At 61.8% G+C, this 68809-nt stretch overlaps 1 protein-coding gene across 2 annotated transcripts; it reads right to left on the bottom strand.

The window, feature by feature from the left end:
- Nucleotides 1-3809: 3809 nt before the first annotated feature.
- On the bottom strand, nucleotides 3810-57364 carry CLIP2 (CAP-Gly domain containing linker protein 2). Of its 2 annotated transcripts, XM_062180281.1 has the most exons (17): nucleotides 57321-57364; nucleotides 46961-47172; nucleotides 36266-36822; nucleotides 29503-29627; nucleotides 27752-27965; nucleotides 27025-27222; nucleotides 26160-26263; nucleotides 24998-25058; nucleotides 19657-19761; nucleotides 16404-17327; nucleotides 15003-15060; nucleotides 11789-11872; nucleotides 10970-11126; nucleotides 8836-8995; nucleotides 8117-8299; nucleotides 7820-7882; nucleotides 3810-5021 (listed from the first exon to the last, which is right to left on the bottom strand). In XM_062180281.1, exons 2-17 carry the CDS (start codon nucleotides 47103-47105, stop codon nucleotides 5010-5012), a joined length of 3150 nt encoding a protein of 1049 aa, XP_062036265.1. In that variant the 5' UTR covers nucleotides 47106-47172; nucleotides 57321-57364; the 3' UTR covers nucleotides 3810-5009. The 2 variants fall into 2 exon arrangements, with proteins under 2 accessions (XP_062036265.1, XP_062036266.1); XM_062180282.1 differs by lacking the exon at nucleotides 19657-19761 and having other exon boundaries at nucleotides 57321-57362.
- Between the last annotated feature and the right edge of the window lie 11445 nt (nucleotides 57365-68809).

Consider the following 68809-nt stretch of genomic DNA (forward strand, 5'->3'; position numbering starts at 1 on the left):
TAGTGCCTAAGAGGCACCTGCAGGGGTAGCGGCGGGGGGAGGGGAGGAAGGGGTGTGGCAGCTGCCTCCAGGGGAGGGCACCGTGGGCTCCGGGAGAGGAGTAGAGGGGGGAGGGCCTGGCCACCCCGCCTGGGGTGTGTCGTCCTGGCCTCACACACCCATGGGACTTTGGCCCAGGGCTGGGGTCAACCCGAGAACATCTGTGCCCACTGAAGGCTTGGGAAGTTAAGGAGCAACCACTGAGAAAACAGTGGCTGGCGCTGTGGCGCAGCAGGTTAAGCCACTGCCTATGACGCCAGCATCCCACATGGGCGCTGGTTCGAGTCCTGGCTGCTCCACTTCCGATCCAGCTCCCTCCTAATGCACTTGGGAAAACAGCAGAGGATGGCCCAAGTGCCTGGGCCTCTGCCACCATGTGGGAGACCCGGATGGAGTTCCAGGCTTCTGGCTTCTGCCTGGCCCAGCCCCTGACTGTTGTAATCATTTGGAGAACTGTGGCTCCTGGTTTTGGATCAGTACAGCTCCGGCCATTGCAGCCATTTGGGGAGTGAACCAGCAGGTGGAAGACCTCTCTCTCTCTCTCTCTCTCTCTCTCTCTCTCTCTCTCCCTCCCGCTCTCGCTCTCTGTAACTCTGCCTTTCAAATAAATCTAGCTAGCAAAATTTGAATGAACTTTTGTTAAAAATCAAAACTAGTTAAGAGGAAAGAAAGAAAGAGAGCAGCAGGAAGGAGACGGAAACTTCACACCGTGGAGCCGAGCCAAGGGCAAAGGCACAACGCAAAGTGGAATTCGGGAAGAAATTAAAATGAAAAAACACCCAGGGGGATGGGCCGAAAATTACTCTTCCGGGATCAAAGTGAAGTGGTTTAAAGGGAAATCAATTAAAGCAGCCAAATGCAAGTGATGTGAGAAGACAGAAGATCAAAGATGAAAAACAAACGCCAACGTTCAGGACCAAGGAAGCAGGTGCAACGGAGGCCACCCAGGAGGTGCGACAGGGGAGGGGCGGCGACAGAGCCCACGCCAACCTTGCAGTAAAGACGACCATGGGAACACCTGGTTTTCAAAAACACGGTTTCCAAAGACTGATTTCCCTTCATTTGAATGTAATATACATTCATTGTACTTTCATTTGAATGCAATAAATCATATTTATTTCCTTTCATTTCAAAGACAGAGACGGGGGAGGGAGGGAGAGAGGGAGCCCCCCCCCCCCCCATGCTGGTTCACTCTCCAAATGCTGGCAAAAGCCACAGCTGGGCCTGGAGCCAGGAGTTCCATCTGGGTCTACCTCATGGGTGCAGGGGCCCAAGGACTTGGGCCGTCTTCTACTGCTTTCCCAGGCCATAGCAGAGAGCTGGATGGGAAGTGGAGCAGTTGGGACTCGAACCGGTGCCCATATGGCACAGGCAGTGGGTTAACTCATTGTACCATAGTGCAGGCTCCAAACCTCTGTCTTGAAATATTTCTTAGCACCTGGGGCGTGGGACCAGGGAGTGTGTCCCCATCTGAGGCTGGGGGGAGGGATGGGAGGAGGTGGGCAGAGACCCCAGGCCCGGGAGGAGGCTGGCATCAGGAGGGGAGCAAGGGGTGCAGGGAGGGGTTTCCAACCGTGGTGGGGCAAGTCCTGGCCTGCAGGTGGAAGGCACGCCCACTGGCCACAGATGGGCCGGAATCAGCCCAGGGTGTGTGTGTGTGTGTGTGTGTGTCCCAGCACCTGTGTCCAGTGACCTGGAACCTGGTTCTGGTCCTGGCTTGTGTGCTTTCTGTCCGCTCCAAGGACGTAAATCCAGGACTGGACCACACCGTGGCCTTGACCGGCAGTGGTGCGAGGGCCAAGGGCGACACCTGGTGGTGACATAGAAGCATCACAGGCAGGATTTGGTGGACCAGTTCCCTAGCTTTCCCCAGAAAGGAGACCCCGGCCACGAGGCGCCCAGGGGCAGGGAGAGGAAGGAGGACAGGAGAGGTTCCACACCCTTGCCTAGGACACACACACCCGGTGATGCTCTCAACAGCTCCAGGCCATGGCTGCTGCTGTCCCAGCCTCCGGGGAGAAGGGAAAAGCAGCCTTGGGGCAGTGTCTGGCGGAGACCCCTGACCAGGTCAGAGGCTGAACTGGAATCCAAGCCCCTAACGGACGCATCCTTGCCCACTTGGGTCCAGCTCAGGTGCCCAGGAGCTGCCCGCCAAGGGGTGGACAGCTCGCTCCTCGCCGAGCCCACCCCGGCTCAGTCCTCACCCAGCCCCGCAGCCACAGGTGCCACTGTGATCTCCCCCCTGGAGGTTAAAAGGGGGGAAACAGGCTGGGGAGGGAAGGGCCTGGGCCGTGCCCGCGTCGGAGGTGGCACCGGTGTCAGGCACTTTTCTGACACCTGAGGACCACAGAAGCCACCTGTCCACCAAGACAGCCCCATCGGGGCGGGAAAGGGGCTGGCGGGTGGGAACAGGATGGAGAGGAGCCCAGTTTTAGGGCTCCCTAAAACTTGGAGAGTTTAGCTCTCCCTCCTCTCTCTCTCCATGTAACTCTTTCAAATAAATAAATAAATAAATAAATATTTATAAATAAATAAATAAATTTGTTTAGGTTAACCCAGGCATGGCGTGGCCCCTTCCGAACGTGACCTGACCCTGACCCTGACCCTGACCTGAGCTCACTACCAGCTCCTGGAAGCCCAGAGCGGGCGGGGGTGGGGGCCTGGGCTCCTTCTGCACTGCTTGAGCCCGTGCAGATCTGCTCATTCCTAGCTGCTCCACCCGGGGGTCCCCACGCCGGCCCGGGCTGCGAGGGGGCAGCGGGCACTGGTGCAGAAGGGGCAGCCCCCCTGCTGGGCTGGGTGGGGGTGGGGTGGGGGAGGAGGAACCTGGGTGGAGCCTGCAGGATCTCTGTCAGGAGGGTCTTTGATTTCGTCCACAGCTGAAGCTCTACCACGTGGAGCCATGGGCTCAGAGCCAAAGGGGTCTGGGTAGGACACCTCCCCGGAGTCGCCCCGTCCCAGCACCAGCCCCGCACAGCCCCCCAGGCCCCGCATCCGCTCTCTGTCCCGGTCTTCCACCCCGGGGCGGCCGGGGTGGGGGGGGGCTCAGTCCGGCGACAGCCAGACAGTCGCCAATCACCGCTTTCTCTGGTCCCCAGGCCTTCCTCCCTCCACCAGCACCCTCCTCTCCACGGCTGTTGACGCCAGAGGGAGGCGACTGCTGGCCAGGGAGGCGCCACGCCCGCCCCCGCCACGCGCGCATGTGCGAGCGGGCAGCGCGCGCTTGTCCCACCCCCGGCCCCTGGCAGCCTTGTCCGTCCCGCGACCGGGCTCACCCAGCACCGGGGGCCACACGCGGAAAGACAGGGCACGCCGACGGCCGCAGGCCAGGGTGGGCTCTGTCCCCTGCGGCGCACCGGGGACCCCTGTGCACTTGCGCCCTCCCCTGTCCCCGGCAGGACCCGAGGCTGAGCTGCACCTCCTACAGCTCCCGGGGCCTTGGCCTCTTGTAGTTTCCAGATTTATTAAAAAAAAAAAAAAAAAAAAAAAAAGTTGGATGAACGTAAAATCGCTGTGCGCAATAGCACGCACAGCGCAAGCGCATCCCGCCAGGGACCCCCGCGACCTTCGCGGTCATCACCGTTTAGATTCCCGTGTGCTGCTTGCTCGGGGCTGCGTCTGCTTCCAGAGCGCCATCACCCCCCGCCCGAACCGGCCACCACCTCCTCTAGGGCTCCGCCCGCCCGGCCCCCCAGCCTCGCGCCGGCTCCCCGGGGCGCTCCAGCCACACTCCCCTGGCCCCTCGCTCTCCGTCCGTCCGTTCCCGCCAGGCGGAGGGAAGCAGACGCCTCAGCCACAAGCTTTATTGTCCCGGCACAGACTGGCCACACTTCAACAATTCCACCTCGGGGCGGGACGGGGACAGGGGGCTTGGGGGGGGGGCAGCGAGGTCCAGAGAGAGCGGCAGGGGACACCTATTGGCTGCCGCCAGGGGCCTCCGGCTGTTAATAGCGCCTCCCGCACGTGTTGCGGGAAGCAGTCGCAGGGCTTGGCGCGGGTTAGACCGCGGAGCGTGGCTTCTAGGCTGCTGTGATCACGCATGCGAGAGCTACCAAAAGCCAGTGGGCGGCTGGAGGACAGGAGCGCCAACTGCCTGGAGCTGGCGGTGCCCAGCGGTGGCCAGGGGACGGCGACAAGGCCTGGGAGTGAGCCCGGCGAGGCGCTGGGTTTTCCACGCGCCCTGGATTCTTTCCTGGCTGCGGGAGCCAGGGGCCCACGCACCTACAGGGCAGGAACGTGGGTGTGCAGGGGCCTGTGGGCGCCTCCCTGCCAGGCTGGGGCTGGAACCCAAGCATGGCCACCCGCAGGGTGCACCTGCCGCTGGGAGGCTGCTTGGGAACATCTGGTCAACCCCAGGCTCCCCTACTCTGCGCTCCCGTGCGGCTGCCCCCTGGCCCCGGGCTCCAAGCCAGGCCTCACCCAAGCTGGGGGGCGGGGGGAGAAGGGAGGGGTTTCCAAAACTTGCCTAACACTGTGGCTCCCGGCCTTGGTGCACACCCTCCGGCCAGTTGGGGGAGGGGATGGACCCTGTCTCCCAACACTTTGAGCCTGGGAGTCTGGGGGAGGCTCGGAGGGTGGGGACAAGGAGCCTGGCACTGCCCTGGCCTGGCGGCAGCTGTAGGTCCAAAATCCTCCTCTGGGGAGGAGAGAGACAGGAACACGCGGGGCAAGGGGCCTGGCTGGGTCTTCTCAGCTTCCCCAGACCAAGTGCAGAAGCTCCCGGGGGTCCAGGCTGAAAGCCCGGGGGCCAGGCCGGGGCGCGACCGCCCTCTGTGGAAGGCTGGGCTTCAGGAAGCCTCCTGGGCCGGCAGGGGGGCTGCGGCAGCGGTGGGCGGTGGGCGGCGCGCTTGCGTTGTGAACACTGTCTTGTCTCCAAGGCGACAGTCCTGGCCTTTGCCTGGAGGGGGCGCTGCCGGGCAGCCTGGCGGGGCTCCGATGTGGACTGGGCCACTCCTCCGTGTTCCTCGGGGTCAGTGCTTGTCCTAGAGAGAGCAGGGGTGTCATCAGCAAGTGTCCCCAAGAGCCTTGGGGGGACAAGCACGACGGGCGGTCAGCAAGGCACGCTGGGCGGGAGACCTGGCACGTGCCAAGGCCCTGGGGCGGGAAGCCTCCTCTGGGGGCCCGGTGAGGCAGGGGTGAGTGGGGGCTACTGAGAGGAAGGGACAGTGGGCGGGGTCTCTCGGAGGAGAGAACTGCAGATTCCAGGCCTCGATGACTGCATCTGTAAACTGGGGTCAGCTCTGTGCCTCCAGGGGCTCCCAACGGGACAAAGCCACATGGGGTATGGACATCAGCTCTCAGGCGTTGCTGGGTGTTGCAGGGCGCCCATGAGCCCCACGCTGCTCCTGTTCCGCCCTGGCCTGAGGTCCCAACAGGCCAGCAGCAGCAGGACCGAGCCGGGGAGGGAGCTGCTGGTGGACCAATCTCGGGGCTCCTCCCTCCTTGGCAGGCAGCATCTGGGCAGTGGGGGGCTTGGAATTCGACGGTGGGGGGTTTGCAGGGCCACCTGGCACCCCAGAAGATCACCTTCTCCTGTACACACAGCGGGTTCCAGAGGCTGCTTAGTGAGGACAGAAATTGCTCAGGGGTCACAACTCAGTGAGGGGCCCTGGGAGGGCCAGGCCAACCCCAGACAAGGAGTCTTTTAATGTTTTTAAAAAACGGCCAGCGCTGTGGTTGTGGCAGGTGAAGCGGCCGCCTGCAGTGCCGGCATCCCATATGGGCGCCGGTTCGAGTCCCGGCTGCTCCACTTCTGATCCAGCTCTCTGGCACGGCCTGGGAAAGCAGTGGAAGATGGCCCAAGTGCTTGGGCCCCTGCACCCACATGGGAGACCCAGAGGAAGCTCCTGGCTCCTGGCTTTGGACTGGCCCAGCTCTGGCTGTTGCAGCTGTTTGGGGAGTGAACCAGCGGATGGAAGATTGCTATCTCTCTCTTTCTCTCTCTCCTGCCTCTCTGAAACTCTGCCTTTCAAATAAACAAATAAATTTTAAAAAAGGGCAGGCCTGTGTTTCAAAAATATCCCTGTCGGAGAAATCAAAGTGGCCCAGACAAAGGAGATGGCAAAGATGGCAGAGACCCAGCCCCGTGGGGCAGGCAGGGCACTGTGCCTCGCCGGCCTCCTAGCCAAGCGTGCCGGGGGAAGCCACGGAGAAGCCACGGAACACAGAGGTGTCTGACATACATCTGCATGGGCACTGCACCTGCCGGGGTTGTGAGCCACGCCCCCCTCCTCGGGCGACAGGGCCTGAGGGGTGCTGGGCCAGGGCACCTGCAGTTCTGCAATTATACTCAAGTGGTGAACCACACTATACGGTTCCACAGACCTTCTAGAAGCTCGTGGACAAATGGAGAGATATTTATTTTGGCATGGACGCTTGGCCTAGGACATTTGTGTCTCCTCACAGTGCCTGGGTCCAGCGCCCGACTCCAGCTTCCTGCTAACACAGACCCTGGGGGGCAGCAGTGGCGGCTCAAGGAACTGGGCTCCTGCCGCCCACGTAGGGGACCCGGATGGAGCTCCCGGCTCTCAGCTCCAGTCTGGCCCAGCCCTGGCCACTGCAGGCATTTGGGGAGAGAAGCTGCCAATGGGGGCGCTCTCCAACTCTCCGATAACCAGCTTCCAAAACCTGTCTATGACCTCTCATATAAATGGTTTCCAAAGTTTTTTCCAACCAAAATGAGCCCGTTTATCTTTTAATTCCTTCTGCCATGAGCAGGCACCCATCTCCATGCAGAAAACGAAAAGCAAATGGCTCTACAACCAGACAACCACCTGCTATGGGGCTGAACGCTGCCCCGTGGTGGAGACTTAGGGCCAGCCTCCTGCAAGCTTGGCCAAGGGACTCGCCCCCAACCGCGGCTGTGTCTTTTACCAGCCAGTACATGCCGTCTCGCCCAGGCCTGGACAGCTCCCTGCCTCCTGGGTGGGGCCCACCAACAGCACAACACCTGGCAGCACAGAGACCATGGTGAGGAGCCCAACTTATGCTGTGAGCCGGGAGGCGGGAAGGCAGGGCCTGGCCCCCTGAAGCTTCCTGCGGGGGGGGCCCCAGCCTCCGGGCGCGTCTGCCCGTGAGCTCCCCGTATCAAGGGCACAGATTTGGGGGGTGAATCTGCACGAGTGGGAGCCTCACATGACGGGGCTCAGACTGCCCGCGTCCATGGCAGCCAGTGCTGTGAGGAGGTCAAGGGAAAATGGAATTAAAAGTTTGGGTGCAAAACTTCCGAAATCCGTGCATACCAAGGGGTCTTCAGAAACGTTATGGAAAGCACTGGTTATGAACACATCAAGCCTGGAGTTCACACCAAATTAATTTTGCACCAAATTAGTCTTAAAAAAAAAAAAAAAAAGCACACAATGCGGTCTCCCACATGGGTGGGAGGAGCCTGGTTTCCCGAGCTGCCACCACTGCCTCCCGGGCCCGGCACCAGGGGTAAGCGGGGTCAGGAGCCAGAGCTGGGACGGGTCACCTGCCCTACACTGGGCCGGGTGCTCCCCCACGAACGGACACATCCACGCATGCACACACAGATGCTCAGGAAAGTTCTGGAAGGATGTACACTGCCCATCCTGGTCATCATCTCTGGGCAGCAGGGCTCCTGGCGAGCGCTTTCTTGATTACACGTTGGGGTGTTTCTAGAGACACACATTCCTTTATCATAAAAGGAGGTTCCCAGGGCAGGATGAGCGCCCCCAGCGCCCGGCCCCGTGGGCAGGCTGCCCCGCGGCCCACTCTGCTTCTATCAGGAAGCCCTTTCCAAGGTGCCAGGCGCCCTCACCTCCTGCTTGTAGGCTTTGTCTTGCTGGTGGATGCCGTTGGCCGAGCCTGATGTTCCCAGGGTCTGCAAGAGGCAGGCGGAGGGGTGGGGGTCGCTGAGCCAGCCACGCCGGGTGGCAGTTCCCAGCTCGCCCACTAGAGGGCGACGTCTCCCAGACGCCCCAAGGACCCCTGCGACCTGCGGCTCCCAGGGCACGGCTGCCTCCCCCATCGGACTGGGGCGCCCCGGTACGGCTGCCTCCCCCATCGGACTGGGGCGCCCCGGTACAGCTGCCTCCCCCATCGGACTGCGGCTCACCTGGGCCTTGTCGGGACAGCCCCGCAGGGCCTCCACGAGCTTCTCCCCCTGCTGCACTTGGTCCAGGGCATCCCGCAGCGCGTCCTCTGTGCTCATCAGCTGGCGCTGCAGCCGCACGAGCTCCGACGAGGCCGGGTCGATGAGCGAGTGGCGCCTCTGCTCGGCCAGCGACCGCTCCTTGTCCTGGGGCGGGCGGGAGAGGGGCGAGGAGCGTGTGTGTGTGTGGGGGGGGGGGATGGGGGGGTGGGTGTGCACCTGCCGGGGCGGGGCTCGGTCCAGGCGGGAGACATGCAGGGCCGGGCCTCAGTGGCACAGCACCTGCGAGGAGCGTGTGTGTGTGGGTGTGTGCGCGCGCGTGCACCTGCCGGGGGTGGGGCTCGATCTAGGCGGGAGACACGCAGGGCCGGGCCCCGGCGGCACAGCATCTGCCGCCCCGAGGGGACCCCCCGCCCGGTGAGACGCACCCCAGTCTCCAAATCCGGGACCTTCCCGGGTTCCCCTCTGCCGCCGTGGGCCTGCCCATCTCGGCCCAGCTCGGCGCGGTACTTGGTACTCGGCTACAGGGATGAAAAGCTGATGGATGCGCACCGCTCCTGCTGCACCTGCCGAAGGGGGCACCCAGGGTCCCTCCGCCCGCCCGCACTGCGACCTGGCTGTCCCCCGGGGTGGCTCCAAGAGGCCCCCGGGGAGGGGCGGGCGGCCCGCCCGTGCCCACGTACCAGCCCCGTCAGCTTCTCGCGCAGGCCCCGGATGTCATCTTTCAACTTCTGCTCCTTGAGCCGCCACTCGGCCTTGTGCACCTCGCGGCTCAGGTCGCGCTCGGGCCCTGGCGAGTGGCGGTTGGCCTCCAGCAGCAACACCCGCAGCTCGTTCAGGCTCCTGCGGGGAGGGGGGGGGCAGAGAGCAGCCGTCAGCGCCAACCCCCCCACTCCCGCCCCCAGCACCTGCGCCACGAGAGGTGGCCACACGAGAGGCGGCCACACGAGAGGCGGCCACACGGCACCTGCGACCCCCGCAGCCCAGGAGGGGCCGGGATCCGGGCCTCGCTGAGCCTGTTTGCAATGAGAATCTATTTGTTGAAAAAAAAAAAAAAAAAAAAAAAAAGTCGGGCCCGGCGCTGTGGCTCAGCGGGTTAACATCCCGGCCTAAAGCGCTAGCATTCCATATGGGCACAGGTTCGAGACCCGGTTGCTCCTCTTCCGATCCAACTCTCTGCCGTGGCCTGGGAAAGCAGTAGAAGATGGCCCAAGTCCTTGGGCCCGTGCACCTGCATGGGAGACCCAGAGGAAGCTCCTGGCTCCTGGGTTCGGATCGGCGCAGCTCCGGCCATTGCGGCCAACTGGTGAGTGAACCATTGGATGGAAGACCTCTCTCTCTCTGCCTCTCCTCTCTCTGTGTAACTCTGACTTTCAAGTAAATCTTTTAAAAATAAGTTATCATAAATGTATCATATGATTCGGCTTTAAAATAAAAAGTCACCAACATGTCCACCCAAGGTCTTTCAACACCTGGTGTCTCCTGGTGGGGGAGGGGGCGGGGCCTGGGGGAGGGGTGGGGCCTGTGGAGGCCCAGAGGGTGCCGCCCACCGGAAGTGGGGGCTGCTCCCCAGCTGGAGGGGAGCAGGGGCTTCCAGGGTTTATCTGACAGCCTCTGGCGTTTAAATGCTAGCTTCCCCCAGTCCCGCTAACCATGTCTGTGGGGGTGGATGTTAGATTGACCCCTGGGATGCCCACAGCCCACGCTGCGAGGCCTGGGTAAAGTGATGCTGGTCCAATTGCCTGCTGGTGCACACGCGGTGGGCAGCCAGTCCCCCGCCACCCACACTGGAGACCCGGATGGAGCCGCAGGCTCCTGGCCCCACCCCAGCCGGGGCCAGCATTGGGGGAGTGAACCAGCAGGTGGATTTCTGCCTGTTTGCCTTTCAAATAAAATGAAAATAAATAAAAAAAATTTTAAACAATAAAAAAAAAAAACACACCCAAACCTGGGCCAGCATTGTGCAAGCACAGGTTAAACTACCACCTGTGAGGCTGGCATTCCATATGGGCACCGGTTCGAGTCCCGGCTGCTCCACTTCTGATCCAGCTCCCTGCTGATGGCCCAAGTGCTTGGGTCCCTGCCACCCACATGGGAGACCAGGAAGAAGCTCCTGGCTCCTGGCTTCGGATCGGCTCAGCTCCAGCTGTTGTGGTCATCTAGGAAGTGAACCAGCAGATGGAAGACCTCTCTCTTCTTTCTCTCTCTCTCTTTTTTAAAGATTTATTTATTTATGTGAAAGTCACAGTTACACTGATAGAGAAAGAGAGGCAATTGGCCATAATGGCCACAATGGCCAATTGGAGCTGCACTGATCTGAAACCAGAGCCAGCAGCCTCCTCCAGGTCTCCCACATGGGTGCAGGGGCACAAGCACTTGGGCCATCTTCTACTGCTTTCCCAGGCCACAGCAGAGAGCTGGATTGGAAGTGGAGCGGCTGGGACTCGAACTGGCGCTCATATGGGATGCTGGTGCTGCAGGTGGTGGCTTTACCCACTATGCCACATGCCGGCCCCATCTCTCCTTTCTTTCCCCATCACTCTGCCATTCAGTTAGATACTTTTTTAAAAAAGATCTTTGAGAGAACTCCATGATTTCTAAGAGTGTAAAGCGACCCCCAAGAGTGGAAGTTGGGGAAGCCTCTCCCCAGGGGACAGAAGTGTTGAGAAGGATTCTGAGGCTTTGAGGCGGCTCTGCAAGGGGCGCAGGTGCTCCCTGGCGATCCCAATGCCTGTCCTGCCAGGCCAGCCCTCCCAGCCCCCGGTGTGGGCTGAGCGCGGGTCAGGGCCTGCGGCAGGGGCGCTGGCGGCGACTCACCGCTCTTTCTTGAGTAGCTCCTGGCTGATGACGACCAGTTGGCCCGAGGCGTCGTGGGTCTTCCGGGACACGGCCTCCAGCTCGGCCTCCAGGCGCCGCCGCTCCTTTAAGAGGGCCTCCACCTTCTTCTCGGCCGATTTGCACCTGCTCTCCAGCGCTGGGCAGAGAAAGCGGGGCGGGGCTGGGAGCACGCAGGGGATCCCACCCACCACAGGCGTGGGCTGCTTCCCATCCCCCAGAGGGTGGGGCTGGGTCGGGAAGGCCAGTGCCACGGACCACGGCCACGGGGCAGTCTGGAAAGCAGCGAAGCCCAGCAGGCCGGGCGCAGGTCCGTTTCCTGAAGAGCTCAGCCTTGACCTTGGCCTCGGCGGAGTCTCAGGTCCTCTGACCTTTGTCGGGCCCCATAAGGCCCCCTGACCGAGACAGGGCCGCTTCCCAGGAGCAGGGCAGCCTTGGGGACACGGCTACCACGGGTCTGGTGCCCGAGAAGCGGGGCCGCATTGTCACAGAGTCGCCAACTCCTGAGCCGCTCCCCACCCACAGGTGCCCCCTCTCTGAGGCTCGCTCTGGGCCACAGCGTAGTCACTCCAGGGGGCAGACGGGCTTCGTGGAAGTGGCCACGAGGAACCAGGAGCCGGGCATGCACGGCTGGTGCTGGGCATGCCCCCATCCCCCGCGGCGGCCGGTGCAGGGGTGGTGCAGGGGCACAGGCTGGGCTGCCGTGGGGGAAGGGCCCAGATACGGTGGCTGCCCGCTCCCCGCCTGCTGGGCGCACAGGACCCGCGCAGCCCCACGTCTGCCCGGTGGGGGGACACTTACCACTTACTTGGGCCTTCAGCATCTCGGCCTGGGACGTCAAGGCTGTCACCTCTTTGTCCCTCTTGTTCAGCTTGTCCTGCAGGCCTGGGGGGACACGGCAGGGGGAGGAAGGCAGGGGAAGTTATCCATGGCCTGGGGCCAGCGGGCAAGGGGCCGCCTCCCCCCAACCCACAGGAATCCTCAAATAGAGCCAAACGTGGCCTCCAGGGTCCAGATGCGTCCTCCTGCTGTGCCTCCCTCCAGCACCCACACTGAATTAGGGGATCGGACACGCCCATGGCTTTGGTTTGCACAGGTGAAACGGGGGCGGGGCTGCAGCCAGGGCGGGGCTTGGAGCTCTATGGCTGGTGGCAGGGTCTGGGCGGGGCAGGGGGCAGCAGGTGACAGGGAGTCCCTGAGACAGCCCAGGAGCAGGCCACGGACGTGAACATGGATGTAGACAGGGACAACGAGGAGCAGAGGAAACTCGGGGCCGTGAAGCCCCTCCTCCAGGGAAATGAGCTATTTGGCGCAGCTGGAATGATGAGTGATCTTGGAGCCCGCTGCGTGTTTAAGAAACAGCTAAAAAAAGGGGGCGCTGTCGTGACGCGGCGGGATAAGCCACCACGTGCGACGCCAGCATCCCATATGGGAGTACGGTTCAAGCCCCGGCTGCTCCACTTCCGATCCAGCTCCCTGCTAATGCAACTGGGAAAGCAGCGCAGGATGGTCCAAGTGCTTGGGCCCCTGCACCCACGTGAGAGACCCGGATGGAGTTCTTAGCCCCTGGCCCCGCACTGGCTTTGGGGGCCATTTGGGGAGGGAATGAATGGACGATCCATCCCTTTATTGGGGTGCTCACTGGACTTCCTGATGCTTCACTTTCTTAAAAAAAGATTTATTTATTTATTTCAAAAGTCAGAATTACACATAGAGAGGAGACAGAGAGAGAGAGGTGTTCCATCCACTGGTTCAATCCCCGAAAATGGCTGCAGTGGCCAGGGCTGGGCTGATCTGAAGCCAGGAGCTACTTCTGGGTCCCCCACACAGGTGCAGGGGCCCAAGGACTTAGGCCATCTTCTTCTGCTTTTCCAGGCCATAGCAGAGAGCTGGATGGGAAGTGGAGCAGCCGGGACTTGAACCGGTGCCCATATGGGATGCCGGCACTGCAGGTGGTGGCTTTACCTGCTATGCCACAATGCTGGCCCCCCTGTTTCAATTCTGATCCAGCTCCCTGCTAATGTGCCTGGGAGGCTGAATATAGTGGCCTAAATGCTTGGGCCACTGCCACCCACATGGGAGACCCAGATGGAGTTCAGGACTCCTGGCCCAGCCCTGGCTATTGGATGCATTTTGGGAGTGAACAGAAGTGAAAGTGGACAGAAGTGGAAGATTTCTCTCTCTCTGCCTTTCAAGTAGATTAAAAAAATAAACATTTTTTAGAAGTTCAGGTAAAAATGGAATTAAAAGATAAATTGTATGGGGGGAAGAACCGCTACAATCCAAAAGTTGTACTTATGAAATTTATATTTATTAAATAAAAGCTTTCTATTAAAAAAAGATAAATTGTAGTACAAGAATATATTTTTTTGACAGGCAGAGTGGACAGTGAGAGAGAGAGACAGAGAGAAAGGTCTTGCTTTTGTCGTTGGTTCACCCTCCAATGGCCACCGCGGCCGGCATGCTGCGGCCAGCGCACCACACTGATCCGAAGGCAGGAGCCAGGTGCTTCTCCTGGTCTTCCATGGGGTGCAGGGCCCAAGCACTTGGGCCATCCTCCACTGCACTCCTGGTCCACAGCAGAGAGCTGGCCTGGAAGAGGGGCAACCGGGACAGAATCCGGTGCCCCGACCAGGACTAGAACCCCGTGTGCCGGTGCCGCAAGGTGGAGGATTAGCCTATTGAGCCGTGGCACCGGCCAGTACAAGAATTTTTTTTAAAAAAGCCAAAAGCCAAATCAGTGGAGAAAAAAATATTTGTAGTGTCATACATAAAGAGTTTCTGAAAACCAACAAGAAGACCAGGAACCCAATCAGAAAACACAGGCAAAGGACATGAGCACATGCACGTCCTCACTCCATTCACAGTGAGAGGAAGGTGCGATCTGACCGGGCAGTCAACAGACAGCCTCAGGAGCTACTTTATTATTATTATTATTATTATTATTATTAATTTGAGAGTTAGAGTTACAGACAGGGAGAGGGAGAGACAAAGGGAGGGGTCTTCCATCCACTGGTTCACTCCCCAAATGGTCGCAATGGCCAGAACTGAACTGATCTGAAGCCAGGAGCCAGGAGCTTCTTCCAGGACTCCCATGTGGGTGCAGGGGCCCAAGCACTTGGGCCATCTTCTACTGCTTTCCGAGGCCATAGCAGAGAGCTGGATCAGAAGTGGAGCAGCCAGGACTCGAACTGGTGCCCATGTGGGATGCTGGCACTGCAGGTGGAGGCTTAGCACCGGCCCTCAGGTGCCATCTTGCCTGTGAGCTTTGTGAACAAATGTACTCTCACCACAGCTCATGGGGGACCCAGATTGGCTGAGCCCGGCCATTGACGGCACAGGGGTTCTGATGGGCAAAGGCTCTTAGCAACCTGTGATCCCAGCGGGCAACTGGCCAACTACACAGTGGCACCTCCACACCGACACGGCATCGAAATTTAGGGAGGGAACTTGGGGACCCCTTGCCCTTATACCTATTCTGAACAATCAAGTTAAAACCAAACCAACGGGGGCCGGTGTGGCACAGCAGGGAAAGCCACTGCCTGCGAAGTCGGCATCCCATATGGATGCCGGTTCAAGTCCCAGCTGCTCCACTTCCGATCCAGCTCCCTGCTAATGCGCCTGGGAAAGCAGAAGAAGATGGCCCAAGTGCTTGGGCCCCTGCACCCACGTGGGAGACCCGGAAGAAACTTCAGACTCCTGGCTCCGGCCTGGCCCAGCCCCAGCTGTTGTGGCCATTTTGGGGAGTGAGCCAGTGGATGGAAGATCTCACTCCCTCTCTCTCTGTAACTCTATCAAATAAATAAATTAAGAAACTAAAACAAAAAGCACCAAACCCGTAACGAAGCCGTTGGCTCAATGCCCAGCACTCGAAGAATGGAGCAGCGCCCTCACCTGCCGCCGAGAAGGGCCCGGCTTGGTCGGTGCACACAGTGGGCATCTCAAGGTGCAAGCCAGGGTGGCCCCCAGCCGGGGGGCAAAGCCCCACCCCGAGCCCCGCCCAGCTGCCACTCACCCTCCACGGTCTCCTTTATCCGGATCTGCTCCTCCGTGATGTCATTGGGTTCAATCATCTGAAAGAGGAGTCCCCCACCCCGTGAGGGGCGCGCCCGGCCCGCCCCCCCACCCCGCCGGCCCTCTCCAGCTCGCATAGCTCACTCCTGCCGCAAGGGGGCGCCAGTGAGGGATTCCGGGACCCGCGGGCATGGCGGCAAGGGTGGGGGGCCCACGTCCTGACAGCGGAGGGCTGGACACCTCCTTTCCCATCCTTGGACTAAGGAACCAGAGACAGGACTCCCGGTCTCGGTGTCTCATCCGTGACACACGCATGACACACGCCACAGGGCAGCGTGTGCACACAGCAGGCCATGGTCGCCTCCAGCAGGGACTTCAGTATCCTAATGTTTCATTTCAGTGAGAGAGCCAGAAACCAAAGGAAAAGGACTGATTAAAAAAAAAAAAAAAACAACTGGCCAAGACCATCATGGACGCTCAGCAGAGCGGCAGCAGGCTCCGGGTTGCATCCCACCTCCAGCCCGCGGCCAGCCAAGGTCTCAGGCCGTGGATCAAGGCGGCTGAACGCAGTCACCTCCCACATCCTGCCCCTCGTGCTCCTGCTCAGCCATCCCAGGCCCCGCTGGGCTCAGTGAGCTAAGCCCCCTCTGGGTTGCCGTGAGGCTAGGGCACAGGGAGAAGAGAACCTCAGATCCGTGTACTTAACTACAGGAGACCCACAATCCACCTGTCCCTGGACCCCAGCCTCTAAATCTGGGGGACACCCGGGGGGAACGCAGATGGGCGCCCCGCCCCAGGCAGGCTTTTCAGAGTTGCCTTGGTCGCCGGCGCCCCAGGCAGTGGGCTCATCTGTGAGTGCGGACCTTGGGGGGATTCAGGGTTGGCACGAGAGGTGACGCCCTGAGCTGCTTTAAAGGCTGTGGGTGCGCGTGGCCGGTCCCACACTGCCTGGGTGTCACCCCCTCTCGGAGAGAGACGGGACGGCCACTGGAGAAACTTCTAGATCTGAGGCTTGCAATCGGTAACTGATATGGGTGGTCGTGGCCTCCACTGTGGCCAAGCCGCGCCAGGACCAGCAAAAAGGGGGAACCCGGGGCTCCCTCCTGTGCCAGAGCAGCTCAACAGGACCTGTGTGGCTGAGTCAGGGGCTTGGGGTCTGGGAGGAGACCCTCGCTCCACAGGGGAGCCAGCCAGGTGGGCTCAGACTCCCTCGGGCGCCCCCAACCCCGTCCCGCCCAGACACCCAGGTTCACAGAGGGGCCAGGTGTCCCCGATTTTCCCCAGGCACGTTCCTGGGTGGGGTGAGGGGGTGTGTTTAGCTGGAGGCACACGGAGGGCAGCCGAGGCCCCGCCCCCGCCCCGCCCCCTGGCCGGCCCCGCCCCCAGCCCGCCCACCGCCTACGTGCGTGTGCTGGGTGGAGCACAGGGACTCGGCGGCCTGCAGCCTGTTCTCGGCCACCAGGAGCTTCTCGCGCAGCCTCTCGGCCTCCTGCTTGCTCTGGGCCTCGGCCCGCTGCAGCAGCTCGTAGTCCATCATCTTCTTCTCGGCCAGCGAGATCTGCTCCTTGAGGAACTCGATGGCCTGCGCCTGGCCCCGGTACTCGGCGTCCAGGCGCTCCAGCTCCTGCACGCGCAGCTCGGCGTCGCGGCGCTGGTCCTGGGCCTCGCGCAGCTCCAGCCGGTGCTGGGCGGCCTGCGCCTCCAGCTGGGCCCGCCAGTGCTGCCGCAGCCCGGCCAGCTCGTCCTGCACCTGCTGCAGCTTCTGCCGCAAGCCCTCCTTCTCCTTCGCGTGCACGGCCATCTCCAGGTCGTGCTTGGCCCGCAGGTTGCCCAGCTCCAGCTGGTGCTCCGTCCGGATGCCCTCCATCTCGCCGATCTCCTTCTGCTGCGCGCCCGGGCCCGAGTTCAGGGTGGCCTTGAGGTCCTCCAGGGACTTCTGGTGGTCCGAGGCCAGCGAGGCCAGCTTGGACTTCCAGTTGTCCATGAGCCCCATGTTCTCGCTGGTGGCCTGCTGCACCTTCTCCTTGAGGTCGGCCACCTCCTGCGCGTACCTCTCGTTGGCCGCCCGCAGCTTCTCCACCTCGGCCTGGTAGGCCTTCAGGGCTTTCTCGTACTTGTCCCGCAGGGCTCCGCTCTCCCGCTGCTGCTCCTGGCTGGCCGACAGCAGCCGCTCCCGCAGCCGCTGCGCCTCGGCCGCCTCGGGGTGGTCCGCGGGCGGGGGGCTCGAGTGCAGCAGGCATTGCTGTAGCTCCTGGATCTCGCCCCGCCGGAGGCTCAGCTCCTCCTCCAGCTGCAGCACCCGCGACTTCTCGGCCACCGTGGTCAGCTGCCGGGACATGGGGGAAGGGGGGAGAGGGACGGGGTCAGGGGTCAGGGGTCAGGGGGATGGCTCCCAGACCACTTCCAAGGGAAGGCTCTGAGGGCAGAGGCTCCGCCCTTGTCTGGGAAGCTCGCCATCGGTTCAGTAAGCCTGGTTTTGGTTTGTAGGAACCCGCTGAACCGAGGTCCAGATGTCTCTGTGTCTGGAGGGACCCAGTCGGTGTCTGCACGCAGCCTTCACGCACACACGTGCAGTGCTGTGCCAGGGCATGTGGTCACCGGGCAATACAGTGTGGAAATGGACCTAGGCATCCATGTCCTCCCGCACGCGCACCCAGGCCAGTGTGCAGTAACTGACCACTGGTACTTCTCCCAATCGCCGTTACTGCCTGGTCAGCTTCCCCATCAGGAGAGCTGCAACACAGCTGGTCAGCTGTGTGGCCATGTGCCCGCTGCACAGGTGCAGCTCAGAGCGTGCAGTGAGTGGAGGGACCAGCTGTGTGCACTGCATGGGTGCAGCCCAGAGCATGCAGTGAGTGGAGGGACCAGCTGTATGCACTGCACGGGAGCAGCTCAGAGCATGCAGTGAGTGGAGGGACCAGCTGTGTGGCCATGTGCACGGGAGCAGCTCAGAGGATGCTGTGAGTGGAGGGACCATCTGTGTGCACTGCATGGGAGCAGCTCAGAGCATGCAGTGAGTGGAGGGACCAGCTGTGTGCACTGCACGGGTGCTGGTCAGAGCGTGGAGTGAGTGGAGGGACCAGCTGTGTGCACTGCACGGGTGCTGGTCAGAGCGTGGAGTGAGTGGAGGGACCAGCTGTGTGCACTGCATGGGTGCAGCCCAGAGCATGCAGTGAGTGGAGGGACCAGCTGTGTGCACTGCACGGGTGCTGGCTCAGAGCATGCAGTGAGTGGAGGGACCAGCTGTGTGCACTGCACGGGTGCAGCTCAGAGCGTGCAGTGAGTGGAGGGACCAGCTGTGTGCACTGCATGGGTGCAGCTCAGAGCATGCAGTGAGTGGAGGGACCAGCTGTGTGCACTGCACGGGTGCTGGTCAGAGCGTGGAGTGAGTGGAGGGACCAGCTGTGTGCACTGCATGGGTGCAGCCCAGAGCATGCAGTGAGTGGAGGGACCAGCTGTGTGCACTGCACGGGTGCTGGCTCAGAGCATGCAGTGAGTGGAGGGACCAGCTGTGTGGTTGTGGAGCAGTGAGAGGAGGGACCAGCTGTGTGCACTGCATGGGTGCAGCTCAGAGCGTGCAGTGAGTGGAGGGACCAGCTGTGTGCACTGCATGGGTGCAGCCCAGAGCATGCAGTGAGTGGAGGGACCAGCTGTGTGCACTGCACGGGTGCTGGCTCAGAGCATGCAGTGTGTGGAGGGACCAGCTGTGTGCACTGCACGGGTGCTGGTCAGAGCGTGGAGTGAGTGGAGGGACCAGCTGTGTGCACTGCATGGGAGCAGCTCAGAGCATGCAGTGAGTAGAGAGACCAGCTGTGTGCACTGCACGGGTGCTGGCTCAGAGCATGCAGTGAGTGGAGGGACCAGCTGTGTGCACTGCACGGGAGCAGCTCAGAGCGTGGAGTGAGTGGAGAGACCAGCTGTGTGCACTGCACGGGTGCAGCTCAGAGCGTGCAGTGAGTGGAGGGGCCAGCTGTGTGCCCGGCACGGGTGTCGGCTCAGAGCGTGCAGTGAGTGGAGGGGCCAGCTGTGTGGTTGTGGAGCAGTGTGTGGGGAGGCACCAGCTGGGCCTGGATGCAGAAGACTCCAAACAGTGCCCTGAGATTCAGGGGCCCCCAGCCTCCAAGCACAGCCTTCCCAGGGCTCCCTGACCCACTGTATCTCAACAGCCAGACCCTGAGGCTGACCACTGAGCCCTAGCTCCTGGGGACACCCCCACTGGCTCAAAAGTCCAACCACTTCCTCAGCCCCCTCCTGCCAGACCTCCCTGGGCCAGAGGAACCTGAATCGGCAGCTCCCACCCTCCCCGGCTTCTCCAGTCTCCTGGAGGGGGCAGGGAACGGGACATTTCAGAGGCCCGCAGGTCTGCCAATGACAAACACAGTGGCAATGCCTGTGTGTATGTGTGTGGGGGAGGGGGGACACAGGCCATTCTCAGCCACTGGGGCCATGAGCTGGGGAGCAAAGCCCCAAGGGACATCGACCCCCCCCACCTCTCCCAGAAGCCTCACTTGACCTTGGCACCAGAGCGCCTCCCGCAGTCTCTACCCCCTCCCTGGAAGGGTGCAAAAGGAGAGACAATGTGCCAGGAGCCGCAGGTGTAGAGCAGATGGAGAGAGAAGCCGAGGGGGGCGTTACGGGGCAGGTGCGCGCGTTACCCTGTTGTCGGCTAATTCTCTGAGCAGCCGCTCGGCCTGCGCCTTCTCCAGTAGCAGGCTCCGCTCCAGCTCCCCAATGCGCGCATGCTCCAGCTGCGTCTGGGTCTGCTCCGCCCACGACAGGACAGGGGCAGCAGGTGGGGACAGGGGAGGGGGCGCGAGGAAGAGGAAGCCGGAGGAAGCAAGAGGGAGAGGAAGAAGGAGAGAACAAGAGGGAGAGAGAAAGGAGGTGTCATCTTCCGTGAGCGAGGACAGCGGGGGGGGGGGGGGATGCTCAGGGCAAGAGTCGTGGGCTGGGGGGGTGGGTCCTGGCGCCCACCCCTGCCTGGCTGGTCCCTGCTGGCACAGCAGGGAGCATCCGGTTCCCCTGCCCCTCCCAGGCCCGTGCCTCCCGCCGCCCTGCCCCGAGGCAGCTCAGGCAGCACAGGGCACGTTTGTCCCGGCCTCACAACACCCGCTTCACGGGCCAACAAAGGCCGGCATTCTCAGGGCGTCCAGCCTGGCATCAGAGTCGGAGGAAGGCAGGAAGGGTGACGGCGCTCGCCCCCGTGGCACCCGGAGCGGGTTGGAAACCAAATCCATCCCCGGGAGAAGAGGCTCCTCTGACACCCCAGGGCTCAGCAAAATGGCACAGCATCCTGTGGCCCTGGGGGGGGGGGGGCGGGACTGGCTCCCTGGGGGGCTCCTGGGACACCCAAGTCTGAGGCTGCTCCAGTCCCTCGGACAAGACGCTGTGGTATCTGCCTAGGACGGCATCCTCCCAAAGGCTGTCGCTTCTTTTTAGATATTTTCATTTATTGGAGAGGTACAGATGCTGGTTCGCTGGTTCACTCCCCCAAACACTTGCCATGGCACGGACTGGGCCAGGGCTGCACCAGCAAAGCCATCCAGGTCATAAGGACTTGAGCGATCCCCGCTGCCTGCCAGGGTCTGCCCGAGCAGGAAGCTGGGGCTCGGGCACCCACGCCAGGCACTCGGACGCGGGATGCAGGCATGAGGACCATGGGGCTCACTGCCCACTCTCATCTCTTGCTTACTTTGAGTTACCCCCAGATGACCTGGGGTGCCCAACACGGGGCTCACGCTGTGTGCGTCCCTGCTGCTCTGCTTTGCCGGGGAGGGACCAACAAGCGAGAAAAGTCTGTGCATACCCAGACATAATGTTTTTCTCCAACTGTGCAATCTGCAGGTGCAGCGCGTGCAGCTGTGGAGGGCCGATGCCACGGCCAACAGTCACGGAGGCCGGAGCACATCCGTCCGTGATGCCGTAAATGTATATCACTGTCTGAGACCCAAGGGGTCTCCCAGAAGGTCACGGAGAACGGGCGTTATGCAAAAACGGGGATTTCAAATGCTTTTGTACCAAAGTAAACTTTTAATTCTATTTTCCCACAAACCTAGTTTTTTTTTTTTTTTTTTTTTTTTTTAGAGAGAGAGAGATCTCCTATATGTGGGTTCACTCCCCACATGCCTACAGCAGTCAGGACTGGGCCAGGAAGCCAGGACCCAGGAGCCCCAGCACCTGGGCCATCTTCTGCTGCTTTCCCAGGCCATCAGCCGGGAGCCGGATCGGAAGTGGAGCAGCCGGGACTCAAACCGGCGCCCATATGGGATGCCGGCACTGCAGGTGGCTGTTTAACCTGCTGTGCCACCACAGTGGCTTCCTCTTCTCTGCTTCTGATCCAGCCTCCTGCTAATGAGCACCCTGGGAGGCAGCAGGGATGGCCCAAGTCCTTGCGTCCCTGCCACCCTCATGGGAGACCTGGGTGAAGTTCCTGGCTCTTGCCTTCAGCCAGGGCTAGGCTGCTGCAGCCATTTGAGACTGAATCAGTGGATGGAAGAGTCTCTCCCCCCTCTCTCCCTCTCTCCCTCTCTCCCTCTCTCCGGCCCACCCCTCCCCCAAGCGTTCTGAGGCGCCCTTGTACTCGCTAGAGCTCCGGCCACATTCACGTCCTTTGGCCTAGGAGCTCATCTCTCAAACTCTCCCGAAGGGAAAGCAAGCTCTGTGCACCTGTGCTGAAAAGCAGCCTCACTCGGGCTGTTCCAGAGAATTACAGGCAGATGACGGTCCCTCCGCCCCACCTTCCTCTCCCAGGGCCACGGTCACAGCCGCTCGGGCAAGAACAGGCTTCCAGTTGCTCATTGCCAAAGGCGCCCCCGCCTCGGGCCTGTCTCCATTACTCCTGGCCTCCTTGTCGGTGAGCTGGGTCTCGGCGGTGGGGGTCTCAGGGGAACCCAGGGCTTGCTTAGTTGATACAGATTCAACCCCAGGGGCTGGCGCAGTGATAAAGTGGGATAAGCCTCCACCTGCGGTGCCGGCATCCCATATGGGCACCAGTTCGAGTCCCAGCTGCTCCACTTCCCATCCAGCTCCCTGCTATGGCCTGGGAAAGGAGTGAAGGATGGGCCAGAGTAACCAGGTGGAGTCCAATGGACAGGAGCTCCCATGCAAAGCATGGCTGGCGGGGAGGCACGGGAGCCCGCAGGGGCAGAGCCCACCATGCCCGCGGTGTGACACATCACGGCCAGGGGCCTGAGCCGGGCTGGGCAGGTGGGCCACAGAGCCTGCGTGTTCCTCCAGTGCCCCGGCACTGCCTGTGTGAGCGGGGAGCGGCCAGGATCTGATGCGCAGTTTTAAAAGCTTGGGTCAGGGACTAGTAGTGTGGTGCGGCAGGTTCGCCTGCCACTTACGGTGCCGGCGTCCCCTATGGGAGTGCCAGTTCGAGTCCCATCCGGCTCCTTGCTGATGCACCTGGGATGGCCTGAGTACCTGTGTCCCTTTCACCCACCCAGGAGAGACCAGGATGGAGCTCCAGGCTCCTGGCTCCAGCCTCACCCAAGTCTGGCTGCTGCAGGCATTTGGGGATGGAATCTTTCTCTCTCTCTCTCTCTCTCTCTCTCTCTCTCTCTTTCTCAATCACTCTGCCTTTCAAATACATAAATATTTTAAAATATATTTTAATTATTTATGTATTTAAAGGCAGAATTACAAGGAGACAGAGAGAGAGAGAGGTCTTCCATCTGCTGGTTCCCTCTCCAAATGGCTGTGACTGCTGGAGCTGCACCGATCTGCAGCCAGGAGCCAGAAGCTTCTTCTGGGTCTCCCATGCAGGTGCAGGGGCCCAAGCACTTGAGCCATCTTCTGCTGCTTTCCCAGGCACATTAGCAGGGAGCTGGATTGGAAGTGGAGCAGCTGGGACTTAAATCGGTGCCCGTATGGGATGCCGGCACTGCCTTGCTCACTAAGCCAGTGCCAGCCACCAAATACATAAATCTAAATAATAATAATAATAATAATAATAATAATAATAATAATAAAGCTTTGATGTCAGGGGTCTGCGGGGGGCAGGGCCTGGGGGTACAGCCATCAGCCAGTCACTGTGGCAACTGGATGGCAGCACCAGCAAGTTCAGCCCAGTGCCGCCCCCACTTCCACACGGCTCTAAAATTTCCCAATATTAAAAATTTTAAAAGAAATTTTCCAAAAAGACTATTCTGGTGTCGAAGCAAAGAAGACACTGGAGGAATAAGAGAGGCAGGAAAGGGGCCAGGTAGGGGCGGGGCCTGGCCAGTGGGTGGGGCCAGTGACAGAAAAGGGCACAACGTGTGTGGGGGGCTGATGATAGAGAGGGCGTGGCTTGGACAAGCTCCACTGGGATGGACGCGCTCCACGCCCACCCAGAGCTGCAGAATGGGGTCTTGTTTGAAACACTGTCCCGGTTAAGAGGAGGTCACAAGGCGTAGGGGTGGGCCCTGCGGCCACCGCGTCTGTAAGACCGGGCAGGTGCAGACACACAGGAGAAGCGGCCGAGGACCACCAGGGGGCGCCCGCAGTCCACCAGAAGCAGCGGAGGGGCAGGGCGTGGGTCACCTGCCTTCTGGCTGCCGTGCACACGGTCACGATTGGGTTTGTACAACAGTCCCAATCCCACTGATGGCGCGTCTGTCACTGCCCCGCCCCCTGCCTCTCCTACTCAAAGCTGACTGGGGTGGGCACGTGACACAGAGCCTGCCCTCCCATTGGCTAGCCTGGGACCAATCAGGCTCTCTAGTGAGGACAGCGAGCAGGTGCAGGCGCTGGAGCCCAGGCAGGGCCAGAGATGGGAGGCGCTGAGCCAAGGGTGCAGGAGGCATGGTGGGAGGGGGAGACAGACGGACAGACCCACCCACAGCCTGACCTGCAGCCACAGACAGGATCGCCCTAAACAGGGAGAGGCCGGCTTGGCTCCTGGCGCTGCTTCTGGTTCTGGTTCTGGTTCCGTGACCTGCGCGCCCTTGGGGCTGCAGGCCGCTCCACGGCACCCCCCACCCCATTGGCTGGGGCTGCAGGAAGGGGCACCTTCCTGGCAACCATAGGCACTGCTCCCAGAAGCCCACGGGGGGCTCTGCAGGAAACCAGACACAGGCAGCCCCCTGGCCACCAGGGAGACTAGGAACAGGCTCCAACAGCCCAGCTCACACCCTGAGCCCGGGGCAGGGCACACCCCCCCCCCCCGCACACCTTTGCTGGGTGCCCCTTTTACACCATCAGAAACTACTTCCTGAGTTGAGCTCGCAAATTCCTCCCTAGGTGTGGCCCACCCCCCACTCGCACCCCCACCCCGGCCGGGGTTCCCAGGGGACCTGGCTAGGAATGCCGATTCTTAGGCCCATCCTGAATCCAACACGCTGGGTCTGAGAGAAGCCAGCTGTCACCCCCTGACAGCCCCGGGGCTCCTTGAACCTTGTCATGAGCCAGGGAGCAGCGAGGGCCGCACAGCAGGGAGCTGCTCCCCCCACAGCGGCCTCGTGAGCCCTCAGCCTCCATGCAGCTTGGGGAGAAGGGTGGGGGGTGCCAAGAGCTGTCCTAATGATGCCAGCACCCCAATGCCAAAGCTCGAAAAAAAGAAAAGAAAAAAAGGTGGGTAGGATGGGCCAGCACACAGTCCCCCCCCGCCCCAGACCAGATGTCCAGGTGTTCCCAGGCTGGGGCAGAAGTCGGGAGTCCCGGTCCCCTTGCTACAGGACTGGGCTTTGTCCCTTTGCCTCTCGAGGCCTTGGTTTCCGGCTCAACAAGCTACTGCCAGCCAAAACCGCACCTGGCAGCCGCGCGAAGCTAACCACCCAGACTGCCCCTGCCAGGGACATGCGTCCAGCCACACTCAGGCCTGGCCCTGCGCACTCCCCGCCTCGGGTCCACCCTGCCCTGCACCCGGCCGCCGACCCTGGGCCCGGAGCGGAGCCAATGCCACCTGACACCTGAACCGCCCGAGGCGTGCCCCCTTTCCCCTCCAGGGTGCCCCCGTTTCTCCCTGTCACCCTCCCAGCTTTCAGCCCCCGGGGGCGGAGCCTTGACCGTTACCTCCAGGTCTCCCTTGGTGATGGATTCTTCTTCCACGCGGAACTGCAGGTCCTCCACCTTCCTGGGGACGGGGCGGGGGAGACAGGCGCTGAGCCGGCGCGGCCCATGGCCGCAGAGACGGGCAAGGCCACCAGTCGGCCCGGGTCCCAGCCAGGCCACGCCCGTGGGAGGACTGTCCAGCAAAGCCGACAGAGGGGAGGCCCTGCCCTGCCTCCACCTCCATCCCCACCCCCACCCAACTCCCGCCTTGTGCTCAGGGCAGTACCACAGACTTAGTGCAATGTTAAATGTTTCCCTTCACCAGTGCCATGGGGGCGGCTCTGGGGGGCCGGCGGGAGGGGAGGGGTCTGCTCTCACGCACAGGCCTCCAAGGCTCAGGGTCCCCCAGTAGTCTGTGGTGGGCATCGGGGGCTGTGCCCAGGGAGACGCGCTCCCCACACACCTGCCCTGGGGAGACACACAGGCCCGCCTCACAGCACGGTTCCCCAGGCTGCTCTGCCTGGGGCTGGCGGACAGTTCCCAGCAAACGAGAACAGGCGGAGGCCCAAAGAGGGCAAGGGGCACACAGCAAGTGCGGGGCGATGCTGGGGCTCCCACCCAGGCCCCTTCTGGACCACGGCTCCCACAACGCCCTCAAGATCTGTTTTTGTGCATTGGCCTTGGGGACGTTGCCATGGGAAGCAGCCGCGTGGGCCCCGATGGCCGTCTCCGGCAGATATAAATACCCCCGCATCTCCGAGCGAGACGGCTTGGCAGCCGGCGGGCCTCGTGCCAGGCCCATGCGGGCTGCTGAGGATGGAGCCAGCTATGGCCTGGGGGAGGGGAGGGCGAGGCAGGGCCTGCGTGTGCTTTGGGAGGCCCAATGGGCTCCCTGTCAGCAGTGTGTCCCACCAGGTGACCTGATAAACCTGGTGTCTCACCGGGCCATGCCCCCATCCTTAAAGAGGTGGCTTAATCCCCCTGCCCTGACCTTGGCCGGAAGCTCCCCGGGATACAGGGTGGAGCCGTCTCCCCACAGCCCCTGTGCCACCTAGGCAGGGCACAAGGAAACCCCGTCCCCATCACGTCCCTTCCCTGGTCCAGGCCTCAGTCTTCCCATCTCTGGCATGGGTCCAGTGCCTGCTTTCCGGGAGCAGGTGGGGGGTAGGGGGCGGGGCCGCACCTCCTCTCCTCCTCCAGCTGGTTGGACAGGTCGACCTTCTCTTTCCGCACGCTCTCCACCAGCAGCCTGGCCCGCTGCAGCTTCTCCTCGGCTTCTACAACATACTGGGCCCCAAGCAAGGGCAGGACGCGGTCAGGGTCACTTCCGCCTGGGGGGCGGGGCCTGGGCGGCGGGGTGGGGCCTGGGAGCAGCACCACTCAGAGGAGTGGCCACGGGGACATCAGGCCCACAGCCCCCAAAGAGCTGACACCCCAAGGCCTGCCTGCCTCCCCCATCACAGGACACGTGAACTTGGCCTTATTAATCCTGGCCCCCAAGGAAGGGCTACAGATGGGGCCATGGGGCTCTGGCAGAGCAGACATGACGATGCAAACAGCGGACCCAAGGCTGGGGGGTGGGGGTTCCCGTCCCTGAAATCTAACCCAAGAATCTGCCTGTCCACTGTCCACTCCAGTATCGTGCAGACAGAGGCAAACCCTGGACACCCCCGGGGAACGGCAGCTGCCCCGCCGTGTCAGTGAGGACGCGGCCCCCACCGAGGGCCGTGCAGCCACCGGGACGGCAAAGACTCTCCCATGAGCTGGAAGAAGCCTGCGCCAAGTGAGCAGGCACGAAGCAGGTGTGAACGTTTGTGGCCTGGTTCTGGAAGTCCGTGTCCTTACCCACGCGCAGAGAGAAAAGTCTGGAAGGAAGCGGACCAGCTGCCCCAGGGCTAAGCCCGCGGTGGAGGAGGGTGGCTAGTACTGACCCCGTTTTAGCATTGCCTGGCACCACCCCAGCGTCTCTGCCCCATGCACGCCCCTTCGTGAGATGGGTGGGAGAGGGCGCCCCGGGCGGGGGCCCTGCGGCCCCGTGCACTGCCCACCTGCTCGTGCTGCGCCTTGAGCAGGGCGATCTCCTTCTCCACCTCGCAGATGTGGCTCGTGGCCTTGGCCACCTCGGCCCGCTCCAGGTCCCGCTCGGCCAGCAGCTGCTCAATGTGCTGCTGCTTCTCCTTCAGCGCCTCCTGCAAGGCTGTCGTCCCCGAGATCTTGCGGGCGTAGCGCGAGGAGGTCTCCGTGAGCTGGGCAGGGTGGGCGGGGACAGGCAGGGCTCAGGGGCCTGGGGCACCGCGGGTTGGCTCCAGAGTCCTGCTCCTCCTCCTGCCACTGCCCCTGGACACCCGGCCCCTGCTAACTCAGCCAGAGGGAAACGTGATGGAGGCTCAGAGAACTCCAGACAGGACCCCAGGGCTCTGCTCATGATGCTACCTTGGGACAGCAGGAGCCTCACCTCCTAGACTGAGCCTGGACAGAGGCCTTCTGCCCATACCCACTCAGCACCTTCCTCTTCCTCCTTGTGCCAAGGCTCTCTGAACTCCTGTCTATGTCTGCACAACCCTCTATAACTCCCAGGGAAGAGCCTAGGCTACCAACATAGAGTAATGTAAAGACAGCAATAAATGTAAACGGACCAATTTTCCCTATTAAAAGATACATGCTTTGGGCTTTGTTCAAAAGCCCCAATCGGAGGAACGCCTGGGACCAGAGCACCCTGGGGTCAGACTGGAATGTGTAGATCCCACCCTCCCCTCTTCCCAGCTCTGCCCTCACCAGGCCACTGCGGCTGGGCCGGCCCCCGACAGAGGAGGCCACGGAGCTGACAGAGCTGATGGAGGAACTGCTGGGGCTGTGGGTGAGTGCCGAGACGCCCATGGCCATCCGCTTGGTCTTCTTGGCCTTGGCTGGGCTGGTGGACGGGAAGCCGATGCGGATGACTTTGTGGATGGGCGCAAAGAGACCAAACTTGGGTGGACACTGGAAGTACCTGGGGAAGCAGGAGAGATGCACTGTCGGAGGGGGCCCCTCTGCCCCCAGACCTCCGCAGAGCCGAGCAGAGAGGAAGACACCTCCTGGGGACCACAACGTGTGACTCCCTACACGAGAATAAAGGTGAGCAGAGCCCGGAGCCTCAGATCCCCTGCAGGAGGGGGTAATAACTACTTCTGTGGCTCACGCTAGGCCAGTTCCTTTTGCGCGAATGCTCACTTCAAACCCCCAAGTTCACTGCACTGAAATCAAGGCTCGGAGAACTTGTTCACTGTCACAAAGCTGCCTCAGTGTGCCTGGCTCTCTCAGGCCCCTCAAGAGGACCCCAGCCAGGGCTGCAGCCCACTCGCATGCCTGCCCCATGGCCACCCCCAGGCACCATGGAATCCCGCCAGCTCCCTGCACAGGGAAGCAAAGGTGTAAACAGGGGGTGGGGGCAGGGCTGCTGCCCACCCTGCACTTACTCTAGGATAGAAAGAAGGTAAGAAACCCCTCTGGTCTTGGGTGCCACATGGGACCACGAGAAATAGTCTTTTTTAAAGATTTATTTTTATCTACTTGAAAGGCAGAAACAGAGAAAGAGAGAGAGAGGAGAGAGGAGAGGAAGAGAGGTCTTCAACCCAATTGGTTCATTCCTCAAAACAGCCACACAGATCAGGAGCCTGGAACTCCATCCGGGTCTCCCACATGGGCGACAGGGCCCCCAAGTACCTGAGCCGTCACCCACTGCCTTCCCAGGTGCACTAGCAGGGAGCTGGATGGAAACAGAGCAGCGGGGACCTGGCTGGGCCTCATCTGGGACGCCGGCATCACTGTGCCACAGCACCACTCCTGGGAAGTGGCCGTCTGGTTCCCAAGTCACTTGAAGCTGCTGCCCCTCCTGTCTCTCCCCACCCCCTGGGGGGCTCTGCTCAGCCCGGCCGGCCCCTGCCTGCGGGCTCTCTTCTGGCCTCTCCCAGAGCAAACCCACACCCCTTCCAGGCCTGGCTCTCTCCCCGTGCCCAGGGCCCTCACAGCCTCACTGGGGCAGAACATGGCCCGGGCTCGGCTGGTGTGGGCCCTTGGGCAGCCTCGCCATGGTCCACACATGTGACAGACCCGGCTCACAGACCAACCTGCTGCCCACCCATGAGGTGCCCAGCCACAGCCTCTGCCCCTCCTTGACCCAGCACCTCCGAGAGTCAGAACCCATGCATGACGGTGTGCGTGCAGCCCTGATAATTTGAGGTGTCATCAGGGGAGCCCCCGGGAGGCAGGGACCACAGCCCCTCCCACCCGACTCAGCCATGGCTGGTGCAGAGAAGGGAGCATGGCGAGCCGGCACGACCTTGAGCTGTGACCTCCCTGGCCTCTGCCCTCTCATTTGTAAAAGGGGACGATAATCCCACCACTGCACCTAGCGGGCTCCTGCGAGAGAGAGCACCTGTATAATGGTGTCCGGCACAACACACTTCCTCGGATGCTGCAGCCCAGCCCCTGCACCCATCCCCCGCTCCCGCATCCCCCCCTCTGCCTGCTGTGGGAGCCCACCGTACCTGGTGCCTGCCACCGCCCCATCGTTCTTCCCAAGGGGCTCATCCAGCTCCACGCCGCACCACTCGCCCTTGGCAAAGTCAGTCTCCCCCACGTACCGCACCACACCAGTCTTGGTCCCGCCAACCTGTAGGGCACACAGGGAGACTCAGGTCCAGAGGGTGCTTAGCCCATTCTTCCCTCCCCTGGGAAGGTGAGGCGAGGGAGGAGAGACGCCCAGTGCCTCCCAGGCTGGCCCAGGCAGGCATTGGAACAGACACAGGGACACAGACAGTGACCCCTGCGAGCTGTGTGAGCTGGGGCACGTTACCCGCCCTCTCTGGGCCACAGTGCTTGAGCTGTAGGGGGGGCTCTTGTGGGGATCAGCACTGCCCGCAGTGTGTTGTGTGCAACACAGCTGTTCCTTAAACAGTAGCTTGAATGGCAGCTACTGGGCTGCTGGGGTAACAGGGAGGCCTTGGTTAGTGGGGACAGAGACTCAGGGGGGTTCAATCCTTTCCTTAGAAAGATCTCTGCTTATTTATTTGAAAGGGAGAGAGAGAGAGAGAATCTTCTACCTGCTGGTCCACTCCCAAATGCCTGGCTAGACCAGGCTGAAGGTAGGAGCCCAGAACTCCATCCAGATCTCCCATTCCTTTTTTAAATTATTTGATTTTTTTAAAATTTTATTTGAAAGGCAAAGAGACAGGTTGGGAAGGCTCTGTGGCCCAGCAGGTTGGGCTGCCACCTGGGATCCGGCATCCCATATGGATGCTGGTTGAGTCCTGGCTGCTCCACTTCCGATCCAGCTCTCTGCTAACGTGCCCAGGAAGACCGCGGGTGACAGCCCAGGTCCCTGCCAACAACACGAGACCCAGATGGAGTCTCAGGCTCCTGGCTTCGGCCTGGTCCAGCCCTGGCCATTACGGCTAGGTGGGGAGTGAACCAGTGGACTGAAGCTCTCTAGCTCTCTCTCCCCCTCTCCTGCTTTGCCACTCTGCCTTTCAAATAAATGAAGGCCAAACCCTTGTCCATCAGGAATTTTCTTGAATGACGTCCTTGGTCCCTTCCCCTCCCTCTCTGTCCTCTCCATAACCATGGTCACTGTCAAGTTGGTCCCACCGGCCAAGTCCTTTTTGCTCCACTGTTTAAAAGAAAACTTACTCGGGCCGGTGCTGTGGCGCAGCAGGTTAACGCCCTGGCCTGAAGCACTGGCATCCCATGTGGGTGCCAGTTCGAGTCCTGGCTGCTCCTCTTCCAACCCAGCTCTCTGCTATGGCCTGGGAAAGCAGTAGAAGATGGCCCAAGTCCTTGGGCCCCTGCACTCGCGTGGGAGACCGGAAGAAGTTGCTGGCTCCTGGCTGCAGATCAGCGCAGCTCCAGATGTTGCAGCCAACTGGGGAGTGAACCAGCAGATGGAAGACCTCTCTCTCTCTCTCTCTGCCTCTCCTCTCTGTGTAACTCTGACTTTCAAATGGCTAATCCTCCGCCTACTGGCGCCGGCACACCAGGTTCTAGTCCAGGTCGGGGTGCTGGATTCTGTCCCGATTGCCCCTCTTCCAGGCCAGCTCTCTGCTGTGGCCCGGGAGTGCAGTGGAGGATGGCCCAAGTGCTCACCCCATGGGAGACCAGGAGAAGCACCTGGCAGCGCACCAGCCGCGGTGGCCATTGGAGGGTGAACCAATGGCAAAAGGAAGACCTTTCTCTCTGTCTCCCTCTCTCACTGTCCACTCTGTCAAAAAAAAAAAAAAAAAAAAAAAAAGAAAGAAAGAAAGAAAGAAAGAAAGAAAGAAAGAAAGAAAGAAAAAGAAAACTCATTTATTTGAAAGGCAGAGTGACAGAGGAGGAGAGACAGATCTTCCATCTGCTGGTTCATTCCCCGATTGGACAAAAGAGCCAAGGCTGGGGCAGGCTCGGGCAGGAGCCTGGAACTCCATCCGGGTCTTCTGCATGGGTGGCAGGGGCCCAAGCACTCGAGCCAGCCCCTGCTGCCTCCCAGATGCACATGAGCGGAAGGTGGGGTCAGCAGCAGAGCGGGGACCTGAACCCCAGCACCAGGCAGAGGATGTGGGCGCCCCGAGTGGCGGCGTAGCCAGCCATGCCGTGCCACCCGCCGCTGTTTGCTGTATTTTCTGAGAGTCCTTTAACTTCCTCTCCTGACGCTTTGGTGGAGTTTATTTCTGTAATCACATCTTTTTTTTTTTTTTTCCATTTCCCAGAGCTTTTTGTTCACTGAATATTCATGTCCTCATGAATATTTACATTTCCATGAATATTCATAGCCACCTATCCAGCAGCGTTTTGTTCATATTTAATGCTTGTATTACTTCTTTTATTTCTCAGAGGATGGGCCATTTTCTCCAGAGAAGTTTCTAGAAATCTTGGTGGGGGATGAAGGTATAGAAGCCAAGGGGCGATTTTCTCTCCTTTTCCTGTGCAGCCCACCTGGAGCGTCTCAAGCCAAGATGTCAGCATCAGGGCGGTCGCCAGGCAGAGAGGGGGGTGGGGGAGTGGCAAAAAAATACTTTTTTTAAAATTGAAAACAAAAAATGTAGTTAAGAGGAAAAGGAAGAGATCTTCCATCTGCTTGTCTATCCCTAAATGTCCACAGTAGCCCGGCCTAGGCCAGGCCCAAGCCAGGAGCTTAGTCCTGCTCTCCCACGTGCGCGGCGGAGACCCAAGCACCTGGGCCAGCACCTGCGCCTCCCAGGGTCTGCACCAACAGGAAGAGGAAGCAGAGCCGGGACTCACATCCAGGGCACGGGTATCCCGAGCAGCATCTCAGCCACTGCGCCCAACAACCGGCCCCGAAAGAATCTTCGACCGGTCCCCTGCTCCGTCCCCGACGCCAGCCAGGCTCCAGAGGCTGCCGCGGGCTGGCCCAGGTCTCTGCGGCTTCTCTGGGGAACGCCGGCTGCTGCCCGCGGACCTGGCTTCGGTGCGCTCCCGGCTCTGACACAGCTGCCTCCCCCACCCCTTCTCTTTGTCCTTGAGGACTTAGGAGCTTTAAAAAAAAAAAATACACAAACTCCCTTCTCTCCCCTGTCACTCCAGTGCAAGCTTGGGAGGGGCCGAGAGTAAACACGCCCGTCTACGGAACCTAAACATGACTTTCTTTTTTCCCCAAATGTCTCTCTGACAGGCAGAGAGACACAGAGAGAGAGAGAGAGAGCGAGATCTTCCATCCACTGGGTCACTCCCCAAAGGCCACAACAGCTGGGTCAGGCTGAAGCCCGGAGCCAGGAACTCCATCCGGTCTCCCACGTGGGTGTAGCAGCGGGAGGCTAGAAGCGGAGCAGCGGGGACTCAATGCTAAACACTCCAGTACAGGAAATGTGCGTCTCATGCAGAATCTTTTTTTTTTTTTTTTCCCCTGACAGGTAGAGTTATAGACAGTGAGAGAGAGAGAGAGACAGAGACAGAGAGAAAGGTCTTCCTTCCGTTGGTTCACTCCCCAAATGGCTGCCATGGCCGGATCTGCACCGATCCGAAGCCAGGAGCCAGGTGCTTCTTCCTGGTCCCCCATGCAGGTGCAGGGGCCCTAGTACTTGGGCCATCCTCTGCTGCCCTCTCGGGCCACAGCAGAGAGCTGGACCGGAAGAGGAGCAACCGGGATTAGAACGCGGCAGCCATATGGGATGCCGGCGCCCCAGGCGGAGGATTAACCAAGTGAGCCACAATTGCCGGCCTCATGAAGAATCTTAACAGAGCTGGATCGGAGGTGGAGCAGCTGGGTCTCGAACCGGTGCCCACATGGGATGCCGGCAGTGCAGACGGTGGCTTTACCTGCTATGCCACAGAGCCAGCCCAAACCACTGCATCTTAACACCTGCCCCTAAATGTTTCTTTCTCAATGTTACTCTCTCCTGTCACCCCCACTGCACACTTCATATGGCCTGGAAGAGACCAGCCCCCTAATGAAAACTAGCTCCATTCCATCTCTTTAAAAAAAAAAATTATTTATTTATTTGAAAGGCAGAGTGATAGAGAAAGAGAAGTCTTCCATCTGCTGGTTCACTCCCCAAACGGTGGCAACGGTCAGGCTGAAGCCAGGAGCCAGAAGCTTCTTCCAGGTCTCCCATGTGCGTGGCAAGGACACAAGCACTTGGGTCGTCATCCACTGCTTTCCCAGGCGCATTAGCAGGGAGCTGGATCAGAAGCGGAGCAGCTGGTACTTGAACTGGTGCTCATATGGGATGCTGGAGTCATGGGCAGCAGCTTAACCCGCTATGCCACAGCACCGGCCCTCACTCCCACCATCCCTTTAAGGACTGTGTGCCAGGCAGCTCCATGAGGTGGGCACCACTGCCCCATACCGGGTAGAATGGACTGAAGTTCAGAGTGGTCGGTGAGCGGAACTCACAGGGCTTCGCTCCTTGCTACAGCTGCCGCCTCCTCCCCACCAGCCGGGCCGCCTCCACCTGCGGCTCCTCCCCTCGGGTGTGTAGGGGGGTCTCAGGTGAGCCCCTCCCCCCCCAGCCTCAGGAAGGAAGCCCCTCCCATCCTTCTCTAGCCCCCTCAGCCCCCATTAGCAGGAGTGTTAGACACGAGTGACTGTGCACCAGCTAGACAGTGGCACAGGATGGGCTCAGGTCGCGGCTTGCACTCCCTGGGCTCCGGCCCACACAGCAGCCAGCATGTCAGCCTGCTTGGGGGCCGGCGCCCTGGTGCAGCAGGGAAAGCCTCCACCCGCAGCACCGGCATCCCATATGGACGCCGGTTCGAGTCCCGGCTGTTCCACTTTCGCTCCAGCTCCCCGCTAACGTGCCTGAGAGAACAGCAGGTGGTGGCCCAAATACTTGGGCCCCTGCCCCCAACGTGGGAGACCAGGGGTAGAGTTCTCAGCTGTTGGCTTTGGCCTGGCGCAGCCCTGCCTGTTGCAGCCATCTGGGGAGTGAACCAGCAGATGGGAGACCACTGGGCTGTCTCTCTGCCTCTCGAAATACATTTAAAAAAAAAAAAAAAAAAAAGAACCTGCCGAGCTGTCTCCCAAATGGCTGTCCCATTTTGACCCCAGCCAGCAATGAACGTGGGTTCCTGGCACTCTGCACGTGCACCAGAGCCTGATGCTGTCACTGCTGGGGACTTCAGCCCCAGGTATCCCCGAGTGAGTCCCCTGCCCCCACAGCAGGCCAGGCCCCGCCCCTCCACTTGGCCACTATCTTGGGGGCTGGACTCCCTCCCGGTGAACCCCCTCCCATCTCAGGTCTCACAAAGCAACAGCAGAAGCAGGCAGAAGTCCCTGGTTTCTCTGGGGAAGTAAAACCAGTGACTCACTGGAGACAAACAACAAACGCAGAGGCCTCAGGTCAGGGTCCAGCCCTGACCTCAGCGCTGGGGAGTTCCCAGCCCTGCCTGCCAGCAGGTCAGCCCAGGGCAGGTTTCTGGAATGTTCTCTGAGGCCACTCTCTGCGGGATGTTTCTGTGGCTTCCAAGGAACAGAGCCCATGGAGGCGGAGCCCCTCTGCTCCCCCCTCCTCCAGGAAGGAGCCCCTCAGGTACGCCTCGCTGCCTCACCTGACCCCGCGTCCTTCCTGGGACGGGGCGCAGCAGAGGCCTCTGGGCTCCACATGAGGACACCTGCACCCCACACCGCACCGAGCCACCACTTTCGGGGCACTGGACCTACAACACCTGCCAAAGCTACATGTGCACCTCCGCCATCTCTCTGTGTCACCTGTCAGCTGGGGATGCACCCTGGGGCACTGCTCAGAGCCACCAGGGGCCACTCTCGCCCCTTCTCTATGCCTTGTTAATCATGCCCCATCATGCCCCACAGCCAACTTCAGCTGATAAGACTCTGCCAGGCCCCTCTCTGACCGTTGGGCACACAGCAGGTGCGGGATGCAAAGGGTGTGTTCCGGGCAGGTAGGCAGAATCTCAGAGCCCCCACCCAGCTTTGCCCGGGAGGTGCTGTGCGCCCTCTCTGAGCCTCCCTGTGCTCATCTGGGCGGTGAGTGGCAGGGCCTGGGTCTCTGAGTCTGGACTGGCCCTCCCTGGTCCATGACCCAGGGGTGCAGCTGCCTGGCCGCAGTACCGGCCAGGTGGGGGCGGCCCCACAAAGTTTGAGCAGCAGGAGGCTGGAGGCAAGCTCCCTGGACAGGAAGGCACAGGGGACCACCAGGCCAGCCTCCTTCCTGGACACTGCCCCAGCTGCCTTTTGATACCTCCCGAGTCCACTTCCGTCTCCACTACCCCAGCTCCCCTGGTCCTGCGTGGTCCTGCTCCGGCTCCCCCTGGCTGCTGACCCGGCCTGGGTGTGGCGCTGCTGAGGAGTGGGCATCCCCCTGCCCCCTAGGCCTGGCCACGCCCACACAGCAACCCACCCACCCCCAGGCCTGGCCACAGAAATCGAACGCCCCGTTCCAGACATGGCCACTCCCATCCAGCACCCACCCACGCCCACCCAGGCCTGGCCTCCCAAGCCCACCTAGGCCTGGCCATGCTCATCCAGCGCCCACCCATGCATAGCCACGCCCACCCAAGCCCACCCAGGCCTGGCCACACCCACTCTGCGCCACTGCCCAGGCTTGGCCATGTCCATCCAGTGCCCCGCCCCTGGGCTGGCCCCATCCATCCAGCGCCCCGCCCCAGGCATGACCACACCCCCAGGCGCCCCGCCCCAGGCATGGCCCCGCCCCAGCACCCGCCCCCAGGCCTGGCCACGCCCACCAAGCAACCCGCCCCTATGCTGTCCACACCCAGCCCCAGGCCTGACCACGCCCACCCAGCCCCAAACCCCAGGCATGGCCCCGCCCCAGCGCCCGCCCCGCCGGCCGCACTCACCAGCACGCGGTCGCCCAGGCGCAGGTCCTTGTCGCCGCGCTTCACCGAGCCGCTGTCCGAGAGGTTGGAGCCGGACTCGTTGCCGGTCTTGACCGAGCTGTTGAGGACGCTCTCCCGCAGCGGGATGACGCGGCCGCCCAGCGGCGGCGTGGCCGTGCCCGCGTGCAGGGACAGGTTCTGCGCCGTGAGCGACTCCACCGAGTGCGCGTCGCTGCCGGAGCCGTCGGCCGCCGGCTGCCGCGTGAGCTTGGACGGCCGCGTGAAGATGCCCTGCAGCGCCGGGCACTCGAAGTAGCGCACGCCGCCCACCGCGCCGTCGTTCTTGCCCACCGGCTCGTCCAGCACCACGCCCGCCCACTGGCCCGGCGCGAACTGCGTCTCGCCCAGGTACTGCACCACGCCCGGCTTCACGCCGTTCACCCACACGCGCTCGCCAACCACCAGGTCGCCGGGGAAGTCATCGCCCACCTCGGCCGCCTTCGGGCCCGGCTTCTCGGCGGGGGCGGCGGCCGCGGGGGCCGGCGCGGGGCCGGACGCCTGCTTGTGCAGCGGCGAGCCTGCGGGCAAGGAGAGGACGCGGTCAGCGCCGGGGAACCGGAGCCAGGCGGGCAGGCGGAGCCCCTTCTGGGCCCCAGGCATCCCCCTCCCCGCCAACCTCCCCTGCTCTTCCGGCTCTTCGAGAAGCTTCCAGGCTTAGAGAAAGCCCTTGGACCCCTGCCGTCCAGGTGGGAGACCTGGGTGCAGGGGCCTGGCTTCCGGCTTCACAGCTGTTGTGGCTATCTGGGCGTGAACCAGCAGATGGAAGAGCTCTAACTCTGTTTTTCAAATAAATAAGTAAACTTAAAAAAAAATTTTTTTTTTAAGATTAGAGAGACACTTCTTCAAATACAATGGCTTTCCCCTCAAAACCCAGGGCCGAGACCACAAGCTGCCACCTCCAGCCACCTCCACACTCCAGCGTGCTAACCCGAGATCGCTGCGGCCCTAGCCGGGACCCAGCTGTGCTGGGAGGGTCCCTGTACCTCAACCCTTGCCCCACACAGCTCCAGGCCTGTCCCTCGCCAGCCGGGGACAGCCACAGTCTCAGGCATTGAGGGGCCAGGAAAGTACAGGAGAATCCACTCCCCACGGACGCCTCTGCCCTGGCCTGGCCTTAGGGGCCTTGCTCAGCAGAACTGGGGGGTGGGGAGGATGAGCTATGCATACAGAATGAAGGGGCGCAGCTGGCCCTAGGTCCCTGATGATGGAGTCACCCGGTCCTGGGGCCCACACAGGAGCCACTGTGCCCATCCCGTGTCCTGGGCTCCCTTCCTGCCAGAGCAAATATCCGGTGGAGGATCCTCCGCTCCGGATGCTGGCGGGTGGGTGACACGGAGAACGGGATGACCAGTGGCCGCGGCCACGCCCCCTGAGAGCTGCCTGTTTCCGGTTCTTTCTGCCAGCTCCCACCAGCAGCCCCTGGGCCCCGTGCCAGGCTGGATGCTCCCAGGGGCTCCAGGAAGCTGGCGCCAGTTCACAAGGACAGAGCTTCAGGGGTGGCCCAGAAAGGGGGTGCTCCCCCTGGGGGGCCTGGAAAGCCAGTGTGGGAGGCGCTGACTGCGGGACCACAGCCTTGCACTGCGGCTCTGTGCTGAGCTCGACAGCCAGTAGCTCCCGAGTCTCATCTGATGAGCAGCCTGAGGCTCCCAGACGGTGGGCAGCAGAGCCAAAGGCCCCTCCCTGGCTCCGGGTGCAGACCACTCCCGTTCATGCAACATACGGGTGCTGGGCACGGGCCCCAAAACCCGGATCGTGTAGACTGCGGCTGGCCAGTTCCCTGTATCACTACAGCTTCTACGGGGATCTGGGACACCACGCGCCCCGCCCACCCACGCACCGCCCCTGCCCCATCACGCACACACCCCTGCATGCGTCCACACCAGCCCTGACTGCTCTCAAAGGCTCCGACTCCCCCTTCCTTAGGGACAGCCGCTCAGAGAAGCAGCTGATGGGGAGGAAGTCACACAGCAGGTGCTGCCCCCCACCCTTGGCCCCTTCCCCCAGGGGGAGGCCAGCTAGGGAGCCCCAGCGTCACCCTCAACAGCAGCTAGGGTTGTGACGGACAAGGGCTCATCCAGGAATTGATGGAAAATGCTCATTAAAAAGCTACGCGTGGGTTTTGAAATGCGTCTGCACCAAAATAAACATGCTTTGCAAAATTTATTTATTTTCATGTCATTATTTGAACAAAGGCAGAGAAACAGAGAGAGAGAGAGACATAGGGAGATCTTTCACCTGCTGGTTCCCTCCACTCCCAGATGCCCACAACAGCTGGGGCTCAAGCCAGGAGCCAGGAAGTCCACCAGGTCTCCCACATGGGTGGCAGGGACCCAGGCACTTCGGCTATCACCTGCTGCCTGCTCGCACACTGGAACTTCTGAAGCCCAATAAGAAAGAGCAGGAGGGAGGCCCAGGGAGGGGACAGGGGCCCCGCTGCTGCCCAGCTGTCCCTGCCCAGGTAATCTTCTCTGTCCCACCCCGCCCCTTCTGGGAGGAGGTGGGGTCACAGGCCCAGGGACCAGCTGTTTGCAACAGCTGCTAAAATCCAGGGCCCAAGCCTGGGGCCCCGCGTGTGGCTGCTGGGACTTGTTTTTCCTCTTTTATAGTGGTGCCCTCAGCTGCCCCCGCCTCCTGGGGACAGCGTCAGGTTCCCCAGGCATGCCGGGAGGCCAGCCGCAGCTGCCGAGGCTGGATGATCCCCGACAGGCCCCCGGTCCTCCAGGGGGCCAGGTGCCCCATGTCGGCTGGGCCTGGCATATCCCCCCACAGGCCCACGCCCGTGCCTCAGTCTCCCCCTGCGTCTGACCCTCCCACTCTGCACGTCCCACTTCAACCCTGGGGAAGCCAGTATGTGGCAGTCAGAGCCAGCTATGCCCTCCTCCAGCCGGGCTCAGGCAGGCCCAGCGACACAGACCTACTGGACAAGCAGCTGAGCCTTTTCCCAGACAGGGTCCGCGTCCAGGGAACGCAAAGGCACAAAGGGACTTATCGCTGGTCTCAAGTTCAAAGCAGAACTTTGATGAGAAGGGCTAAGGGGCCTGGGGGAGGTGGCAGCAGCTGGGGGCCAGGCCGACAGCAGGTGGGGGGCTCCCCGGGGATGGGGGAACCCAGACGTAAAGGCATTCTCCTCTCCACTCGTGGGGACTTGGGTCCTGCCCTGCCCAGGGGAGCGGGGACAACAGCCTGCCTCCATGGCTGTCCATCTCAGTCAGCAGGGATCCCCAACTCACTGACCCTGTGTTGGATGCTAGAGGCCAGAGGAGGGATGACAGAGGCAAGGGTGGGATACTCGGGACCAGCAGCCATGTTCCACGCACAGCTCAGGAAGGGACTGAGAGCCACAAGGCCCAGGCACGGGAGAGGGAAGGCTCAGCCTTGAGCGCCCTGCGTGGTCCAGCTCCGTCGCCTCCTCGGAGAAGCCTTCCCCCCACCGCCATCACCTTCCACCTCTGTCCTCTGCTCTTTATCCCAACTCTGGATCCTGTGTGCCTCCCCCGATGCACACGGAAGCCCGAGCCCTTTCTTGCTCTGTAGCATCCCGAGGGGCACCAGGCGCCCACTGCAAGTCGGCCTGCGCTGCCTGCTCAGGGCAGGCTCTGATGTCCAAGTGAGAGCCGCGGGGCTGTCCCCCGCCCCTGGTCTTCCCTACTGTCCTTAGCCCTCCCCGCCACGGTTCTCGGACAGAGAGAGCCCCTCCGTGTCCCGCCCCGTGCTGCATCTCACGGCCACTGCAGAAAAATTCGAAGACACGAGTCACCGCTGTTTGTAAGAAGCAAAGCGCCTCACCCAAACCTAACCCCAGCGTGTGCTGGGGTGAGCCTACCAGGCCTGACGCTGCGCATATGTGCTGGGCCCCCACGGCTCATGTGTGGGGACCCTGATCCCCAGGCAGCAGGACTGGGGTGTGTGTTGGGGGGGTCACCAGGGCTCCTGACCAAGCTGCTGTCCCTGTCCCAGGAGTGGCTCTGTTATCGGAGTGTATTTAGCCTCCCCTCAGTTTTTAAATTTGCAACTGGTATTTATAACACACACACACACACACAGATCTCCCACGTGCTGGCTCATTCCTCCAGATGCCTGCAACAGCTGGGACTGAGCCAGGCTGAAGCCAGGAGCCCAGAACTCGATCCGGGTCTCCCATGGGGGCGGCAAGGACCCAAGTGCTTGGGCCATCACTTTCTGCCTCCCGGGGTGCGCATGAGCAGGGAGCTAGAATTGGAAGCAGAGCCGGGACTCGAACCCAGGCTCTGCCATATAGGACGCAGGTGTCTCAGCTGCTGCACCCATCGCCTTCGCTGGCCCTCCCTCTGCCTGACGCCACGTCGCGACACAGCCCAGATGCCAGCACACGCAGGACACGGCCACCGCCTGCCGGTTACCCAGCCGGCTGTGCCGCCAGGGCAGAGGCACCACGCAGGCACGAGGACAGATGCTGGGTACTTAGCAAACACGCAGAAGGGAGGAGATGCGCCCCATGCCCTATCTGTGTGGTGGAGATCCATCAGGCTCTCTCCACCAGCGAGAACCTGCCTCCCAGACACCCTGGTCCCCTGCTCCGACCCCTCCTGTTCCCCAAGCGGACAAGCTCTGTCCACTGCCCTCTCCACCCGTGTGTCCTGGGCAGGGTGGAGCTGGCAAAGGCTCACTCACTGGCTATCCGGGAGCAAAGCCCAACGAAGCCCTGCCTTGCAGTGTGTGCCGATTTCCATGGGGTCAATTCCCCCACCACCACCATGGCCAAGTTCAAGTTGCCAACGTTCTGCCGCTGGCCGCGGAGTTGGGAAGAAAATCTACAACGTTTCCACCATAGAGAAAATAACTTCAGAAACTCAGACCTTGGGAAAGCGCAGGAGCAGCCAACAGCGGTGTTTTCCCAGGATCTCACTAGAGGCTGTTATGCTACCGGGAATGCCCAGCGTTGAAGGTCATGGCCTCAGTCTGCTTTGTGCGGCTGTACTAGGGAGGGCACCAATGGGAGAGGCTGGGAAGCCGCACCCCGTGGCCCTGAGGCCCAGCGAGGGCCTCTGTGCCACATAAAGGCGTGGTGATGGGCAGGGCTGCCGTCTGCGAAGCCAGCATCCCCTACCAGAGCGCCCGTTCCAGTCTCAGCCTCTGTGTCGTTTCCAGTCCGGCTCCCTGCTGGGGGAGCGGCGGAAGGTGGCCCAAGGGCTTGGGCCCCTGTACCCACAGGGGAGACCTGGATGGAGTCGCAGGCGCCTGGCTTCAGCCGGGCAAATCCCTGGCTCCTGCAGCCGTTTGGGGAGTTAACCAGCAGATGGAAGATCTCTCCCTCTGTCTCTGTGACTCTGCCTCTCAAATAATTTTTTTTTAAAGGGGAAAGCAAAAAGGAACGTGGAGTTCAAGCATCCCCACATCCAGCAAGGAAGATACCCGGGCCTGGGACAAACGGGATCCGTTAGGAAGGACCCAGGGGACAACTTGCCACGAATGGAGGAGTGCGATGACCTCTGCCCTCTGCCCCTGCGACCTCCGAGACGGAAAACAAGCATCTGGCGCTCAACCCTACAGGACTTGTCAGGGCCTCTGCTGTGTAAGCCTGCGCCACGACCAAGGAGGGGCTGCAAACTAGGAGACCACGCGACGGAGCATCCAACCCAGACACCCCTGGGAGGGAGGCGAGCGCTCAGCCCACGCAGCCAGAAACCAGGGCCGGCCCAGCGAAGCGCCAAGTGCAGGCTTTTCCAGCAACTCCTGCCCGGCATCCAGATGGGCTCCAACCCCCTCACCCCGCAGCCCTCCCTGGCTCCCCCCCACCCCTGCCCTGCAGGGCTCCCTCCTGCTCCGGCTTGCACGGCCGCCCCTGCGGACAGGAACAGGAGCCCTGGGAGGCGGGCCCACATGGACGGCGCTGTCCACCCTCGAGCCCCGGGACTGCGCTATGCCCTGGCCACAGCTGCCTTCCTTTCCCTATGGCCATTCCTAAATGCCCTGCCCTCACCCCCAGCCCCCTCTCTCTCCCCACTAAGTGTTCAGAGGCAGACGCGACCAGAGACTCAGGGAAGGGGTCTCCTTAGCAACCCTCAGAAGGTCCCCCCACCTGAGCCTGCCCTCCCACAGCACCTGCTGGTAGGCCCCACCCAGCTCACCTGGACCAAGGCGGGGCGGGGCCCCTCAGAATCTCACTGGCCCCCCCCAGAACCCCCCAGGGACTCTGCCTCTGCACTGTCACCCCACACGCCGGGTGGACCCCAACCCAGGACTGCTCCACTCAGCCCAGCCCCCTCCCTGAGTCACAGGGGAACCTTCTCCTGTCTCCCACCAGGCAGGTCTAGCGCAGGGACCCCGAGGGAAAGGGGACGCGCAGCAGGGCTTACCCTGGAAAACGCAGAGCCAGCTCCCCATGGAAGAGCCCACGGCATGGAGGCGGCCACGGGCACGGAGAAGGCTACTGGGCAGGCGCCGGCCCCTGCCTCCCGGGTCGATAGAGCCGACGTCAGGAGCGTGAGGGAGGCTGCTCGTGCCCCCCCGCGCCCCCTCCCCCGCTGCCCAGCCACCGAGCAGCTCAGCTTCCCCGTCCTCATGCCATTAAAAAGTTTAGGATGTGGTTAGGGCGGGAGCCGGAGAAGCTGCCCTTGAAGGGAGGAAGTTGACCTTGGCCACTTGTGAAGGAGGCGGGGGTCTCAGTCCTGCCCAGACGTGCCCAGCACCCCCAGCCTGTCACGTGACATGGGGGTGTGATCGGAGGCCCGTGGAGGCATCTGCGCATCCCGTGGTGGAGAGGGGCCGGGCCCAGGACTCCAGCCCAACTCCGCGGGCCCTCCAGGCTGGCACCCAGGTCTAGAGCACCCACAGGTGGGGACGGCCAGTGGACAAGGGATTATACTGTGGCATCCACCTGCCCCCCTCTGACCTGAGTGGGTCCAGAGCCCTGCCTGGGGGACCTCCCAGACACACTCAACCTGGGTCCCCAGCATGAGGCGAGGCCGCAGAGGACTCTGGGGCAGGTGCGAGCAACCTGACCAGAACAGGAAGCCCTGGCCCTGTTCTACCTGCCGGGGGCGCCGACTGACGGTGCAGGGCTGGGATTGGACTTGGCTCCCCCAAGCGGCCCCCTCCTGGGGGGTAGCAGGTGCAGAGCTGCGGAGCCCACTCACTGTGAGTCTCAGCCGTGCCCCCTCCCCGGCCCCGTGACCCCAGGCAGCACGGCAGGAAGGGTGCCCGCTGTGCCGGCTTGTTAATGAGGAGAAAGACAACGAGACCTGGGCTGTGCCCCAGTGGGTGCCAAACCCTGTGCCATCCAATGGGGACAGCCCCAGGGGATGACCACAGGGGAACGGAGGGGCAGGACAGAGGGGGCATGACAGTGGCCCCAAGAGTCCCCACCCAGGGAAGGCCTGGGCCCACTGGACGCAGACCAACACGACCCGGGGCAGTGTCACACCCTGCCTGACCCCACTGCAGGCTGCTCCACGTCCCCTCCCCCCAGCAGCTCCCCATCCCCTGGAGGGCCTGGCTCCGGTGCTGGCCCCTGCCCACTGAGCCCACTTTGCAGTCCTGACACGCCCTCCTCGCCTGATGCTCCCCTCAGCGCCGCTGCCAGGCTGGTCCCTGCTCGTCACTCGGCTCCTGGGCCCCGCCTCCCCAGCAGCCCCCGGGGTTGCTCTGCCTCCTGCACTGGCCGTTCCGCCCAGGCCTCTGCACACCAGCACCGGGGCCCAGACCACCCTCCTGTCCACCTCCCCCTTCCACCGGGGACAGCCTCCTGCTGGGAGACTCCCTGGAGCCCCTCCCCCACAACATGGGGTGGGCAGCAGGGCCCCCGTCCAGGCCCGGCCCTTGCCAGACCCCCTGCCCGGATACTGAGCTCACGCTTTGGGAGGCAGCCAGGGCGCCAATTCCCACAGCGCATGCCAGCTCTCTCTGCCCACCACGGTGCCCAGGCGGCCCTCACACAGGCCAGCCTAAGGGCGGGGCGGGGGCGGGGACAGCCCTAGAGAGCAGGCAGGGGAGGGGGCTCCCACCTGCTCCTGCTCTTTCCTCCAGAGTTTCCTGCTACTCAAGACCCCAGAGCGGGAACAAAAGTAGCCCTGGGCAGCCGGGCTTTCTCCCTGTCCCTTGCTCCTGCCGCCATCCCCTCCCCCAGCCTAGGGTGTCTGGCTCTGACCCGCAAAGGCGACGGCGGCGGGTGCCAGAGGGGGTGGGAGGGCAGCGGCTACCCGGCAGCAGGCTTTTGCTGCCATGGTCCCCAGAGTGGGGCATGGGGCAGGGTTCTACAATCAATCAGCCATTTGTGGGAGGAGGGGCACCTCCTCTCTCAGGTCCGGAGCCTGGGAGGTGGCCCACCCAGCTCAAACCCTCATCCCAGAGCAGCGGGCCACTCACCCAGTGGTCCAGTCCCTGGGTGGGTGTGGGGGGGACAATGGGGCAAGCAGGCGTTTCCCATTCACTCGTCTCCCTGAGGCCAGGTGAGGTTCAGAAAGGTTGGGTAACTCCCCCAGGGCCACACAGCATGGGCAGGAGAGCCAGAATCCAGGCCTCTCTTGATCAGGGAGCGGGTAAGGAGGAAAGAATCCAACAGGTACCCATGAGGTTCTCTCTCTGAAGGTCCCCCCAGCCCCAGCTCCTAGCCCTGAGGGTGGGCCTGGCTGGTGTCCTGCTCCAGGCTCTAGGCTTCTCCCACGGCAGCGAGCTCAGCCCACCCCGTGCCTTTGCCCAGGTTGGCCCCCCCACTGCCTGCAGGTCCTGCTTCCTCCTCTTAGAACCTGCCACCATCTTCAAGGGTGAGCGCATTCAGGCTTCTTCTAGGAAGTCTTCCCTGACTGCCCACTCATGCTAGTGACAACTGCGGCTTCCCCTGGCCTGGCAGTGAGCACAAACCACCCGCCCACCACAGCCTGCCCCTGCCGCCTCTCCCCACCTACCCCCTCCTCTCCATCCAGACTAGTCTCTCTCTTTTTTTAATTAATTAATTTATTTGAAAGGCAGATTTAGAGAGAGGTCTTCTATCTGCTGGTTCACTCCCCAAGTGGCCACAACAGCCAGAGCTGGGCTGATCCAAAGCCATTAGCCAGGGGCCAGGAGCTTCTTCCAGGTCTCCCACACAGGTGCAGGGGCCCAAGGACTTGGGCCATCTACCACTGCTTTCCCAAGCTCATTAGCAGAGAGCTGGATCAGAAGTGGAGCAGCCAGGACTTGAACCAGCGCCCATATGGGATGCCGGCACTGCAGGTGGTGGCTTTACCCTCTACGGCACAGTGCCAGCCCCTCTCTTCTCCTTCTTAACAAACCAAAGCCGTTCCTGCCTCAGGGCCCTTGCATCACCTGCTGCCTCCACCTGGATCTTGCTCTCCCCCTGCCTGGCTTCTTCCTGTTGCTTAGGAACGCCCCCCACCAAGGCCCTTCCTAAGAGGCCACCCCGGGCAGTGCCCACAGCTTCCCTGGCTTCATGCGGCCTGGCTGGCCCTGCCAGAGCCAGGGTTTTACTAGCTGCCTGTGCCCTCGGTTCCAACGTCCCTCGAGCCCCTGCCCGGGGCCCAGGTTGTCCAGTCTCGCCTCTGTCCTTCCCTGGAGCCAGACCCGGGAAGCACACAGTGTCTTACTCTGCTGACCGGTCTAATCAAAGCAAGGACTTGTGCCCAGAGATGTCCCTTACAGTGTTATTTATCAGCGGGAAAAATAAGACGGCATCATGGCGACAACTGGGCAAAGAATAGGTGCGGGGACAGTGACCAACACACCGATCGGGCCGGCCCTCCGTTCCCCCAAGTTCCCCAGCCTCAGGCTTGTCCAATTGGGGATCGAAAGTATTGGGGGGAGGGCTGGCACTGTGGTGCAGTGGGTGAAGCCGCCACCTGTGGCGCCAGCATCCCATATGGACGCCGGTTCGAATCCCGGCTGCTCCACTTCCAGTCCAGCTCTCTGCTGTGGCCTGGGAAAGCAGTGGACGATGGCCCGAGTGCCTGGGCCCCTGCACCCACTTTAGCCCGGCCCAGCCCTGGCTGTTGCAGGCACCGTGGAGTGAACCAGCGGATGGAAGATCTCTCACTCTCTCTGCCTTTCTGACAAATTTTTAAAAACATTCTTTTTAAAAAAGGATCAGGAAGCTTAACTTTACAAAAACAGTAAAGGTCAGGGGCTCTGTGCAAATACTACACCGTTTCCTACAAGACCGGAGCCCTGGGCCCGGACCCCGAGGGCCATATCCGGGGAAGGGGAGCAGGGGCCACAGCAACCCCGTCGGATTCCCCAGTACTCCACAGTGGCCAGCTGGTGCCCAATCAGCTCACAGCTTCCCCACGGCCACGCGTGCCCCGCCTTCCCCCGACCAGCCGCCCACCAGCAGGAGGACGGTGGGCAGGAGGTCAGATGAGGGAGGGTTCAAGGGCACAATGGCTCCGCTGGCGGGGAACAAATGAGAAAGAGGCGGGCGTGAGGCTCCTGGCTGGGTCTCACCCACGGGCTCGGTGACCAGGGACAGCCTCTGCGCACCCCGTTCCTCATCTCCAGGGGGGCCTGACAAGGGACCAGGAACAATGCGCACAGAGCCTGTTGTGTGGCTAAAGCTTCTCAAGGAATCACACATCAAGAAGGACTTCCAGGGACCCCTGGGGATCACAGAGTGGCCTGGGGGCTCCTCCAGGTCACCCCAGCCCCACCGCAGCCTGGCCCGCACCCACCTCCCTGGGCCCCACGCACCTTCCTTGGAGCCAGTGGCTGTGGCCGCTGCTGTCACTGCCGCCGCCGCCGCCGCCCCCGAGGCCGACCCAGTGGACGTGCGGCCCACGGGGCTCGAATGCTTCCCCCCGCGGCCGGGGGGCTTCAGACCGCTGGGCTTCTGCATGGTGGTGCCACTCAGAGGGTGGACAAGGGGTGGCGCAGGTCACCTCCTCCCCGCCATCCTGGCTCCCCTGTGGGCAGAGAACAGGAGAGACCGTGACGTCACCAAGTACGTGGCCCCCAGCACACCCTGATGCCACCACGGCACCCGCTGTGGGATCCTGGCGTCCCCTCCCCTGTGGGGCAGGCAGGGGTCATCTCTTGCGTCCAAGGTTGCACAGCTGTTCCAGGCAGGTCCCAGGGACCCCACCGACCCCAGCAGCCTCCAGGAGGAAGAACCTGCCCGTGGCTGGCCTTGCATGGAGGCGGAGCTCCTTGAGGTCAAGGCCAAGTTCAGACACACACACACACACACACACACACGAGTCTGGCCCTGCACCACTTCCGTCCTCCCCTGCTCAGCCCTGGGGAAACATCAGGGAGACCTTGGCCTCTGGGGACAGCACCCGCTTGTGGCTGTCAGCATTTGCGGGGAGAAGCGAGGCCACCCCTGCGCCGGGGGGGAGGGGCAGAGAAGAAGGGAGAACAGGAAGGGGCGGCCCAGTGACTCACCCAGCCTGCTGGTGGCACGGAGGAAGAAGGGGCTGGTGACTCGGTGAGAAACTGGTCTGGGGCCACGCCGTGACACCAACAGGCCCCCTCGCCAACCCCCGCCCCCAATCGCCATTTAGCAAAGTCAACCCTGGCTGTGTTTCAGGGTTTCCATTTCAGCCGCCCAGGCCGAGGGTGAGGCCCCGACGGAAGGGGGCATGGTGCCAGGTAGGGCGGCTGCAGCCCGGCTCGGGCGGGGCACCGAGGGTGAGGTGGGCAGGCACCACCGCCCCACCCCCTGCCACAGCTCCCGCTGCTCACAGGGGTCCTGGCAGCGCAGGCCCCGCCCACTTGCCCCAAGCACTAGGAGTGGAGTCAGGACGGGGCCCTGGAGGGGCAAGGTCTGTACCAGGGAGCCCGGGGCAGGTCGGGGCAGCCGAGGGCTCAGCGTCGCCATCATGGCAGGGGGAGGGGAGGGCATCCAGGGACCAGGACAGGCAAGGGTCTCCCAGGAGGGGACATGGCTCTCGGAGCTGATGAGGACAGACTTGGGGGTGGGATGGGACTGCTGTGATAGACAGGAAGCCAGGCCAAGGCCTGAACTGGGACAGGGAGGGGGGAGGGGTGGGGCTGAGGCTGCAGGAGGGGGCTGTCTGGGACATGCCAGGGGAGAGGCGACACTGAGGGGAGGGGAGCAGGAGACAGAGGGGTGGGTGTGGCCCCCGGGAGAGTCCCTGGGGAGGACACCTGGGGGCTGGGGGAGGAGGGAAGGGCCACGGGGCCCCCGCCTGAGGGTGACCTGACAACAGGTGGGGGCCAGGGCGCCAGTTGTGGGGCTGGGAGCTGCCAGTGCTCCCCAGGAATCAGGACACACAAACCCCGGGCGCCGGATCAGATGGGCACAGCGCCGAGAGGCCTGGCAGTGCCAGCTGTGGGAGGGGCCACGGAACAACCGGCTGCTGAGGGTGCAGATGCCAGGGTGCCCCGAGAGCCAGCTGCTCCCCAGCTGGGTGCTCACGGGTCCCCCAGGGCGGCGGTGGGGCTGCAGGACTAGGGCCTTCCTTTGTATCTGAAAGGTTTGTCCAAGGACCTAAGGTGGGTCCTCACCTGGGCGTGCTGTAGGCCCTGCCCTGCCCCAGGAACCTGCTGTCACCCCAGTCCCACACCACGTAGCATCCAGCTGCAGGTGCAGCTGGACCCAAGCTGGCGCCTCACCCACTCCGGCCCCACTGCCCGAGCCATGCAGCCCGGGAAAGAGTTCACTCTGTCTACATCTGACTGCAGCTCAGGAAATCCACAGTTCACCCCTCGGGTCCTGGATCCCCCCCACCTCGGGCATGGGGAGGGCAGTGCTGGGCGGGGCCCTCCCCACCCTGAGAGTCCCCTGCCAACTCTCAGATGGGAGCCAGAGCTCGGGGCCTCACGCCAGCTGCTCCTCGGGCCCGGGAGGGTCGGAGTGACGGCGCCCATCTGCCCTGCACCCTGTGTTCTCCCGTGGTTGGCAGGGCCCTCAAAGCCCCAGGCTCGCATGGCCACGGTCACCAGCGGGGATGTAATGGAACCCCAAGAAGAATGGCGTGGGGACCTGCGTCACTCTGAGGGCACCCAGAGAGCGGGCAGCTGGGAACCAGCGTGGGGGAAGGGACGTGCCAGCCCAGGGCTCTGGGTCCACGCGGCTTCGAGGCCAGAAGAGGGGAAGAAGGCAGCAGGCACAGGTGCACTCGTGGGCTGGGCAGACACGTGCCAAGTGCCCCAGGCCACTCCCAGCTTCTCTGGTGCCTGTGGCTGGCACTGAGCCCAGGAGCCGGGGTGATGGCTCCTCCCTGCCTGCAAGGTCACGGCCGTGGGGTCCATGTGTAAAGGAGGCAGAGGCATCTTCCTGGGTGACTGTGGGGCTCTGAATACACACGTACCACCCCACGCACAGCTGGCACGTCCAGACTCCGGGCCAAGCCACGGCCCAGAGCCTCGGCGGCCACCTTCTTCCAGCCATGGCTCAAGTCACCCTTGGATCTACCTTTATCCCCATTTCACAGAGTGAGAAACTGAGGCCCGAAGCAGAGAAGTGAGTCCATCATGGGCACAGAGCAAGTGGATCAGGCAGTGAGACTCAGCTGCCTGAACGCAGCCGACCATGTGGGTCAAAGGGGCCCTCCAAGCAAGAGCCAGAGGACCGGGTGGCCAACCCATTCTCTTCCACCCCCGCCTCCTGGGCAGCTCCCCGCCACAGATCCAGGCCAGCAGGGCTGCAGGCCAGCGGCCCCTCCTCACGTCCCCTGCCCCAACCTGGCCTCCAGAGCTTCCTCCCTGGGGTCAGACTCACACAGGCAACCACAGCCATGGACGACGATGCTGGGTTGACCAGCTAGCCGCAAAATCCGAACTCAGTCCCATGGTCCCTGGCCATGTTCAGTCTCACCGACAGCCTCCAACACCGGATTTGGGGTCTTCCCCGGCCAGACGCCAGCCAGCAATTCCACAGTATCGGACACGGGCTGGCCACGCTCTAGTCTGGCTCCGCCCCAGTGAGACACTCTGCCCCACCCACCCTCCTACTTCAGCTGCCAATCACCAGCCCCAGGTTGGTCTTCCCTGAGCTTCTGACAGACCAGTTCGGGGAGATGAACCTGCCCAGGTGGCACACAGGTCTCAGGGGACCACGCTGACTGCGTCTACTCTGAAGATGCTCCATAAGATGCCAATGGAGAGGCACACAGGCCTAAGCCAGGAGCCAGGAGCTTCCTCCAGGTCTCCCACATGGGTGCAGGGGCCCAAGCACGTGGGCCATCTTCCACTGCTTTCCCAGGCACATTAGCAGGGAGCTGGATTGGAAGTGGAGCAGCCGGGACACGAACCGGCATCCATATGGGATGCTGGTGCTGCATGTAGCGGCTTAACCTGCGGTTGCCACCATGCCAGCCCCCCTAAGTGTCCCATCAACCCCTATGCCAAACACCAGCTCCAACCACCTTATCTCCTGGTTACACTTTCCGTGACCTTTCAGAAGAACCCTGCAGCCTCGCAGTGCACCCACCTGCTTCCCTGGGTCGTGCCAGCACCCGTCTCCCTCCTGCACACGCACCACCCCATGCACAGGTGCTCAGGGTGGGAGGCCGGACCCACTGCAGTCCAGGACTGGCCCTGGACCGGCAGCAGGGGCCAGCAAGCCAGGTATGCAAGGAAGGGCCAGGGACGAGTCAGCCAGCAGGCCGGGCGCCGTCCCTAGCTCTGTAGGGTGCCCCAGCACTGGGGAGTCAGGGGAGGGGCACACAGCGCTCCATGGCCTGTCACTCACGGGCCCAAGCACCAGCTATTTCTTGTGTTGCTTCCAAAAAGGCAACACCACCCTAGGCATCAAACTCTGGCCGAGTGCCAGCAACCCCCACTGCCCCCGTCATACCCCCAGGTCATGGCATGACCGTGCCCGCTACCTAAAACGCCCTTGCTCTCACGAAGGGCAGCTTAACCGGGATGGGTCTCTGCACGGCTTGTTCGCTCCAGGCTCTCAGTACCTAGGACAGCGCCAGGCACAGCTGCAGCTTGGAAAGACCTGGCTGCTGGATGAGCTGAGAGGCCAGGGCTCCGCCGCCTGCAACCTTCCCAGGTCGACCTGGACGCCCGCTCTTCGCCCGTCGCCGCACCCCCTGGCCTGTCTCAGGAGATCTCAGGGACGGGCAGAGGAGAGGAGAACTGAATGTTCCGAGTGACTCACATCCTGCTGGAAACCCTGGCCTGGAGCACACGCGGCACGGAGCATGGCTTCCCAGGGGTGCGTCCGACCCACGGAGGCGCAGAGTGGTGAGCTCCCCGTCACTGGAGGCAATCTAGCTGAGCCCGCAGCCTCCTCCCGGAGGGGGTCCTTGCTCCAGCCGGCACAGCTGCCCCGATCCTGCTCCTGGGGCAGTGCAGAAGCAAGCCCCCGGGACCCAGGCACGCGCTTACACTGGCACCGACTCCAGGGCAAGGGGGTGGAGCTCTGGACCCCTGGGAGGGGGCGTGAGCACGAGAAGCGAGCTGGGGACAAGCGTTGGCCTTTCCTATTCTCGCCTGCAACACGGCGTGACAAGGCGCCTGGGTCGCTGATTTTACCGACACCGCTGCCCACCCAGGGCCGCCCCCACCTCGGGGCAGCTGTCATCACTGCCGACGGCACAGCCTAACAGCAGCCCCAGGCCCGGAAGAACGAGTCTGCTGTGGGTAGGGACACACAGGGGCAGCAGGTGCAGGAGAGGAGCCAGCGGCCCCCCCGGGTGCCCCTGGCGGGGTCCAGAGCTAGATGTGGCATTGTCTTCCGCGGGGCCATGGGCACCTAACATCCGTCCGGCTCCAGGCGCCGGTCAGAGCACACAAGCATAAACACTGCTCGTCTGATCTTCAGAGCAGCGCTACGCAAGTACTCGTGCGAGCTCTGCGTTGCCAAGGGTGGAACCGAGGCTTGGGGCCCTTGTCCAGGGCTACACATCGGATCTACAGCACAGCGGGGACTCGAACGCAGGTCCTCTAGCCAAGGGGTGTGTGTGGCTTTGAGCGGCTTCTGTGGACTCATTCTGGTGAAAGGGTGGGGGACGAGGGTGGCAACTCTGGCGGAGGCCAGGGCCACCCACAGCCCTGGGGGCCAAGGTCATGGTGTACAGCACCGCTGCCGGCTGCTCCCCACCCCCACCCCTCCAGCCAGGCACCCTCCCCGCTCCTGCACCTGCCTTCCAGCCGCCCTGACACCCTGAATTGGTTGTTTCTGAAGGCATTTTGGCCCCCTCCGCCCCACCCCGCCCCAGCCGCCACCTCCAACCCCTCGCTCAGCCACAGGCCTTCTCCTCTCTCCTCCTGGCAAAGATCCATGGGACTCAGGGACTTCACCCCCTGTCCGGGGCCCAGTGGGTGCAGCTGAGCTGTGCACCTCCCTGGCCGAGGGGGCTTCTCTGGGCAAGCACCAGCCCTGAAGCCACCAGACCCTTTGTGGAGGGCCTGGCTGGGCAGCAAGGACCCCACCCACCCACCCAGAAAGGGGACCAGAAGATTGTGAAGTCAGCTGCCCCCCAGGCCTCTCTACCCCTGCTTTCTCGATGATAGTCACCACACGGCCACCCCTCCCTGCGGTGGCTGTCCCAGTCCGGTGCATCGTTGTCTACAGCACAGCCACTGTGGCTCCCCTCCCGCGCCAATCCAGCTGCTAGAAGGTTCCAGGTCCGACTCCCTCCCCTGCACAGGTGGAACTCCCCCCCTCCCCCCGCCCCGGTGTCACTGGCTCTTGCCGCCCTGGGCTGCCCCCTGCCCCAATATTCTCATCGATGTGTAAACTCGTTATCCCGTGCTTGTCTTAGCAAATGACCCCACATCCTCTCTGGGGTAGACGAAGCACACAGACCCCTCTGATGTCTTCCTCCCTCGCCCCTCTGTGCCCCCCCAACACACAGTCTGAAAGAAGCTGTGTGGAGCCTGGCAATGGGTGAATTGAATGAACGAACAGATCTATAAAGAACAGCTAACATGATAAAGGCAACAGCCTCCGTTAGAAAGGGAACAGTCTACATTGTAGAGGGCACAGCCTGTGTTATACAGGGCACAGCCTGTGCTATACAGGGCACACTCTACGTTGTAGAGGGCACAGCCTAGGCTGAGGCAGAAGGATACAAGGTGACAAAAAAGATCACAGATGCAAACACCACTCCCCTCCATGGGGGGCACCCATCTCCTCCCATGGCCTGGTGGGGACCGTGGGCCCTCAGCTGAGCCCCACCAGAGGCTCCACCCCCTGGTATCCAGTCCGCCTCACTTTCTCCCACTGCCTCAGGAAAGCACGTATTTCTACTCCCCAGGGCACGCCCCCAGGCCACCCCACCTGCCCAGGATGTAGAGACTCCCAGAACGTCCGGCTCCGAGGTGTCGGCCCAGGACAACCCTGTTTGCTGCTGCCTCCGTGGGTTCTCTCGGGATGGGGGCTGCTGTCTTCCTGCTCGGCGAAGGCTCCGGGGAGCTCCACGCAGCCCAGAAGGGAAATGGGCCGGGCCGGGCTGCAACAAGAGCACATCAGCCAGGGGCCACCCACGGGGGAGGCTGGAAAACCAGGCGCTCCCCACGAGCCTGCCCTTCCTTGCTCAGGAGGCCCAAGGCGGTAAAGCCATCGCCTGTGGTGCCAGCATTCCCATATGGACGCTGGTTCAAGTCCCGGCTGCTCTGCTTCCGATCCAGCTCCCTGCTAATGCACCTGGGAGAGCAGTGGAAGACGGATCAAGTCCTTGGGCCCCTGTATCCACGTGGGAGACCCAGAAGAAGCTCTGGATCCAGGCTTTAGCCTGCCCAGCCCTGGCCATTGAGGCCATCTGGGGAATGAATCAGCGGGTGGAAGATCTCTCTCTAGTTCTCCCTCTCTAACTCTGACTTTCAAATAAATAAATAAATCTTTAAAAAGAAGCCCAAAAGGTAGAAAAGGGAAGTGAATCCGGAGCAGGAGCCTTCGGCCCAGGCTAGAGCTATAGGTGAGGCCCCAGCCATAGCGTTGGACAGCCGGATGCATGGACGGGGTCCTGGGTGGAGGGCGCGTTAATGACAACCACCGGTTTCCGCTTCCACGGGGGAACAGCTCACTGACACTGGGAAGCATGTTCTCTGAGCTCATGGGCTTTGTGTTACTGTTCCTGCTGCTACGATCCTGGCTAGGCAGCTCAGAGGCAAGGGAGTGGGGGGGGGGGTGTGGGGGTAGGGGACAGTGCTGGGGCAACCAGCGGATCCCCAGGGTCCAGGTCCCGAAGGGAGCGAGCTTCTGCCTGCACCTGCTCTCTACATCCCACACCTGCAGCACCAGCACACTCCTAGCAAACCCGCCTGTGGAGGCCAGAGACCCCAGTGCCCAGCTCGGGTAACTGACCAGGGCCCAGCCTGCCCGGCACACACCCTGCGTCCTCCAACTGCTGGCACCAGCTGTGCCCAACACGGTCTCCCACCGCCAGCTGTGCAGACCACAGGGCCTGCCCCGACCCACTGGGCAGATGGAGGTGGCGCCCCCCTCCCAGGCTCTCTCTGGAACCCGGAGATGGAGCAGAGCCCCGCTGGGCCAGGCTGCCACGTTCACCAGCCAGAGTATGCCAGCCAGAAGGGAGTGGTGAGGCCAAAAAATGAAACCGCAGTCCAGCCAGAGGGAAATGGGGAGCGGGCTGCTCGCCAGCTCTGTCCACTGCCCGAGTGCCCGGTTCCCTCCTCTTAACTCCCCTTTCGCTTAACCTAACTGTAGGCGGCTCCTGTTCGTGCAATAAGATAATCCCAAAGACACAGGACCCGAAGGTGTCGCGGTCTATGGAGGATGCCAGGGGTGGCTGGTCTGGGTCTGGCTGGCTTGGGACAGAAGGCGTGGCCAATGGAGGCAGGTGTGTGTCAGGATTCTGTACCCAAGCGAGCCATCAGGGCAGGGCGTCTAAGGAGGGCACACATGCACACGAGGTCAAATGAACTCCGGACACAGGGAGACCGCCGTGGAGGCGGGGTGGGGAGCGTGGCTTCCAGACACACAGTAGGCACTTCACAAATGCACAGAGGACAAACAGAGCAAGGTCTGTGCCCCACACCATCTCCATTTGCAAAAGTGCCGACAAGGTTATTAAAACATCCCCAAAGCAACGCTCGCATTTAAGAGTCACAGCCACTGCTGGCACACGGTGAGTGCTCAGAATTCTTTGTCCCAAGAATGAACCCTGCTCGGGGCTCAGCAGCACAGGTAGCCGCCTCTCCTTCCTGGGGGTAGGACCCGGGAGGCAGCGGCCGCACCAGGCCCGAGGCAGGGCTCATGGGGAGCCAGGCAGGACAGAGAGAGGCTACAGGGCCACTGGATGTGGCAGCCCCAATGTTTACAGGCCCCCTGCTGTCTCCTGGGGTTCACCGCTCTCTCAACAACCCTAACACACAGACACCACACCGATCGCAATTCACAGGTGCCAGTCTGCAGCCGCGTGACGCCCCACCGCCCAAGCACTCAGCCGGTGCTGGGAAAGGCTTCCTGATCCTCTGGGCTTCGGGCTCTGGGTGTAGAACTCCAGGCATCCCCTGGGCTCCCCAGGAACACACAGGGCTGTGCAGAGGCTCACCCCAGGGCTCCCCCACCTCACCCGTCCTGGCGCCTGTACCCCAACCTCACTCCCCAAGGCATCCCGTACTCAGGTGCACCTGCTGCACCATGTAGGTGGGTCTCCACCTGGGGAGGCAGGAAAGCCAGCTCCATCCCTTCCCCCAAGGGGACCTGCCCCCGCCTCACACCCCCTGCCCTGTCATCCACATCCTTTGCTGCCCAGAGCTCACCTCTCCCTTCTGATCTGACACCCTTTGCCCAGCTGCACATGCCGACAGCGAACTTCCGCCCGGTGCTCGGCACCCCCAGCTGACGGGCTGTGCTCCACTGGGGGAACCCTGCTCTCTCGGCTCCTGTGCACCTGCCAGCCAGGCGACAGCGGCAGCTGGATGAATGAAGGGCTCTGGTTGTTTACGCTGACAAATGGGGGGCCTCCCACGTGGTGCTCCCTGAGCCCCACCCCACCTCCACCGGCACCCCTCACCCCGGGACTCATCCAGAAGAGACAGGCGGGGATCTCCGAGGTCGGGGCGCGGGGGTCACGAGGCTGTGTGTGACTGTCCCCTCCCCAAGGTGCCCCTTGTGCCGGCCCTTCCCGGGGAGGGGTTGAGGCCTGCGTGGCAGTGCCCAGCGGGCACCCACCCGGCCCCGCCTGAAGGGTCCGAGCAGGCGGCGCCCTGGAGGCCCAGCCCGGCGTCCTGGGCCGCCGCCGCGCCCCTCCCCGGGGCGAGGACAGAAAATGCTGCCTCACCCGCCTCCAGCGCCAGCCCCGGGCTGGGGAGCGCGCAAGGGGGGGGCGGGTAGTGGTCCCCAGCTCCCCAGGCGCCTCCTGGACCCCGCACCGCCGCCAAGTTTCGCCAAAGGGCAGCGGCCAGGCGACCCCAGGCGGCGGACTGGGGGCCTCCGCGTGCCCCGGGACGCGCCGGCTGGAGGGGGGAGGGGGCTACAGGGCCGCGCCCACCGGGCCGCGCCCCCCCTCCGCCCCCAGCACAGGGGCAGGACCCCCGTCCCGGACCGCGCAGGCGACGCCTTCGGCACGCGGCCCCCGGGAAGTTGGGGGCGCCCCGGGACGCTGCTGCCCACGCCCACCCACCCCGCGCCGCCCCGGCCTTTGTTGCCCGCGCGGGCCCCGCCGCTCGCTCCTACCTTCGCCCCTGCAGCCCCCCGCGGAGCCCCGCGGCTTCGGCCCCCCGCCCGGCCAGGAGGGGGGCGAGGATGCTGCGGCCGCTCCCGGAGCCGCGCCGCCCGCCGAGGTGGCCGCCGCCGCTCCAGGCGCCCGGGCCCGCAGCCCGGAGCCCCGAAGGCGGGAGCGCGGAGCGAGGGCCCCGGCCGAGCCAAGCGAGCCGAGCGCCGGCGGAGCGAGCGGCCCGGCGCCGGGAGGGAACAAAAGGGGCCGGCGCCCGAGCGGGCGCGGGAGGGCGGGGCCTGGCGCGGCCGGGGGGGGGGGGGGGACGGGCGCGCGCGCGGGCGGCCCCGCGGTTCTCAGGCCCCGGCGCCGCGCGGGATGGGGGCGGGCGGGCGGAAAAGGCGCTTTTGGCGGGAGGGTCCCCCCACCCCGGTCCGTGCACATCCGCCTGGGCACTGGCCCAAGCCGGAGGGAAAAGACCTCCTTTCGGGCTAGGCTGTGCTTACCTGGAGGTCCCAGACCGAGGGGAGACGAAGGAAGATCCTGGAGTTTCCCGGAGGAGGTGACGTTTTGGGCTGAACAGAAAAAATGATGAGAAGCAGGCAGTGTGGCCTGGATGACAGCGTCGCCCCCCTGAGGCCAGAGTGCGTGGGGATCCACGACGTGGTTGTCATGGGCCAGGATTCTGACGAACCTGGACGGCGTCTGGCCCGTGCGGCATGGGAGCCAGCTGCAGGGTCTCCTCCTGGGTGGACAGGCAGTAACCCCAAAGGCCCAGGCTGCCTCCTTGTCCCTGATAAGGCTTGGCCCTTGCTGAACAACCAGCTCCCTTCCCCTGCGTGGAGGCTGCCGGGTGTCCATCGCCTTTGAGAACTGAGTTGCCCTGCCCTTTGCAGCTCCAGTGCCCCATCTGTAACTCTGGGAAGTGTTTCCATGAACGGGTGGGGGCCCCCCCTCAGGAGCTCCCCATCGGGTGGGAACAGCCACCCTTGGAGACCAGCAGGGCAGGAGGTGCCGCCCCAGGGAGGCTCAGCTGCGAGGACGTGGGGAGGGTGGTGCTGGGAAACCAGGGAGCCAAGTTCCCTGTGTGGCTGGGACGGACAGCCTGGGTGCTAGGAGACAGACAGGACCCCACTCCTAGCACAGCGGCAAGACTCCAGCCCCTCACCTGTGAGCTGGCGGCCGATGGGCGACCACCTGCTGGGGTTAACATCAGGTTGACCTCCACGTTCATCTATTCCAATAGTGCCTAGCACTCAGCATTCAGTTGTTGGGGCTTGGGCTCCATGGCCAGCCCTGGCCCCTGACTCCAGCTTCCTGCTAGTGTAGACCCTTAGACACAGCGGTGATGGCTCAAGTGAGTGTACCCCTGCCCTCCACACGGGACACCTGGATCCAGCTCCCAGCCCAGCCCCAGCTACTGTGGGCATCTGGGGAGTGAACTAGCAGTTGGGACTTTCTCTCTCTCTCTCTCTCTCTCTCTCTCTCTCTCTCTCTCTCTCTTTCTCTTTCTCTTTCTCTCTCCCCCCTCCTCTGTCTTTCTCAAATAAATACATTTTTAAATGGGAAGTTTGACAACAACAACAAGACGTCTAAAAGGGAAAGTATAATTAAAAGGTTCGAAGTTATGGAAGTACTTAAGGTAATTCTTTGTAGTAGATTTCAATAAGATTGCATCGTTTAATCATGAGTCTAACTACCTTCATTTTTTCACATGGTTGTAAAACTAACAAGTTTACAGGGGAACAATGGATTAATAAAAACAATTACTTTCAATGAAGTCAGGCAAACTTAGAAAGGCACATTAGCTGATTTAGCCAAAGAGCGGGCAGAGGGGTTGAAACAATCTCAGATCGGCTGTAACCATGTTCCACTCAATTGCACCCAATGATCATTTTTTTTTAAATCTTTCAATAGTGAGTTTTGGACATTTTCTAAATACATCTTTTTTTTTTTTTGTAAAGATTTATTTATTTGAAAGGCAGCATTAAAGAGAGGGAGGGAGAGAGAGAGAGAGAGGGAGAGAGAGAGAGAGAGAGAGAGAGAGGTCTTCCATCCGCTGGTTCACTCCCTAGATGGCTGAAACGGCCAGAGCTGCACTGATCCGAAGCCAGGAGTCTCCCACGTGGATGCAGGGGCTCAAGGACTTGGGCCATCTTCTGCTGCTTTCCAGTTGCATTAGTAGGGAGCTGGATCAGAAGTGGAGCAGCCAGGACTTGAACCGGTGCCCATATGGGATGCCGGCACTACAGGTGGCGGCTTCACCCGCTGCGCGAAGATGCTGGCCCCTCTGTTATTGTGGTTTCCAGCCTTCCTCACTGAAACCGGATTGAATGAAGTTCGCATTCACTACACCTTGTGTTTGTCTACGCCTATAATGTGTCCGAATTCATCAGCCTGGGGAAAAAGGAAGTATGGAAAATGTAGATGGGAACCACACAGGCCGCCTCACAGATACAGGCGTTCTCGCCAATGAAGCCACGTTCGTGGGTCTTAGAAAAAGAAGCGTGGACTCTGTTCAAAGACCAAGGCCCAGCAAGCCCTGAGCACAGGGTGGGCCATTGGTGCTGTGGTTAGGGTGACACTTGGGCGTCCTTGTCCCATCCAGGAGTGGCTGCGGGAGCCCCAGCTCCACTTCCGCTTATGTGGGGCACCCAGAGACCAACCGGAAGGGCTGCAGGGGACCAGCTAGGACGGGGGTCTGGACGCTGCAGGGGGAAGGACCAGGCCAGCCACACCATCTGAGATTCTGAAATCTCTGGAGACCCCCTCCCCCCCGACCGGGGGAGGCGTGCAGTATGCTGGTGCACACACACACGGACACACACGTGCGCACACGCCTGTACACACACACGTCACAGCCGCAGGCACGTCCCAGACCTCTTCCAGCCCCTCCAGGTCTGTTGCCTCCAGAGAGGGGTCCCACCCAGGTCAGCTGGTGCTGGGGACCCAGGCGCCCGTTGCTTCCCTTGACACCTGCAGCTTCGGGGACCGGGGCCTGACCATGTCCACAAACGTCACCGCACCGGTGTGGGCTTACGGAGCTGCTCTGAAACCGCCTTCTAGTCCCAGCTCCCTTGCGCAGCTGGGGAAACTGAGGCCTAAAGAGGCAGCAGAGGTTCACCCAGATCACAGGAGCTGTGGGACCCCTGAGCACACCCGCCCCCACGCCTACCCTCCAATGGCCTCCCTCCTTCCCTGTCAGCGCCCCCACCCGGTGGGGGTGGGGCACTTGCCTCCTTGCTGCTGGGGGTTGGGGGGGGTTGGACGGCAAGCCTTACCTGGCGATTGGTGGGCGGAGCGTGGAAAGGGCGGAGCCTTCTGCCCTAGCTGCTGTTGGGGTAGAGGGAGGGAGCAGCCAGCCAGCCAAGCTTCTATCAGGTTCTTTCTACTTCTTTTTTTTTTTTTTTTTTTTTTTTTTTTTTGGACAGGCAGAGTGGACAGTGATGGACAGTGAGAGAGAGAGACAGAGAGAAAGGTCTTCCTTTGCCGTTGGTTCACCCCTCCAATGGCCGCTGCGGCCGGCGCACCGCGCTGATCCGAAGCCAGGAGCCAGGTGCTTCTCCTGGTCTCCCATGGGGTGCAGGGCCCAAGCACTTGGGCCATCCTCCACTGCACTCCCGGGCCACAGCAGAGAGCTGGCCTGGAAGAGGGGCAACCGGGACAGAATCCGGTGCCCCGACCGGGACTAGAACCCGGTGTGCCGGCGCCGCAATGTGGAGGATTAGCCTAGTGAGCCGGGGCCCCGGCCGGTTCTTTCTACTTCTTCCTGAAGCCCAGCCTAAGGCTGTCAGACGCTGGGTCCAGCGTCTGCCCTGGGGCACGGGAGCCCAGCGATGGGGGTGGGGGGCTCTCCAGGATGACCTCGGCCCAGGCCTTTTGTCTCTGCAGAAAGTGCCTGTGTCCAGAAAGCGCTGACACAGGCTGCGAGGGGGTAGGGCGGAGGGGGGGGGGGCTGGACCCAGCCACAGAGCAGGAGGGTTTTCACAGGTGACTCGGCCCCTGGTGCCCTTCTGATTGGGTTTTATCTTAGGCCACCCTGGGGAGGGGGGTGTGTCACAGCCTCGGCATGAATACTTTGGAGGAATCTGTAATAAATCAGAAGAACACTTGGGTCCGTGCGGCCCACGCTAACGCACGTCCGAAGGTGGGCGCTTTGGCACCGTGGTGTAGACGCTGACATCCCAGCTCCGCTCTCTGTGCCTTCCTGCTGACATGCTCCCTGGACGGCAGCCGGGGACGGCTCCAGGGCTTAGGGGAACCCAGTTGGAGTTGCTGGTTCCTGGCTTTGGTCTGGGTCGGCCCTGGCTGGTTGTGGGCATTGGGGGAGGGAAAGAGCAGGTGGAAGATTTCTCTCTCTCTCTCTCTCTCTCATTTTTCTGCAGCAGGCATGGGGGCTACTTTTAGGACCAAGCAACCAAACAAAGCCAGACACATCTCAGCAGAATGTTAGGTGTTGGATGTTAGGTGCCCTTTCTGCTGGCCAGAGCCGCCGCCGCCGGGCTGTGGCTGTGGCTGTGGGCGGCTCTGGGCTGGGCGTGGCGTCGCCATGGAGACAACAGCGGAGCCAGAGCCGGGCTCACTCCAGCACGTGTTGCCAGCTCCTGCGCCCGGACCTTCGGTTTGTGCCTGCCCACATGGAGTCCTCGGGCATCTGCCTGCTGGGGGGCAGGGGGGACGGGGGGCACTGCCCCGTGCTAGGTGTGAACCTCATAAGGGAAAGGGAGATTTTTTTTGTCTCTGGGGGATGTGGGGTCTTCTCCCAAGATCCTAGGGGGGGCCTCCCCAGATTTTCCCAGAACAAATGATAAGCGGATGCCAGCCCCAGAGAACGCTAGATGGCATTTCTGGGTCCTTAGTGCAGGCTAATCTTTCCAGTTTAGAACCTTATTTAAAAAAAAAAAAAAGATTTATTTATGTATTTGAAAGGCAGAGTTACAGAGAGGCAGAGAGATTTTCCATCGGCTGATTCACTCCCCCAGATGGCCACAACAGCAGCAGCTGGGCTATTCTGATGCCAGGAGCCAGGAGCTTCCTCCAGAGAGGCAGAGGCAGAGAGAGAGAGAGAGAGAGAGAGAGAGAGGTATCTTCCACCTGCTAGTTCACTCCCCAAATGGTCACAATGGCCAGAGCTGGGTCAATCCCAAGCCAGGAGCCAGGGGCTTCTTCCAGGTCTCCCACACAGGTGCAGGGGCCCAAGGACTTGGGCCATCTTCTACTGCTTTCCCAGGCCACAGCAGAGAGCTGGTTCGAAACTGGAGCAGACCAGACTCAAACTGGCGCCCATATGGGATGCCGGCACTGCAGGCGGTGGCTTCATCCACTACGCCCCCAGTTTTGAACTCTGTACCATCAGCATGGAAATGAAGGAAGGCTACCCCGAGAGAAGGAGCCTCGGCTGTTGATTCAGACAAAGGAGCTGGCCACCGTGGCTTCTGATTGGCAGAGACGCCAAGGCGGGCCTGGGAGGGGGAGATCTGGAGCCTGGACCCCAGGCTATTGGCTCTGGGTTCCTGCAGGTGGGCTGCTCAAAAGTGCGAACTTTTCTGAGGAGTCTTCAAAAAGTTCATGGAGGCCGGCACCGCGGCTCACTAGGCTAATCCTCCACCTGCGGCGTCAGCACCCCGGGTTCTAGTCCCGGTCGGGGTGCCGGATTCTGTCCCGGTTGCTCCTCTTCCAGTCCAGCTCTCTACTGTGGCCCAGGAAGGCAGTGGAGGATGGCCCAAGTGCTTGGGCCCTGCATCTGCATGGGAGACCAGGAGGAAGCACCTGGCTCCTGGCTTTGGATCGGCGCAGCGCCAGCCATAGCGGCCATTTGGGGGGTGAACCAATGGAAGGAAGACCTTTCTCTCTGTCTCTCTCTCTCACTGTTCACTCTGCCTGTCAAAAAAAAAAAAAAAAACAACTCATGGAAAATTGCACATGATGAAAAAAGCATGCATGAGTTGATTTGTTTTTGTTTGTTTGTTTTTTGGTTTTTTTTTTTTTTTTTGCACCAAAGTAATCTTTCTTTAAAGGATTTATTTATTCAAAAGACAGAGAGAGAGATCGATCTTCTATGTGCTAGTTCACCCTGCAAATGGCTGCAACAGCCAGGGCTGGGCCTGACCAGAGCCAAGACCTTGGAACCCCATCCAGGTCTCCCACGCGGGTACCGGGGCCCAGGCACTTGGGCCATCTTCCGCTGCCTTTCCAGGCGCATTAGCAGGGAGTGGATCGGAAGCGGAGCAGCCGGGACTTGAACCCAGCTACCCTGTATGGGATGCAGGCATCACAGGTGGTGGCTGAACCTGCTGCCCCATCACACCGGCCCCCAGGCACCATCCTGAGTCGTAGGAATTCACACTGTCTCCCCAGCAGGTGCTGTGGGCAGGTTCCAGCCGCCCCGGCTTGACTGGTCTCACAGCTGGTATAGTGGTGCTGTGTGGCGTCCAGCACTGGTCCTTCTGCCCTTGGATGGCCTGGTGGCTGTGAGTGTGCAGGGGTGCCCCCCCCCATCCAGGACACTGCAGGTGGCACAGATCCGGAGCAGGGGCCAAGGAGCTGCAGCCTGATGAGGTGGCGCAAGATAGCAGGAGACCCCTGATTCTGTAGTCTGACGGACTCATTTCCGGGCCTTGCATGCTGCTGGTGTGCTTCCTGCTGGGCTGGGAAGAGGCCTTCAGCACCTAAGGCCTGGGACCTATGTTGTGGTGCAGCGGGTTAAGCTGCTGTCTACAACACCAGCATCCTCGGTTCAAGTCCCAGCTGCTCCACTTCTGATCCAGCCCCCTGCTGATGCGCCTGGGAAAGCAGTAGAAGATGGCCCAAGTGCTTGGGCCCCTGCACCCACGTAGGAGACCCAGATGGAGCTCCTGGCTCCTGGCTTTGGCCTGGCCCAGCTCCAGGTGTTGCAGCTATTTGGGGGAGGAACCTGCGTATGTAAGATCTCTCTCTCCCCATCACTCCCCAAGGCCCTCCCTGCCCCCCTGGGGTTCCCCACTCGGTGAGCCCTGCTCACCTCTGCCTCCTGTTGCCTGCTGTGTGTTTTCTTAGAGTACTAGTCTGGGGACACGGTGGCTCCAGCTCCCCTGCCCCCTCCGCCCTTTCTCTAAGGCAACTTCTCCTTCCCATCGTTAGGGTCCTTCTGCGACGTCACCCCTAATTTCTCCCAAATACACAAAAACTAGAGAGCAATGGGATGTGGCCAGTCTGTGATTAAAAAAAAAGAAAGAAAGAAAAAAGGATGCTGGATAAATAACCGGGCTGGCACCATCGTTTGCTAAAGAGAAAGAGCCGCCTTGGAAATCAAAGACCCCACCCCCACCCCTATGAAGTCAGGAGGGGCTTTCTGGAAAGTTCATGTTCTGTTCGCTTGGAAATTCTGGCCGCTCCTGGAACTCTGAGAACGAGTGCCCCAGGGACGCTCGCCCTGGCCCTGGCCTGCGCCCACCCTCTCTGGCGCTCCCCTGCCCACGCAGGGTAAATGGCACAATTGCTGTGCTTTGCAGTCCGGCTTCGCCTGGGGCCTCTCACGCACCCATCCATCCTCTGGGACTTGCATGTCGCTGTGCCCCTGGGCGGCTGGGGACCGGATGTTCTGGGAGAAGCTGGAGGTCATTTGTCCAAGCTGAGCTTCCCTTGAGCAGAGAGATTAAGTACAAACAGGCCAGACACGGACAGGAAAACCACTGAGCCTCTTCTATACCGCAGCCTCCTTCCTCAGCCCCCAGTATTTTTTTACAGAGACACACGGAGATCTTCTATCCACTGGTTCACTCCCCCAGATGCCCCCCAACAGCCAGGGCCACGCCAGGCTGAAGCCAGGAGCCCAGAACTCCATCTAGATCTCCCACGTGGGTGGCAGGGACCCAAGTACCTGGGCCATCACTGGCTGCCTCCCTGCACATTAGCAGGGGGCCAGAAGTGGAAGCGGAGGTGGGACTTGAACCAGGAACTCTGATGTGCAATGCAGGCTTCCCTTGCCAAATACCAGCCCACTCCCCCTCCCCGCCCCCGCCCCGCCCAGCAACCTCCTTCCTTTGTGGTTTGCCGCTGCGGCTTCCTCATTCATAAGCGGCTTAGCTCAGGTGCTTGTAGAACTCCTACACAGACTACTATTTGTCACTTTGTAAATCTTTTCCTTTCTTTCTGCCTAGGGCATGCCTGCAAATTTGCTTTGAAGGCACATCCTTGAGGCGGGCTCTGATGGAGGTGAGGACAGCAGGCTTTGAGCCACACTGAATTTCTCACCTATGGGGCTTAAGGGTGGCTTCCTGGAGGAGGTGACAGCCTCCAGGAATGTCTCGGAGGACTCACGTGTGGCAGGCAGAGGGTGTCTGTGGGAAGAACCCACCCATCAGAGCAGCAGGGAGCTGGGGCTGAGTTGAGGGTGGCAGGCTGTGGTCAGGACTTCTGTGGCTGGGCTCTGGAATTGGGCTTTTTTTCCCTGAGGGCAATGGGGAGCCCTGTAGGGTTCTAGACAGAGGAATTGTAGACCTAAAGGCTAGCTGTGCCATGTGGGGACCGCGTGTGACGGATGGAGGAGACGGGACAGTCACGAAGAGAACCCTGGGAAAATTGCTCCAATGCCCAGCAGGGTGTGGGCTGGGAAAGAACACGTTCTCTCAAAGACAGGATCCTTACGCTCAGGGCCCCGTGTCCCTCCAGGGAGCAGAGGGACCCCAGCCCTGGCACGTGCGATCCCGGGGTGAGGGCTTTGCTACCTATAGCAAAGGTAGCTCTCAGCTTCAGCTGCCAGCCCAAGAAACCTGTGGTGGAGCAGGGACGTGGCAGAGCAGTGAACATACCAGCTGGGCCGCACATCCCACACCCAAGTGCCTGGGTTCGAGTCCCAGTTCCACGTCCAAATCCAGCTTCGCGCTAACACCCCCCACCCACTCACCCAGGGAGGCAGCAGGTGATGGCTCACGTCCTTGGGCCCCCAACACCTCCATGGGAGGCCCAGCCCTGACTGGGAGATTTCTGTCTCTTTGCCTTTTGAACAAAATACAAATAAATAAATAATTGGGGGGGGGGGGAACCACACACACAACAAGACAGCTCCCTGTGGCCTGGATGCTAAGTGGCCCTGCCTGGCAGAGCCAGGGACAAAGACACATTTGTTTTCGCCGCGCCTGCCGCCCACTGTGAAAATCCACACATTCTCTCCCGAGAGATGCTGTGTTAGCATCTCGCACTCTGGGGTCAGAGGTCCCCAAAGCAAACCAGAACGGGAGGTCGGACCCGGAGGAAGGCGGTGCCACAAAGAGGGGCGATTCTGAGGGGTCCCGATGGGGGCAGGGGGCGTCGCGGTCACCATGACGCCCTCTGTGCTTTGGGGGAAGTGTGTATGGGGAGACAGAGAAACACTCTGGAAGGCGGCAGAGCCCAGCCCTCGGATGCCGGACGCACACCCCAGCCTCAGTTTTTTCATCCGCAAAATGGGAACGACACAGTCCACCTCCACATGTCCTAAGCCATAAGTGCTCTGGTGGAGGCGTGGCCAGGACTGGCCCTGAGCCGGAGAGGGGGTGTGGCTCCGGGGTTTGGGCTCAGAGCCATTCATGTGTTCTCACGCCCCAGTGGTCAGCTCTGAGAAGGAACTGAGCCAGGGAGGGAGGAGGCAGGGGCCAGGACAGGCCTTCGCGTCTCTGGCAGGAGGCACAGCGCCTGTGGATGTGGTGAGCGAGCTGGCTCCTGACCTGTCCAGCCTGGGGAGCCCACAGCGGTCCTAGGCTTGCCTGTGGCTTCCGTGTGGTGCCCACAGGTGCGGATGCAGGGAGCCGGGTGCCCACTGTGGCAGTGCTGAGGTCTGAACTCCTCATTGGCATCCCAGTGGGAGCTCCGGTTCGAGTCCCGGCTGCTCCACTTCCCATTCAGCTCCCTGCTAAGGCACCTGGGAAAGCAGCAGCAGGTGGCCCAAGTGCTTGAGCCCCTGCACCCACCCACGTGGGAGACCCAGAAGAAGCTCCTGGCTCCTGGCTCAACCTGGCCCAGCCCTGGCTGTTGCAGGCATTTGGGAAGTGAACCAACAGATGGAAGACCCTCTCTCTTTCTCTCCCTTGCTGCCTTTCAAAGCAATCAGTCAATCAATCCTTAGGAAAAAAACCAAGCCGTCATCATCGAAATGCACGCTTTTCTTTAGAAAGTTCCAGCCTCGGGGGCAGTGGGAGGTGCAGCACACAGGCAGCTCCTGCAGAGACACACCAAGGGGGCCAGGGCCAGGCACACAGCGGCTCTGTGCCTCAGTTTCCCCAGCAGGCTGTGCTGCTCCCTTTCCTCGTCCGTTTGGGCTCTGCCCCCAGCTACCCCCACAAGGCCACAGGGTGGGTGCCTGCGGCAGCTAAGGGGGCTCTGGCCGTGTGCAGGGAGATCAGGGGGCGCCCGTGCTACAGCCCTCCCAGGACTCCCTTCCTGTCTGTGAGTGCGGCCTCACAGCCCGCGTTGCAGACCGAAATTCACGGAGTGATTCTGACCCCTCGGGAAGAACCGTCAGCCTGCGAGCAGGCCGAGGGCAGGGTCCCGGCTGCCCTGGGCACTGTCGTCCCTGCTCAGGCCTGAGCTGCCTGAAGGCCTGAGCACATGAACTTCAGCTCCCGCCGAAGGCGCAGCGGCTGCTCCTGGCAGCCTGGGTTGGGACTTTATTTTTATTTTTTTAAATTAATTAATTTTCATTTTTTTATTTGAAAATCAGAGTTGCACAGAGAGAGTCATATTCCATTTGCTGGTTCACTCTTGTAACAGCCAAGGCTGGGTCAGGCCAGAGCCAGGAGGCTGGCACTGCATCCGGGTCTTCCACGGGGTGGGTAGCAAGGAGCCCAAGCCCTGGAGCCAGCACCTGCTGCCTCCCAGAGAGCATTGGCAGGAAGCTGGATCGGAAGTGGAGGAGCTGGGATAGAGAGAGAGAGAGAGAGAGTGCTTCGCCAGCACAGTGGTGCCTCAGTGGCCACGGGGGACTGGGGAGAGAGCAAGCCATAGGCCTGCTCAGATGCCACGGCCCCATCTCACCCACCGCAAGGCGGCGCTCGCAGGGAGTGACATCACGACAAAGAGCTGCTGTGCGTGTTCAGCACAGAGACCGGCCGGGAGTTTTGTTTCCAGTGGTTTTGCTCTGGGGGGGGGGGGGTGTGAAGCCCCGGGTGTGAAGCCCACAGATCCAGAGGCCGATGGTGCCTCTGCACACCCCTCTGCCCTCCCTCCCCTCCCCCACAGCACCAGTGTTCCTCAACTTCCTTCTCGCTCCCTTGTTTTTTTTTTTTTCCCTCTACATCTAAACAACGCTGTGCTGGGGTTTGCAGATTCCAAACGTAAGTGCAATAGAAACATACATGCAACTCCAAACATCGGTGCACATAAATGAATCACACGCCAGGCAATCTGTGGTTTCCTTCTTACTGTTCAGCATTAGTTCTTACAACCTATTTTATTTGGAAGGCAGAGAGAGAGAGCTCTTCCATCCTCTGGTTCACTCCCCAGATGCCTGCAGCTGCCAGGGCCGGGCCAGGTGGAAGCCAAGAGCCAGGAGCTCCATGTGGATCTCCCACTTGGGTGCCGGGGCCCACGTCCTTGTGCTATCATCGGCTGCCTGCCAAGGTGCTCATTAGCAAGAAGCCAGACCGGAAGCGGAGTTGTGGCGGGACTGCGGTGCCCAGCACCTGTCCCGGCCGGCGTTATCTGGGGCTCATGCCCAGGGAGGCTCCCACAGGGTGGATTCTCCTCCACCCGCCTATGCCGGCTCCCGGTGATGGATGCTGGGGCAGTCTCCAGGCTGGGCTTCGGCTTGGTTTGGTTCCGTCTGTGTCTCGGGGAGCTCCTGGCTCGTGTTTCTCTACCCAGGCGGAACACCGCACCGTGTTAGGGACCACGCCCCCTCACATCCCAGAGTTTCCCCGAGTGCCTGCTTCCGTGGACGGTCTTGTAGCAGGGTCTAAGTTCTTGGCAACGCTTCGAATGGTCAGATCCTTTTTTAGTCTTTTGTAAATATTTTATTTATTTGTTTATTTATTTATCTGCT

This window comes from Lepus europaeus, chromosome 21, assembly GCF_033115175.1.
Source record: "Lepus europaeus isolate LE1 chromosome 21, mLepTim1.pri, whole genome shotgun sequence".
Taxonomy (NCBI): domain Eukaryota; kingdom Metazoa; phylum Chordata; class Mammalia; order Lagomorpha; family Leporidae; genus Lepus; species Lepus europaeus.

Coding starts and splice junctions, on each gene's coding strand:
- CLIP2 (XM_062180281.1), bottom strand. CDS start 47,105: ATGCAGAAGCCCAGCGGTCTGAAGCCCCCCGGCCGCGGGGGGAAGCAT. Junction 27,966..29,502: donor GGGGCGGTGGCAGGCACCAG/GTACGGTGGGCT, acceptor CTGCTTCCCCAG/GTACTTCCAGTGTCCACCCA. Junction 8,996..10,969: donor GAGCTACTCAAGAAAGAGCG/GTGAGTCGCCGC, acceptor CCCTCCCCGCAG/GAGCCTGAACGAGCTGCGGG.